Raw genomic sequence first — 60,948 nt, 5'->3', positions numbered from 1 at the left:
TCCGATGACGCGTCCAGCCAAACAATTTGGCCGGCAATTCTATAAATAGAACTTAAGGGTTAAATACAAATATTTTATCTTGAAAACCACTATGATGAGAGAAAATTTGACAGAGGCATAACATCTTGAAGGGCGTTTTATTTCGTTGACTGATTGGATGCTTAACAAATTAATCTTATACAAATAAAATCGAGTGATAAAATATTAGCTTTATCTATAACATGAAATCAAGCATATATAGAAAACAAAACAATTGCAAGTGCTCGATATCTATTCATATTTTTATGTATATAGGGTTATTTGACCGTCCACAATTTTCGAAAGCTGAATTTATTCCCACAAAAAACAATATACTTGTTTCTACGTTTATTTTATTTATGAAACAATGCAATACCAACTGTTTCAGTTTGACTCTTAGTTTGGAAAAGTGAATATTTAGTAAAGTTTAGAACAGTCAAATGTTGTAATAATATTGGCAGGGGAAACAGCTTTATTTTGTATGTACTCTAAAGGCATTTTTATTTTATATCGTTGCTTAATCTTTAGTTTTCTATGTTGTGTCTTGTGTACTATTATTTGTATATATGTCTTTTTCTTTATTAGCCAGGGCGTTGTAAGTTTATTTTCGACATATGAGTTGGACTGTCCCTCTAGACTGTCCCATCTCTAGAGACAAAGAAAGATCACAAAAATACTGAACTCCGAGGAAAATTCAAAGTCTCTAATCGAATGGCAAAATCAAAAGCTCGAACACATTAAACGAATGGATTACAACTGTGATAATCCTGACTTGGTACAGGCACTTTAAAATGTAGATAATGATTATCAAGGATTTCCTCTTTAGTAAGTGTCGTGGTTGTATACCTTGAGTTTTCAAGTGAATTGTCAGTACCTAGTTCATTTAAGCAGTTGGATATATGTAAAGGGATTTACACAAAAAAAATCGATTTTGTTAAAACAATTGGTTCTATTCAACATTTATAATGAATATTGTTTTTTTGATGGGTTACATATTTGTTTTTCGTTCATTTATTGTACATAAATTAACCCGTTAGTTTTTCTCGCTCGAATTGTTTTACATTTGTCATTTCGGGGCCTTTTAAAGCTGACTATGCGGTATGAGCTTTGTTCATTTATGAAGGCCGTACGATGACCTATAGTTTTTTTTGTGTCCTTTGGTCTCTAATGAAGAGTTGTATCATTGGCAATCATACCAAATCTTCTTTATTATATATACCCAAATACGTAATGATAGACATAACCCTTTTAGTTAAAATGTTTAAACCCTAAAAAAAACTCCATTTGTGTCAGATATATACAACTATAAAAGAAACATCAAAGTACAATGTGTTGTTATTTTCATGAATTTGTGAACAGAATAAAGTGTAGTTTTGTTTCTTAAACTTTAAAGTACATACTCTGGATTTCTTTATTTTCGTGGTTATCGATTTTCATGGATTAAGGAAAACTTGCATTTTCGTGGCTATTTGATTTTGTGGTTTTGACAATATCTGCATACAAATTATATATGCTACGTGTGACTCGTTGATAATTCCTATTCAAGGTTCAACTGTACCCAAGAAAACAACAAGAATTGATATCCAACGAATAATAATGAATCAATAGTAACATATGCTTGAAAATTTAAAACAAAAACAACATGTAACGTGCATGTTTATTGCATCAAAGCGTCATTTCATTATTTTATGGTTCATTTAACACTTTTGAAATTATAAGGAATGTACTTTTTTACATAAATCGTGTTTATTTCTATTTATTGATAAAGTATAATAAAAATGTTATTTGTTTAACGTCCCGCACATTTGATGGAACATAATCGCACGTATTTCTCATTTAAAGCCGTAAATAATGACAGAATAGCAGCTCTTCCAACCTTTCTTCATGTCCGTTACTTCGAAAGAAGTTCTTGTATTGACATTCCTTTTCGAATCGTATAAATGTGTATGCAAAATTCTATCAAAATATAGGAGACAACTCAAAATGTCTGGATGGAAATTTGCAATAACATCAAATCCTCCAAATTTTCAAAAGACATCTTTGCTCTTGTAAGATGGCCTATAGTTAATTCAGTAAAATTGATTTTTTCTTAACTTTTACAATTATGTCTAATCAGGATTTGTTGTCAAAAAGCAATGTTTTCCTGGAGAAGTAGCTATCTTAAATACCCATATATCAATAATGTTTTCAGGAAAACAATTACAAGGAATTAAAAAAAAGTATGACGTGTGAATGGACATTTTGTTTTTATTGCAACACATACAGCTTCGTTAAAACATAAAAATAGTTGATAGTTACAAAATAGAAATTTTAACAAACATTCATTTTTTTTACCTTTTATAATCAATGTTATTATGAGAAAATATATAAATATGAATTTACTTTCATACATAGTTTGAATGAACTGAGGTCGTTTATATCTTAATAGTTTGACTCATATACTTATATTGATTGATGATGTAAGGGAGTTTATTACTCTTAGTACTCATGCACTCTGTTACAGTGCACAGTGTTATTATGGAATAAATAAGTTTTCTTGGAAGCATTGCATGTTATCAATAATGTATTACTTTATGACTCTATATACAGTTTTGTATACATTATAATATCATTCTTTCGTGTCTTATTTTTTTTTTTTTTTATGTAAAACGGAAACCTAGCATTCATAAAATTTCAACTCTCAACAAGAGACCATATGACACATAAATAGACAACTATAGAAAATATAAATAAAAAAAGCAAAAAAGGGTATGTGCTATTATTTTTTGTTTGCAATACTTACAACCAACCTCAAAGCAAGTAAATCGAAAAACTAACAAAGCAATGTCCTTGTTTTGGTGTTAACACATTATGATTTTATGAAAGTGATAATAACATATGTGTTATTTTATCCATAGTGAATTGATATACAAGTACTCAATAGTATATAAAACATTTTATGCTATTGAGAAGTTTTATCATACAATAGTGAATACATATACATGAAACTGTATTTTTACAGTTATTCCCATACAGACCATGCTCCCGAACTATTTTTTACGAGCTTCTAATGCCATGTGGGCTCCCTTTGCTGGAATTCTCGTGTGTCATACTTTTACTGTAAAATAACCAAGTACCGTTGGAAAGTGGTCATGGTACTATATGAGACGAATTACCAATATATAGTAATAATGTAATAATACCAAACATCATTGTTTCGTCCGGAGTTTTTACTACAAAAAGAGATATTTTCAAAATGTTACTATTGCCGCCTATGCAAAAATTAGTTCTTACGTTTTCCTTATATCCACGAGACGAGCCGTGTGCTAATTTGAAGATCTTCCCTGTGAAAGACATGAATCAAGAACGTAACGAGTTACTTGACGCTAACTTTACTAGAAGTTTTTGTGTGCTTGTTTTAGTACAAGACGAAGAACCGTCGCTGAGGCATATTATTATCACAACCTGTTCTAATTGGTATTTATATCATTATTATAACAAATTCCATACTATATAATGCCATGTCTTGGTGTCTATGGATTTTAATGAAACACTTCCTCCCCTTACAAGACGAAATGAATTGAATGGAAGTAAAAAAATGCATGTCGTTTGAAACGTGCTGTTACGCCACAATTCAATTCAACAAAGTAAGCATTGCCAAGTAATTTTTGAAAATGCACGAAAATAATCCTATTTATTTTTGTCTTTCATATATGGTATATGCATGTTCACGACTGCCTTAGTTAGTGTGTGCCCCTCAAAAAACATTCACACAAAAAACATACGGTCTTATATATATACTAAACGAGAAACGAGAAACACTTAACAACCACATCACAAACGACAAATTCTGAACATCAGTATGTTTCTACATTTTCATATTTTGATATCCCCTTAATATCTTTCGCTCCTCGTGTACTATGGTATTTCGTTAAACCATCAGCAAACTATTCCACAACTTCTCCTTGAAATGTAGAAGGGAACCTTGCTGTTGATTAGATAAACCAGTCATGTGTTTCGCCTTAACCATTGTTTTCTTTTAGGAACTGGAAAGCATCTAACAACGGCCGTATCATTTTTTGTGTTGACATACAATGTATTTATTTTGTGAAAAAGATTTTGATAAATTCTGTGAAAGGTTATGCATTCTTATATTTTGAAGGCTGATTCAGCTGTCTTTCATATTGCGAATTTTCTGTTGTAATAAAAAACATCGTAAAAATTTGAAATCCCTAGCAAGTAGAACAAAAGAAACTAAACATACAAAAGTTTAAGACTTCAATTGATATCAAATCCCTAAACAAAACCCACAAAAATGGCATCAATAATTGTAAAAAGAGTCTACTAGCAAAATAAAGGTAAATAGTTTAAGTTCGTTATAATATTTCTTTAAATCATTGATCTATAAACAGACAATACAAAAAATGTGGGCATATAGACAGACGGACGATTAGAAAAAAAGAACACTAAGTACATGTATCAAAATACTGACAGACATGGTGTATCACAGGACATACATTATTTATAAGTGGACAGGACAGACATGGTGTATCGTATACAGGACATACAGTATGTATAAGTATACATGCCGGACATTATATACAAAAAAGTAAAATCACAAAAATACTGAACTTAGAGGAAAATCAATTCGGAAAGTCCATAATCACATGGAAAAATCAATAACAAAACGCATCAAAAACGAATGGACAAGAACTGTCATATTCCTGACTTGGTACAGGCATTTTCAAATGTAGAAAATGGTGGATTAAATCTGGTTTTATAACGCTAACCCTCTCACTTTGATGACAGTCTCATCAATTTTCGTTATATTTACATTGATGCGTTAACTAAACAGACACAATAAATAAAATAGTCAGAATATGGGTACATCAGTCATCATCGTATAACAATTTTGAAAGGAACACTTTAACAGAACACAAAAACATCTATCTACAAACACATTCATTGATTTGTGTGACTGACGTCAGAAAATGTTATACGTCACATATATTTGTCGTTCAATGTATCAATATACATGATACCAATATACAGGACAGTAATTGTGTATCAGTATGCGTGATATCCACACAAATTTCTGGAATTAAGTGAAATAAACAGTCATATAAAGGAATTTATGCAAATTGTGTGTGGGTAGGAAGTCACTGTAAATAGGTGCACCTCAGATTAGATGTCGAATGGTGGAGGTAATACCAGCACTGTATAAACAAATCACTCGAGATGATCATGTAAATATGGTTAAATGGGAAGTGGTGGAAGGAGAATAGCCACGTATATAAAGAGAGCACCTGTTCTACATATGAAAATATGGTTCCTCTACAAAGGGGGTTTAAAGATAAGTTAGATTAGATTAGATTAGACAATGGTCAATATTTTGTTACTTAATCATGACAAGGTATTCATTGATGTTTTGACAGCAATAAAACTAAAACACTTTTACAGTTATGCTTTTTAAATAAAAATATATCAACACCCAAATGATTATTTTCTCATTTAATCAAAAATCTTAAATTCTGCGGAAGCTAAATCTCCAACAATCTTTGAAAGATACGTTATAGTATGCCTGCAGGCCCCTCAATACAAATGTGTACTAGTTCAGTGAAAATGGACGTCATACTTAACTCTTAAACATAATAATGAACCTTAATTTAAGAAACATACAAGACTAGCAAAGTTCATTTTTTAAAAGTTTAATATAATATGACACAAAACAGTTACCAGTATTACAGATAATTTCACTTACAACTGAAATGTTATCATATGGTTTGGATATTAGATATAGTTCTTGTGGTATGAGTGCCAATAAGACAACTCTCCGTACAAATAACAATTTATAAAAGTAAACCATTATCGGTCGAGGTACGGCTTTCACCACGGAGCCTTGGCTCACACCAACAGCAAGCTTTAAAGAGACCAAAAATTACTAGTGTAAAACCATTCAAACGGGAAAAGCAACGGTCTAATCTATATAAAAACGAGGAAAGAGAAACACGTATGCATTTATCTCTTCCTGTTGATTGTTAATTGGACATTCTTACGTAATGTCTTTCCACATAGTTTGGGGTATCCAATGACACCTTTACAAACTTCAGATTCGGGCCTATGTGAGTCCTGAATCGATTTGAACCGAGAATATTCATCGACCTCCATTAACATATACTTTGAGGCTGTTAAATCCATGTTGTTATCCTTCAAGATGGCGTCTATATCCAGCTGGTATCTAAATATATATGTTTGAATATATTGATAATTATGTATACAGATTAAAATTTAATATTAATTTTATGGCGATCTGAATAGCTATAGGGTTTGAAGAATAGTGAATAATGGACATATAGACCATAGCGCAGAAAATGGACCTAATTAGGAATAGGATATAATGGGGTTCTTAAATATCACAAATAGAGAATAATGGGCAATAACTGTAAAGAATTATTATAGATACATGTATATAGTAATGGGCAAAATGATATAAAATATACAGAAAAACCATTAAAACTGGACCCTCTGATTATCTGATTATATTGGAAGCATGGGGACTTTTATAGCCGACCAGAGAGTATGGATTTTCTCATTGCTAATTGGCAAATGGTTGCATATGATTTGCTTACAACAACTTCATTTGAACTTTGGTGGATAGTTGTCTCATTGGCAATCATATCACATCTCTCTATTTTTATATAAACCTACAGCACCCACACCTGATTTATATATCGAGATAAAGAAGAAGCTTGCCATGAGCCACAGTGTCCACTTAACTTCATTTAAAAAAATCTTCCTTCATAGCTACATGAAAATGCTAGCTGAAGATCGATTATAATTACCTAAGTGATTTAAAAGTAATTTTGAGAATGTAATATTTGCCACTGGTCATTCCGAAAAATACAAGTGTACTTCTCTATATAATATATGTAAACAAATAAAGTAAAACAATAATTTTACCTATAAGGAAGCAGGAAAGCAGCATATATATTTCTTTGCCTTACTTCATAAAATCAATGTTTTGTGCTGTTGAAAGATCTTGCTAATTTAAGCCATCTCAAAGTATAGTGATTTTGTATGAAACATTTGCCTTAGAAACAAATCTTATCGCAGATCAAACGATTTTCAAGGACCATTATAACCCAACAGGGACGGATCCAGCCATTTTAAAAAGGGGGGGGGGGTTCCCAACCTAGAGTAAAGGGGGGGGGGTTCCAGCTTTATGCCCCATTCAAATGCATTGATCGGCCAAAAAAAATTTATTATTGCTTTTCTGAAAATCCCACACCCAGTCGTGCATCAGCTGCCCTACTAAAACAAAATGTGTACTAAAAAGACTAAGGACGTGACACAATATTTAGTAGCACAGACACTAGGAACATAATAACCCTTGGTATGTTTTTGTCAATAGCTATTAAAGAGGATTTTATTTTTATAACATTAAAGTTTATTCCACAATTTCATTAAATTAAATTCGTATTTGTCTCAATTTATTTAAAAGCATTACATGTATTAAAAATTTTAACTTTACCTTGAGTTTTCCGGATTGCTGTATTTTCCTAATGAAGAGATTTCTAGAGGTTTTGAGTGATGATATAATAGGAAGTAAACTTTATTGTCAGTGTTAGGAGTTGGTTGAGGTCCCTCATATTCTTTGACTGTTATTCCACTGGAGACCTGTCCGTTCGCAATGTTAGCTACCATCCAGTTGGTGTAAATATGAGGCTGGTTGTCTTGTTTGTTAGAAGACTCCGTGTAACCAGTTACCATTATCAAAGTCGAATGATCACCTATAAAAATTACAAATGGTCTACTGTTATCAAAACGGGAAACGAAAATAATGATTTTCTGGAAATTTTGACATATATTTTCAACGGTAAATTTTGCTATATAAAGTTTGAACTATAAATACACTACATTATGATAATGTTAATGTGTTTAAGAAAAAATTGAAACTTATTTTTCGGCCGGTATAAATTATCAAAAGTAACCTAAAATGAAAAGGATCAAAAACTTTTCATTAATCAAGTAAACAATTATTTCACTAAATAGGCAGTAAGGATAAAAAAAAAGTGGGTGTGTCTACAATGTATATTTACGACAACCTTAAGAGTAATTGGCAAAACATTGCTTGACGTAGTCTGAAGATGTCGTGTCTACGACAAATGGAACACATATTTTCTATTAAAATATTGGTAGTCTTGTTTTTCTGGTTTTTTTAGCCACGTTTTTCTTCGGCTTTTGATCAAGGAATATTACTTATCACTGTGGTAGCCAGACTTAAAGGTCATTAATAATATGATGTATTCTTCCGGAAAACATTACTTGATCACATCGTTCGGATTGCTAATCGCATACGTTCTGGAAAATATGGTTTGCATTTTGCTATTCCGTCACTTGTTATTCTATTCACCATAGTATATGTTTTATTTATCGCCCCTCCCTTTCGGTTTCTTAATATTCAGCATATTAAATTTTTTTTTAAGATTTGAAACAACAAAATTATTGTTTAATACAAATTACAAATATTACCTTTTCGTCTAGATCCGCTTTCCCTCTTCCACGTGACTTTAGGCTCATTGGACGATTTAACGTCTGCTGTTTTCACCATCACGTTTTCATCCGAAGGCAAGAAGAATGTCTTTTGTCTACAAAGGTTTTGACATTTTTATAAGAATTTTTTAAAAACTTTTAACAGAAACGTCTTTGACACACAGAAGCCCTGAAGTGCCACGCAAAAATAAAATGACAACTTGTGCGTACCAGATATACTAGCTTGTGCGCACAAGTTATTAAACCTTAACCTCAACAATTTTAGAAGTCCGTCAGATAACTTTGAAAATGAAAAGTTAACTTAATAACCCGGTTTTTTACACTAAATGCATGCCACCTTTTTTGATAAAGCATAAAGTGGTCTGTTCTAAATAACTTTGAAATGTATAATAATAAAAAAAAATGTCTTAAAGTATTGAATTTGGCCTTGACAAGTTGTTCGAACCTCTGTTTTTCGTAAGTTGTCATTTGACACGTAAAAGTGTTTTGTAATCCTCAGCAGGAAATATCGATCAAAGAAAATGATATTCCGAATTTAGCTTCGCTCTTACCCCACATGGACTTTACTTACCCCATATACATCGTATTCTGTCACTAGCACACCATGTAACTTTTAATACATGTAATTTAAGATTATGCGATGATCACTTGGTTTCATTTCGTATTAATAGAAATAAAAAGCTTTAGATTAAAATTTAAAAAAAAATCTATATTTTACATATCATACTTACGAATAATAATACACGTGACAGCAGGATTCAAAGGTTATAGCATTAGAGGAATATTTAATGCTTAGTTGAAACGTTGATGAAAGTTGCTCGTCATCCTCATCCTCATCTAAAGTAGGGTCATCTTAAATACAAACCAAAGACATGATATAAGCAAAAGATATCAACACAGGACCCATCTTTTTCTCCGTAGGATTTGCATTTTAATAATAAGAAATAGAAATAAATTCAACAAAAAAAGAACGAGATATGGATAGAAATTACCAGACTCAAGCTTGCAGCCAATCGCTAGCAGCCACTACGCGAGCAGCCAGTTTTCAGATAGCCTGGTTCAGAAATTAGATATTTAAGCTTCAGGCCATAAAACAATACAAAAAACACGTACAAGGAAATAACTACAAATCAGTTATAAATGGAAAATGTTCCTACCGCAAGGTAAGCGGTAAAAGTTTCCTATAAACTACAATGTGAAGCATTAAAAAGATAGACTAAAGTAAGATCATGTAATGATACATAAATATATCGAAGGGGTTCTGCTCTTGAGACGTATGCTCTCATATTGTATATAAAACTTTAACTTTCAACTTTTGTTTTGTGAGATTATAGATATTTTGATGCAGTTCAGTTGTCTTGAAATTATATAAGAACAGTCAACCAGACAACCTTAACAGGAATACAACAGACTTTATGTGTGAAATGAACACTATTGCAAAAAACTTAAGATGTTCGAGACTACTACAAGCACCAAGAAAAACGCATACCGTATTGTCGGCTCTGTAAGGCCCGACATCAAAAATATGAAACAATTTAATTGGGAAAACTAACGGCTTTATTAATGACAAAACAAAAAAACAAAAGAAATATGACAGACATGAACCAACGACAAAAACAGACATTGTTACATATTATTATTTGGATATTCGCTTCTCATTTATTTCAGCTCTATAAATTCTACTAATGAAATTATAAACTATATACTCACTATCAAACTTATCACATTTTAGCCCCTCTGGCCAAGAGGTTCCCAAATCTGAGGCTGTTGAATCGCAACCTTGTTTTGCTTTCTCACAGAGTTGTCGGGAAGGTAAAGTGATCGGAATATTGGGTTTAGATGGATCGCATTGAGGAATATACAGCTCACACAGAAATTGTTGTAAGTAAGGACTGCATCCCGTTTGTACTAGTGGGCTAAACTTGTGTATTTCGTGTCCAGCGTCATCCTGTTTTTCATGACCGAAACTGTTAGGGAACTTGGTCAAAGTATATCCGATATTCTTACACATTGGTGCTGTAATTTCTTCGCAAGTATCATTTGCATGAAGGGATCCAACCAGACAAAGAAGAGCAACAATTTTGTACACCATTTTGTTTTAATTTTTAACAATGGATGCACCTGTACTGTTCGATAAATAACTCATTGAGACTTCGTGTTTATGTACATTGTATATATACTATACTTGCAGTGCATTCCTGAACTAATAGACGATATCACTCAGGCTTGGAGATCCGTTTTAATTATGCAATAAAAATGTCTTGTTGTTGTTCAATTTTTATTATTGGATCATTTCTTTCCGTAATAACTTTATCTTGGTGTTTTTCTTCTGTGAAAGACCAATTATAGATGTGCATTTATAAAAATAAATTTACCTAACTCATTGATTCTCCGAAATAGATACAACGATTCCCATGTACTAAGTTACTTTTGTGATAGATTTTTGTACTACAATGACTGTGAATTTACTTTAAAGGGAACTCTGTAATAAATTGAAACTCTGTGATCGATATTTTTTTCCTGTAAAGCATTTTTCATAACAGAATTAGTGTTTGCTTCGACAATAGTAGCATTTTCATAAATTAAAACAAAATCCAGTTTTGGTGATTTGATACGCGAAGCAATGAATGTGTTTTTAAATTGATAGATGCTTTTGTGCTTTTTTGTAAAATTGTTTGTTTTAAGATTGTAATACAGTGATAACTGCTGTACCCATATCTGACTATTTTATTCTGTTTTGTACACGCATCGTTGTAAATACAACGGAATTTTATGAGACTGTCGTTAAAGTGAGAGGTTTAGCGCTATAAAACCAGGTTCAATCCACCATTTTCTACATTTGAAAATGCCTGTACCAAGTCAGAAATATGGCAGTTATTCGTTTGATGTGTATTGTCATTTGATTTTGCCATATGATTAGGGACTTTTTGATTGAAATTTCCACAGAGTTCAGTATGTTTGTGATTTTACTTTTTAAAAAGCTTGCATTTGACACTTTCAAATTGACATATGACTTTACAAGTATATTACGGATGATGCTCGCGTTACAGATTGACGATGATTTACGCGTTAACGTTGCTGGTCTCGCTAGATAGTAACAGTTCATGTAATTCTAATCTTTTTGTTCCAAAGTTGTCTCTTTCTATACTTAGATCTGTCATTATTTACTGTACATGTGGTATCAATCTTAAAATGGATACACACTTGTTTTCTATCTGTTCTTATTTATCAGCAAAACAGTTTAATACTAGTACAGCATGTACGGTGAAACATAAATGACTATTTCTGTAAACTAGATAAATAAGTAATGTGTAGTTATGGTAGCTCATATTGTTTCATAACTTTCATGATATAAAACATAAAAGCGTATGGTTTTGAGAAACGCGTTTCTTCTATGTTTTGTAGCCGACTATGTGGAATGGGCTTTGCTCATTGTTAAAGACCGTACGGTGACCGACCTATAGTTGTTAATTTCTATGTCATTTATTCTCTCGTGAATAGTTGTCACATTGGCCGTCATACCACATCTTCTTTTTTATATTGTGATTTAGTCCTTGATAGTTTTAAAAGTTAAAACAAACCCCTCTTAATCTATATTCAAATATGAATAATTCAAAGTTCTATCGATGACAATAAATATGCAGAAGACATTAGAAATTTTATTTAAATATACATTCCATTTCATCCAACTGTGACGGACGAACCAACACTAGTACATGAAGCTGGAAATCCTGACTGACCAGAACAAACCTGTGTCCTGTCCTTGCTACTCTCGTCTACGTGAAGATGGCGGACGTATTCGTCATGTGATGACAGCATCCAACTGGCGCCTTTAAGTTCCAAATGGTTATTACTTACGAAGTTGCTGATCTTAAAGCCACATCTAAAAAAAAGATTATATATTACAAATGAGTCAAGCATTGAAAGTTACTGTTTTTAAAGCCAAATCTACAAAAAAGCTTATATATTACAAATGAGTCTAGCATTGAAAGTTACTGATCTTAAAGCCACATCTACAAATAAGGTTATATATTAAAAATGAATCTGGAATTGATGCGCACATATCTTATTGTCATTTTTGTATGCTTTTGATTTATTTGATTTACGTATGTTCTCTTTTTTTTTTTTTTAAACTTTATTCATGTTAAATTTTGTGTTGGACCCTAACAAAATTATATTTTAATAACGGTAAACACACATGCATATTAATAAATATGAATCAAAATATTGTTAAATGAACACATTGGCAGTATTTTTCTTTATTTTCAAAATATTATTAAACATTAATTAGAACTCTACTTTTACATTTTTGTCTTTTCGTACATTTAATCATATTTCACTAGCATTTCCCCTAATGCTACGTTTAACCAGGTTTGTTGTTTGACGTCTTCCTGTCAATCAAGTACTCATTAGAAGATTCAGTTTCAATAGAAACGGCCTGCACTCGTCCTTAAATGCTATTTTTGGCCTAACTTTATTTTTTTTTTATCTATTTCATCAAAGTCGTTTTATTATCGAATTTTTACAAGACTAAAAATTGTTAAGTGTACATTATACAACTGAATAAATTGTAATTGAATGTTTTATCATCAGAGTATTCACCGATGCCTGGTTCAGTGAGGTTTGTCTCTCCGTCATTGTCGCATCCATTTTACTCGCATGTGTTTTGTTTACAATTTGAAATATCAATTTTTCTTTCATGTTTACGAGTTTTCGGTATTTTACTCATTACCTTTGCTCATTTCTTTTTAAAGTAAGTAAACCGTGATATGAGGATGTTTGCTACTTAAGTGTTTGAATTTTTGTCAGGTATTCGGAATACTCTGGTTTAATCCATGTATTATCATTTAAATTTTCACCCACTAAGCCCTAATTTTCTTGTCATATTTTTTTCAATTATAGCTTAAAAAGCTATTTTTGAAAATCTTTTAAAATTCTTTTCTTTTTTTCATAGCATTTGAAAGAAACAGTTGTCGATATTATTTGTATGAAAATGTATCTAGAGAATCAATTCCCAACGTGCAAATCTCCAATCATTTTGGTTTATTTCTCATAAAATAAGTACTCGAGCCCGTAAGTTGTTTTCTCCAATTTCAATTCTGTTATTCATATAACACTAATTTATAACAGTCTTGTTATTTTTAAATCGATTAGCAATCATACTTACTTTTAGAAAGGTTTACGATTTCACTATATCTAATCAAAATTATTAGATAGGTCTATCACAGAAAACAAATCAACTATTCGATTTCAAAGACAGGTATTGTCAGTCTTTTGCCATAGTTTCTTACCTAGAACAAGATGTTGTATAATTGCCAATTACAGAAGGATTAATTTTGGCGGTCTGTTTATAAAGGAGGAAGTAATATGTGTGGACACCACTAGGTGGCGCTGGACCTTTATATTCTCGTACAGAAACACCATCGTTGACGTTTCCTTTGGGAATATTCAGTACTAGCCAGTGAAGATATGGAGAGGATCCTGCATCAGGATCTACCATCATTAGGGTATACAGTTCATTGTCTGTAACGATTAAATAATTCATTCCATAAAATAGATAAAATAATTGATATGAAATGAATACATGTACGTATACATGAATATGATGATATCTGTCCTTGTCCGCTAGATTGTAGAGGTTTCTTCCAAACACGATTCATTGGTCGTGCTAGGAGAAAGTCATTTGAATTTGCGATCGATTTATAAAAAAAAATATGCTGGATTTGACGAAAGACAGTTATAATTGATGTTGTTCTAACCACTTAAGCTCTAAGGAGGTATAAGTATTCATTTGTATAAGTCTTTAAGCATTCAGGTACTTATAATAGATCGTTTGATAACATGTTTGGGATTTCAACGTTCCTGACAAAGTTGAATCAAGAAAACTATTTTCATAGCAGTAACCATTTGAAAACCTGCTTTGATTATGGATTAAATACTTGCCACTGGACTATATAAGTATATTGAATTCATCCTGAGTATGCCAATTCTTACCTATTATTGGACTAAGCGTTGGTTAGGGCTTGAAAAACTAACGCATTTAATGAAATGGTTACCTGCAAACTGGATGGCTTCAGGGTACCAATCTCGTTTAGAAAGAGAGACAGAAGGGATTGCTGACGATCGGACATGTGCTGTTTTTACAGTGCTGTTTCCAATAGGATTGATAGAAAACGACTTCTCACTGGAATCATATAGGCATAAACATGTACAAATTCATTAAAATGATAGACGGTTTAAATCATTAGGTAATATATATAAAGTGATGGTGGTTGTGCACGATATCAAATAATAAAATAGCATTGATAGAGCTATCATCAAGTTAAACGGTCTTCCTAAACATGCATGAGCTATTTTTATTGGCACGTTAAACAGTAAAAACGTTAATCAATCAATTTATTTATCCATTTGGTGTGTAAATATCATACAGGATGACCTACGGGAAACAAGAAAGAACATGATATTTTAAAAATTCTATTCATAAAAAAACACAATTACTGCCAAAAATGTATGCAAGAGAAAATTTCAGGTACTTTTCTTGACTGTTTTTTTGTGGATTTGTTTTACAAATATTAATGCTAGTGATGCGGAACAGCTTTAAATAATACGAGTATACTAGTATCACTTTATAAAAGTACTAGACTAAGTATATGCAAAATCCAATAGCCCATTTGCCAATTACCGATTTGATTCTGTTATTACACACTTTTAAAACAAGTTACTTCCCTTTGTCAATATAAGACTAGTTCTAAATTTGACACATTCGTCTCAACTCGGCCGATTCCGTACCCAGAAGGAGAGTAGCGGATTCTACCGAGGATTGCCGAATGCCTTTGACAATGCAAAGCATGATAAATTTTAAGTGATGTATAGGCAGTTTAAATTTGAAAACTTTTAAGAGTACTCACATTACGCACAGGTAAAATAGCTCTTTCTGTTAGCTCTCCATTGTAAATAAATTCATGTTCCTAATGGGGGGAACAACTAAACTAGAGGCTCTCAAGAGCCTAGGTATGATATCGCTCACCTGACTCTTCTTTGGGTTTTTGAAATCATATAAAACAAGATAAAAATTTGGCTACAAAGTAACAACTCTTGACCGGCACCTCCTAAGGAAAGGAACATTCATGCTATGTTTGGTTTCATTCAATTAAGTGGTTCTCTAGAAGAAGACTTTTGTATACATTTCCCATAGTGTCCTATGATAAAACAAGTTCTCCTGGCGGCCATCTTGGATGATGGATCGGCTACAAAGTAGCAACACATGGTAAGCACCTCATAAGGAGCATTCATGCTATGTTTGGTTTCATTCCATTCAGTGGTTCCTTTTTAAAGAAGTCATGTGTATGCATTTCCCGTAGGGTCCTCTGTTACACTAATTCCCCCCACTGGCGGCCGTATTAGATGTTTGATCGGCAACAAAGTAACAACACTTTGTCAACATCTCATAAGGAACATTCATACTATGTTTGGTTTCATTCCATTCAGTGGTTCTCTTAAAAAAGCCATTTGTATGCATTTCCTATAGGGTCCTATGTTAAATTAAGTCCCCCGCTGGCGGTCATCTTGGATGACGGATAGGCTACAAAGTAACAACACTTGGTCAGCACCTCATAAGGAACTTTCATGCCATGTTTGGTTTTATTCTATTTAGTGGTTCTCTAAAAGAAGTTCAAAGCGTAAAAAGTTAACGACGACAACGGACGACGACGGACGACGGACGCCAAGTGATGAGAAAAGCTCACTTGGCCCTTCAGGCCAGGTGAGCTAAAAAGGGATATCTAATTATAGGGTCAATTACGGGAATAGATAATTAGGTAAAGTGATTACAGGAATAGATTTTCAGGGTAAAGGGATGAAAGTAAAACTTACTTGTAAACATAGGTCTTACAACATGAAATAAAGCTAATACTGGATGGTGTGTATGTAACATCTACAGACATATCCAGTATGGTATTGGAAGGAATGAAAGATGCTGGGTGGTGATGTAAAGCTGAAAATTACGAAACGAAAAATAGAAAAAAATACATTCGAAGTTATAAAAAAATCTAATTGTAATTTTTACGATCGTGCTATAAAAACCGCGACATCTTTAGATATTGAAAAAATCTAAATGTGACTTTTACGATCGTGCTATAAAAACCGTGACATCTTTAAATATTGATGATATTTAATTATTTGAAGATAAAACTTATTCATTTTCTTTTCTAGTTTTGTACTGGAAAGTAAACCTTTAATACAACAGCAAATATACTGATACATTACAAATACTTTTAGATATCATTCATTTTTAAAGCCATCAGCTAAACATACCTTCGGACACAAGAGAAGGACAATTGTTTACCACACTCCGGCTTCCTAGGTACGTTATAGAGTACGGATCTTGTTTGATTCTGACCCAAGATATTGCTTTGGGACCTAAATAAAAATAAATATATATATAATTTTACTTTTATAATGTGTGGTCGGTAAAATATACATGTACGTCAGTTAACGCATATTTTACGGGTTTTCTTGTCGTAGAACGCACCTCGGGGTGTTCTACGACGAGAAAAACTTGAAAATATCATAATCTATAACACAAATTTATATGTTATATCAATAAACTATAATTAAAAGTCATTATCCATCCTCAATGTTACATTTTACTTCCACGAAAGTATGATGGTATATGCATTTATGAAAGCACAACATTTGAAAAAAAAGATGTTTCAGCATTTCTGTTTCCTTCTACAGACAAACAAATATGGTCAGGCGTACACTAACATTTTCTACAGACAAAAAAATATGGTCAGGCATACACTGACATTTTCTACAGACAAACAAATATGGTCAGGCGTACACTAACATTTTCATGTAACGCAATAGGGGGTAACGTTAACAGGTGATCTAATGGCGTTGGAGTTCTAATTATAAAAAAAAATGTTCATGAAAAAGAGTGACCTACCTCTAAAATGAGAATTAGCGTGCAATGCGGCTACAGTATTGCTAGTAAGATTTTGAATCAAACTGCCGGTAGCTGATATGCGTCCTGTTTGTTCATATAATAGGAAAACATATGGATTGTCGACCTCTGTTGGGTTCATTGGTGTTCGATAATCAACTACCGCCTGAAAATTAGAGGTAAAACAAAAATAGACCTTATTATTATTCTATAAAAGAATCCAAATTGTACAAAAGAAAAGTTTTTAAAAAAACATAAGAGAAAAATGACACCGAATACATTTTCAATCAATATTCCAAATAAATTGATTCAAAGCATATAGTGTAATGCTTGGTCAAAATCCATCAATTCTGAACCAAAATACCGAGTTGCCTATAATGTATTACCGAGTTCTAGACCGATTCATACAAATATTTAGGACGGTTGGTTAATTTTCAACAAAAATATTGTAAACAATATATCATAAAGCATTACCAATTTATTTAAAGCACCAAATACGCAATACGAAAAATCATTCATCTTCAGTTATTATCAGCCCAAAATATTTGGTAATCAAAGATTTTGTTTTAAATTTGGTGAATGTCATATCATAGATATACTATCATTACGTCTGCTAGTTGGCTATGGTGATATGATCTCGAGTTTCGTTCAAGGATTTACACATTATGGAGAAAGACTACTACTTCGATTTTAATCTATCAATAGCAAGATATTTCCCTTTTTTCTAAGCAAACTTTTCTTGGCGATATTTATATAAATCTAAACCACCCGTCCTTAATTTTCTTTAATTTGTAACAGACACCCATACAAAGGAGTTAAGGGATGTTTTTAGCCTTAGAATTTTATAATTTTCACTAAGTTTAAGTCTCTCGCGTCATGATAAAAAAAAACACTGTTTATATATTTAAATCTCGAAAGGTTCGCATGCCAAATATCTTATCTTATCAAAATTTTCATTACCTTTAAAAAATATACTGTCTTTCATGCTATAAAGTATGAATCTATGTGTACGTACATGTATAGTAGTAACTCCAATTTCATGATTTTTTTCTCAAGTTTTTAAATACGAATGAAAAGAACTATGTATATAAAAGTGCTGCAATTTTCTTACCTCATGTCGAGCAAAGTCATTGCCGCGTATGTTGATAAACACGGCATAAGCGTTTCCGCCCATTCCAGCATCGACAAGGACCAGTGTATAATACTGAGATGGGTTAGCTGTCCACGTGATAGTTGGGGTATTTCTAACTTCCCATGGATGATGTACTGCAGGAGATAACGGATCAACCTGGAAGCTACCACCGGGCATCGAATAAGAGTTAAAACATGATGTTATGTGCTCTAAAACAATATATGGAGCTATGCTTGAATCACATCAATACAATCATATTACATATTCACTGAGATTAGTTGATACATGTAAGTAAATCAATATTTTGATGATAAAGTCATTATTCGAAAATGGATGATCAGGTTTTTTCTTGTAAGACAATTTGGAAGCACGAATATTATAAAGTGTTTTTTTGCATTTACTCTCACTGAGCTCATGATGGAGTATTAAAGGGTATCATAAGTTGTGTTACATTTAAACCATCCTCAAGTAAAGTTGATCTTTAAAAAAAATGCTTTGCTATTAAGGTCCAATTTTGTCAATAAGTCTCTACGCATGTAGACATCTCTGCCTTTCCGAGGTTCAAGCCATCCTGGTATATATGAATAAAAACGCGCCCTTGACGCCGAAATTTATCAAGTATTTAAATTGTTAACTTTTGAAGAATTGTCTCATTGGCACTGATACGACATCTTCTTATTCATATTATTTCATTTGTATTAGGTTATTAATTTTCAATTATTTTGTTCATAGTTAAAATGCTTGTTTATTGCAGTAATGGTGGTACTGCCATAAATGTTGTTATTTAACTAACTTAATTTAAGCACTCAAAAGGCATGACTTCAGTATGTTAATTCATTAAAAAGGTAGTATATAGTTAATGTTTGTGTTTTTATAATGAATATTACCTGCACTATATGTATAGTTGATCTGCATTAATCGGTCTACCTGTGAGGTGTCCAAATTTCCATTGAATCTGGCCACAATACTGTCCATGTGACCTTTATGTATGTTTCTCTTACATGCAATGGTTGCATGAGGTGCATTGCACAGTTTATTAACTCCAGTTCCAAACCAAAATTCGGTATTATCCTTGGATTTAGTCTTTATGGAGTCAATTGTACTTTCTAATAAATACATGCAATTCTTTTAGTTATGTATTGTTCATGTTTAAAGTTCATAGTAAAATATGTACTATGTAGTATTTTGTACTGAAAAAACAAACGATTTACAATGTTTAAGATAAACTAAGTATAAATATGAAAGATCACTGCTAGAAGTCTAGTAGTAGCGTACACACTTGTAAAGCAAAACATACATATTGTATAGTGGTTGAATCGACCTGGCTGTGAATCAACACGTGCTTATTCTCGGCGGGGAATCGAACAAATTGCAGCCCTGACCAGGAACGTTACAACACGACCACTTAGGCGATGCTTATCATTACAGCAGATTTCAGTCAGTATGTAGCTAATGGTAATATCTCTGGTTAGCTTAATTGTTAGCTGAACCGTGAAGTCATTGTTAGGTAAGGTATACTACCCTCCTTTTAAAGTAGCTTAGTCCTACAGAGAGATAGATTTTTTATCTGTTGGGCTAGTCTACTATTAAAGGAGGGAAGTTTACCTGACCTAACAATGACTTCACGGTTCAGCTAACAAGCAAGCTAACCAAAGATATTATCATTAGCTACATACTGACTGAAAAGATTATTCGACGAAGATTTTAACATCGGAAAACTACTGCTCATTTGATTTTGTTGTGTGTTCTTATATCAAATATCGTACCATTAGTTACAGCAGGTGTACTAATATAAGTTCCATCTGAATTTGAGTTAGTTATTTCCTCAAACGTGATACCAAAAATGGCAAAACGACGAAAACGGATAAGCCGAAGAAAGACACACAATGTCATGGTCAAGAAAAAAGACAGAAACAGACCGTTTCAAAACAAACTAAATGTTAAGAGAACATTGTAAATTCTACTTTCTACGGAATTAATTATTTTCTTTAAAGCATTTATGCCTTAAGGGGGCATCTCTTTAAATCACTCGTACGTTTGTAAAAGTCACGTTTTCATCAATGTATTCTAAGCTTTTACATGAAACAGATTGGAAATAATCTATGTAAACTAAAAGCTTAGACTATATTTATGAAAATCATTGACACAAACATACTGATGATTTTAAGAGTTATTTCCCTTACCCTAAAACTACCTCATTAAACGAAGAATCAAACCAGCATGAAGACAAACATTTACAGGGAAATTATTGGCTGTATTTTCAAAACAAAATCTAAATGATTGATATTTAAACTGCCTCAGATGAATATTTTAAATGATATTTAGAAAAAATCTGGAGAATAATTGAGTCGAATTCATAACACAGTTGTAGTATCTGTGGTAACAATTAGCATTCATCTTTCCCCAAAAATTATGTTTTTCAGTATTTTTAATCAAAAGGTACAGTATAACACGACGTCATATATTGCATTCACGTGATATTTTCAAAGATAAAAATCATAAACACTGACATATCACCTTGTTTAGTTATCTTATTCTGTGTGAAAATGTACATCTGTTTTATTGTTACACAACATAACATTTATTTGTAATATGCTTACAGGAAAAAATCCGCGAATTCATACACAAAACATGTAATGGCATATAAACTTTCGAAATGTTTTGGTGGAGTTTGTATTGCTCAGTCTTTAGTTTGTTTCTATATAGGATTTTGTAAACTGTTATTCTTTTCGTTGTTTTTCAATTTTGCCATGGTGTTGTCAGTTTTTTTTTTTTTTTTTGGTTAAAAGTTTGAATATCCCTTTGATATTTTACGCTTCACGTTTTCAGCAATTTGAAGTTCAACTTTTTAAATGGCTTTCATTAAAATCTGTTATCATGTTTAGGACACAAAGTATAAAAATAATTAAGAGTGTTTACTAACATTTTAGTTTTGCTCATCCAATTTTCCGAAATTTAACAAATGTGCCCCTTTTAAGATAAAAAAAAAACAAACCCCATATAAATTTCGTCGATATTGATTACCTTTAATGATAAGAAAACTTTAAGCAATCAGAAAAAATCAAATTGAGATCTTTTTACTTCTTATAATCCAGCATCATATGAGCTGTACGCTCTTTTTATAGTAATAGTTTTATATTTCTACGGGAGGAAGAATTAAATATTTTGTTCACGCAAACATATCTTGAATTCCTCTAATACTTACGTTCAAATTTAGAACAGTTTAAAGAAAATGACCAAGATTGTCCTAAGGAAGACATTAACTGGTGACATCCTTCGTAAGCCTCCTGGCACATCTCCCAGCTCGGCAGAACAGGTTTTCCTTGGTAGCATTCCGGTATGTAAACTCTACACAGAAATTCTCTGATATTTGGACTACACTTTTGGTCAATTAAAGCTCTAATATTTTGTAATCCTACTATTGCTCCACCTTGAAACAAATGACCGGCTAAATTTGGGAATATTGTTAAATTATATCCTACCCCCGTTTGACATAATGGCGAGCGAATTTGTTCGCAACATTTAGAAACTACTATAAATGCGGAAATAACTATTAACAGTCTCATCTTTTGATCCATATACTAATCAACAACGACAGAGATCAGATCTGATAAACTTTTAAGGCGTGTTTGCCCTTCTTATCTATTTCAGACATTTGAAATGTCGAATTCAACAAGGAAGATACAGATAAAACATTCCATAGAGGTTTGTTATCTAGTGACGCAATGAAGATTGAAACAAATAAGGTATCTATTCAGGTCAACACTCTGTCCTGAAAGATTAGTAGTTCATGGTTATAGAATTCTGCGAAAAACTAAAGATGTTTGCCTGCAAGAAGGAATACATTTGCTGTATTTGGTCAAATTATTCGGAATATTTGGGTCAATGCTCTACAACCTCAAACTCGATGTAACGGGCGAACGTCACAAATGAGTGTTTTATTAACGAAATATGCGTCTGGTTAAAAAGCACTAAGGGATAAGGCTTTTTACTACCACTAACAATGTATTAAATAAAACTGGAAATCAACCTCAAGTTTAAAAAATCTGCATTACTCTGTATCGTTTTACTTGCATGGACTAAGTCTGCTTGAAAAAAGAATACTTTCAAATGTCTATGTAAAGTTAGTTTAGTCCATGCATGCATGGTCAAAGTCTGTTGTGTTAGTCAATGCAAGTATGTATTAAGTTAACGTTAGTTGCTTTAGACCATGCCTGCCTGGAATAAGCTTAGTTCTCAAGTATTCATGTTTTCATAAAATGAAAAAGTTCAGTCATACTATCATGTATTTGGATTTTTTTTAGTAAGGTAAGTTATTATGCACAATATGTATTTAAAACATTAATTATAGGTTGAATATGAAACATTCGGATTTGTTGGGTCCTCAATGCCGAACTTCGAACTGATTTGACCTTAAATGTTTTATGAGAGCGTCACTGATGAGTTGTTTGTAGACAAAATGCGCGTCTGGCGTACAAATTAGAAGACTGGTATCTTTGGAGAACAGTTTCAAACTCCGAGACTAATTTAAATATACAAACCAAGTGCTAGGTCAGGTGTAAAACGTGTAACTAATGAATTGTCTGTTCATACTGTTACTCATTTTTGGAAAGCAGCAAACCGGATCTGTTAATCATGTTAACATAGACTTATAGATGTAGAGTTCTTAAGTGTATTATATGACAACACGTGTAACTAAACAAAGTAAACCAAACCCCATTCCTATAAAACTAACCCTAAACACCAAGCAGAATGCAAGAAATAAGTAACTACTTATTCGACAATAAAGGCAACAGTATTATATCGGTGTTCAAAAGTCATAAATCGATTGAGTGAAAACAAATCCGGGTTACAAACCAAAACCGAGGGAAACATATCAACTATAAGAGGAAAACAAAGACGCAACAGAAAAACCGAAGTGCAACAAAAACAAACACAAACACAAATAGGAACGATTTTTTTGTCATATTCCTGACTCGATGCAGGACATTTAAAAAACAAGGTGGTTGAACCTGGTTAAATGGTATGCGAAACCTCCTTCTTTATGACATTGTTGAAAATATCAATACGGACGCAACTAAAATCTGTAACTAGTAAAGTATGGCATGCGCATTTTTTAAATCCTTGCTTTTGTGCTTAACATAAAGATAAAAAAAGATAAAAGAGGAAATCGTTCATCGTAAAGATTGAATGCTGGCAAACGTTACTATTTGAAAGTAACCGAACTAGTATTTTGAATTGCGTCCTTATTGGAGTAAAAACGGTCAACACAGACTGTTTTTTAACTGTAAACTATTTGACAAAAGGGTGTCTAGCGGACAGGTTTGATTGGTCTCGGGCCAATTTTATGAAAAATCACGAAAAAATATCCTTCATAACTTATTGTTGGTTATTTTACAAATACATATCCGTCTACTTACATTTTAGATAGTGACATGGTCAAATAATGCTATTAGTAAGACCACTATACGGTTTGGATTCGCTTTATGTAATCAAATACTTATGTTATAATTAAGACCAGTATGTACATGGATTCGCTTTTATCAAAGGACATTTACAATTCCGGGATATTCAGATTCAGATTGTGTTTTCTGTATATAGACTGTTTATAAGAGTTTAAAAAAACAAAAGTCCAATCATGAGTATACGGCATTTATATGTGAAAAACATTATTCTCTATATCTTCAAAGCATGTCCGTTTTCTTTCAATTGAGCGTCACTTGTTAACTAATGTTTATATGATCAGTATTCTTACGACATATATCTGAATCATTTGAGGACATTGTTTTTATCTGATAGTAGTTTAAAAGGAATCAACACCAAGGGCAAGACTTAAGTCTTTAAAATTATTTTAATGCAATAAAACAACGAATACAAGATGATTTATTAAAACAAAAACACACTACAACTATCCAATTATATGAGGTATAGATACGCCAGAACACGACTGTGGATATTGTGGTTCTTTGGCACATTCTGCTGCTTCATCCTTGCCGCTTTCATCCACTCTCTGATGGCGAACATACTCATCATATTCTGCTCGAAACCAAGTAGCGCCTGTCAGCTTTAATCCATGATCCGTTGTAAAACCGTTTATATCAAACAAACACCTAGAAATTAAAAATGTCATGTGACTTTAAATGACATGTAAGGAACAGTTATGTGAAACATAGAAACTAGATACAACTATTAATGTTTTCGGCAAAAACATACTAGATGGGGTTATTTATTGTTGATAATCTGTCTTCTCTCTTATCCAAGAAGTACCTTTACCTTACGGTAGATTATAGGGCTCTTACTCACAAACTTTACATAAAAGTCCAATTAACTCACAAACTGAATAAAGTTTGTGAGTAAGAGCCCCGGTTTACACATCAATTACCTCTAGAAAAAATGTGTTTAATCCTTATAATTCTGATGCCAAATAGTCTCGATTTTCATCATCATTTTTTGTGTAAAGGCTACTATAATCACCATCATATGCACAAGTGACAAGTCGTAACTAGGGAGTTGACTTCCATATTGACTTTATAAAATCCATTAGCGTTCGATAAATGCAACGGAATCTAAAATAAAATATCACCTACCTCCAAAACTGCATTTTAATGTGATATTATCCGAATTTGAAGCGTACGCGTAACGAAATAATCTTTTCCTAAGAAGTTTTCATTAGTATGATGTCGTGTTTTGCCATGACGTAAATTCGCCAAATCCTTCATGAAATTTCGCGGAATTTATTTAAATTTTATTTTTGTACATTTTCGAAGCTTTATTGCATTTATTTTACTTCTTTTTTTGTGATACAACCATTAGAATAGAAACAACTGTAATGCATTTGTTTTTTAATCTCAATGTGCTGAAAATCCAAGTATCCCTGCAAGAATGTGTATCGCGCATGAATAGATTACGAAAGTAGTTTCGAAAACATGGTTTATCGAAGTGTAAACCAAGAGGAAAATTCTAATTGACCAATCCAATTCAAGTATTTATTGATATGCAAATCATATAAGAATTATACCCTTATAAATTGACGCTTAGTTTTGATCCCTTAATTACATAAAACGACTCATAACTGTATTAATGTGAAATTGAACAGATTAATATACATGTATACATAAAGATATAACCTCTTTTATTGATATTCAAAAAAAAATATTATTGTTTTACATGGACTGTATGAAATTGTCGTACTGCAAATAGTAAGCCCAGAACTGTATCCAAGTGCAAACTTGAAACAATATTCAGGCAAGTTACCTATTAAGTAATCAATACAACATTGAAGACCTATTGGTGACCCTCTGTTGTTGTCTGTTCTATGGTCGGGTTGTTGACTCTTTGACACATTCCCACTTCCATTCTCAATTTTATTAACAATTACAACACCAGTTGTCATGCCCTAAAAAAGGCAACAGTAGTATACCGCTGTTCAAAACTCATAAATCCATGGACAAAAAACAAAGTCGGGGTTACAAACCAAAACCGAGGGAAATGCATTAAATATAAGAGGAGAAAAACGACACAACATCAAAATGCAACACACACAGAAACGGACCAAGCACCAGACAAAATCCCACGAGAACAACAAACATAACATCAAAACCAAACACATGAATTTTGGATAGACAAGTACCGTGACACTGTCTAATATTGAAATTACCTATTATTGTTACATCGAGTGAAACTTCTATTCAACAAAGGTGATTGCCTTACCTGGTACATGATGTAGTGTAATTACTGATTACAGATGGACTTATTCGAGAACTTTGTAGATATAATAGAAAATAGTAAGTATGAACACCGCTTGATGGCTGTGGGCCTCTGTATTCTCTTACAGTAACACCATCATTTACATTCCCTCTTGGGATATTAATAACCATCCAATGAATCAAAGGATGTGAATTACTGGCGACCTTATAAAAGATCGGTACATCAGGATCTACCATAATTAATGAATATAACTCGTCATCTATAATTGAAAATAAAAATATGATTATATCATTGATATTGTCATAATTATAAAGTACAAAACTTTTGAAATACTTTTCTACCTCAGAAATAAATTACCTTAGCTGTATTTGGCAAAACATTTAGGAATTTATGGTTCTATGCTCTTCAACTTCGTACTTAATTTGGACTTTTTAATTTTTTGATTCCACAGCCACTGATGAGTCTTTTGTATACGAAACGCGTGTCTAGCGCAAATACATAATTTCAATCCTGGTATATATGATAAATTTATTCATACTCTGTCAATTACGATATTTTTATTTGTCCGCTTCAGTTAAATTTGAATGATACTGGACCATGTGTACAACTAGCTATATAGTGGAGTAGGATCTACTTTAACTTTCTGAGCACCTGAAATACACTCCAACCTTAGTTTTAGTGGGATGATTTTGATCAATTCTCAGTTTTCTATGTAGTGTTTAGTGCGCTTGTTTCTCTGATTGACTTTGAAAAAAAATGTATCCTGTGATGTCTTTCGGCATCGTGCATTTTCTATTAGCTATTAGTTAAGTCAATGAAGGGTCACGTTTCCCCATTGGTAATGGAGATTTGTGATTTCTTCAATTAAAAACAAAACACTCACATGTTTCACCTAAAAATATTCTTTTTTGTCAAATTTGAATTTGATTTAAATATGAAGCACACTTAAAGCTTTAAAACGTTTGATGATAACAGCATTCTTCAGAATTCCTTACGCAATATCATCAAGACCATAAATTTTAAGCGAAGCTTGCCAAATGAAAACAAAACAATTATTATTTTCCCATGATAGAAATTGGTTTAATAACGCGTAAGAATTGATAAAGCATGACATGAATTTTCGTTACTTAAATCAAACAATGATAATATGATCGCAAAAGTGTAAAAAGTAAAATAACAAAAATACTGATCCCCGGGGGGAAATTCCAAACGGAAAGTCCCTAATCAAATGGCAAAATCAAATGATAAAACACATTAAGCAGATGGACAACAAATGTCATTTTCCTGACTTGGTACAGGCATTTTCAAATATGGAAAATGGTGGATTAAACATTGTTTTATAGCGCTAAACCTCAAACTTGTACGACAGTCGCATAATTTTTATATTGAAACTAATTTGGTTGATACAGTTGTGATAATCTGAAATGAGCTGTTTATGGTATTGTTAATCCAAAAACATAGAATGATTAGAACTCTCAGCTCGGGGCAAGATTTTAAGGAAACATAATTAGTATACATAATTTACTTCATTATTTCATTTTTGTTCTTCTATTGAAAAGAGACCTATATCTGAATGTGCAATTTCCGTCGTGCAAGGCTTTGTCATACTTTAAACGAAATGCTAACTCAAAAATTGTGCAATGCAAAACAATGTGAATGTAATCAAAGCATATTTGATAGTACGAGTAACAAGTTTAGACTAAATAATTTTAAATTGAAACACTCCACATTATTTTCAGAGACAACAAGAGAAATTGAAAGAATCGTCGGTTACAGACATATTGAATTTTACAATATTAAGACTTTTTTTCAATCTAAAGTTAGTACAAACGCCATAGTTGATACGATGTGTTTGATGATCAAAGGTCAAACTTCGTCAGGAATCTTCACATACAAGCCTTATAGTACCAAAGGTCAAACTTCGTCAGGAATCTTCACATACAAGCCTTATAGTACCAAAGGTCAAACTTCGTCAGGAATCTTCACATACAAGCCTTATAGTACCAAAGGACAAACTTTGATTCGTCGTATTATAAAAACGTAAATATATGACTACGATGGAAGGTTTTCATATTGACACTCAAACCACATCTTCTTATATCTATATGTATGGTACTATAGATAAGGCCTTCAAACATCAACTTAAACTATCGGTTAACCGGTTAATCGGTCGAGCGATTATCCGAGTAACCGGTTAGGTAAAAGTGTACGTTTGACAACACTACTTTATACTGTATTTACCTGAGAACTTGTTGGCTCGAAAATAAGGATCCTGTTTTGTTAAGGTGACAGAAGGCATTATTGATGATCTGACATGAGCTGTTTTTACTGTCATATTTCCAATTGGATTTAATTCCACTGAGGTTTCTCTAAACAGAATTAAAAAAAAAGATACGAAACACCATTAATCAGGTTGTAGGTTTTCTCATTTATATTGTTTCACATTTATTACATAGATGCATTTTATAACTTATTTACCATACGATACGAGTCTACTCATTGTTGAAGGCTTTGTTATAACATATAATTGAGTATAGCTATGTTTAATTGTATGGTGCCGGATAGTTGTATCATTGCATGGCAATCATATCACATCCCTCTATATTATAGATATAGGTATACCAGCTAATATGAATATTTTCAAAAGCTTTTAATGTTTGAACTTGGCAAATATCATATCAAAGTAAAATCAACTAACAGTTGCTTGCAATAAAAGGGGTATGATAGTGATACGGATATCATAATGTCTCGCCTTGAATGTTACAAATGCTGAATTGTCACTAAGGCAAGGTATATGAACCTTTTGTTCAAATAAATATATATAACTGTGAGAGTCGACTGTAAGAACCGAAACAGCTGACCACAAAGAACCTAAAGATTAGTTAAGATAAGAAACAAACAAATATTCGACCTACCGATACGCATACGTCTTACAGCATGATGTAAAAGTAATAGCAGACGGCGAATACGTCATATCGACCGACATGTTTAGATTAAAATGATGAGGTAGAAACGGTCTATCTTGATGCTGAAGAGCTGAAAATTAAACGAACATAAACTCACATGCATATAATAGACTTTTATCCTTCAAGTTCGAACTTTAGGTTTTGGTTATTTTTCTTTTCCTTCATTTTGTTCTTTACTTTTTATGAATTGTGTAGGTTTTTTTGTACAATATTTCAAATTCTGTAACCTTCATTCCGACCCTCATTAGCGGAAGTAGTTTAAACTAATTGGTGCTGAATTTGTTATAAATTAAGATCTTTTTATATTTTTATCCATGAAAGAGAAATTTGAAACAAAGCGGTTGGGAAGATTGCAAAACAAAGTATAACAATTTCCAATAAAAAGTAAAATCACAAAACTACTGAAATCCAAGGAAAATTCAATCGTAAAGTCCCTAATCAAATGACAAAATCAAATGATAAAACACATAAAACGAATGGACAACAACTGTCATATTCCTGACTTGGTAGAGGCATTTTCAAATGTAGAAAATGGTGGATTGAACCTGGTTCTATAACGCTAAACCTCTCACAGTCGCGTCAAATTTCGTATATTTACAACGATGCATAAACAAAACAGATATGATAAATAAAAGTCAAAATATGGGTACAACAGTCATCACTGTGTTACAATCTCAAAACAAAAATTCATTTACAAAAAACAAAAAAAAGCATCTAACAAATTAAAAAAACACATGCATTGTTTCGCGTGTCTGACGGAAGAAAATGTACACGTCACATAGAAAGAAATTTTGTCGTTCAATGTTTAATCAAAACAATTCAAATTTCACATTGGGAATGTTGGTGTACAGGGTTAAAAATCAAAAGTTATGTTAGAATTAATTTCAGAAATAGACAGAGATTTAAAATTGCACAGACGTTCTTTAGAATTTTTAAGAATCCACATATGGTTAATACCTTTACGTGAGTAAAATAATTTTGTCGTTTGTCGTTCAAAATATTATCAAATTCATAATAGAACAATAACATAATGATATATATAATAGAACAATAACACAATCACGGGATCTTTTCAAGTCACGTTATAAGAACCAAAGAAAACCACAAAGTCGCATATACAAAACAGAAAAAATGTAAGATAATACAAACACATTGACGGGATGTATAAGTACCGAGCCACGTCAAAAGGATATCACAGAAAACAAACCAAACAGTAAAAGTAATATTAATAATAGAACAATGTATTATTTGTGAAGTTGATGTTCTTTGACATAGTTACCCCTGGTTCATCAACTTTATGCTCAGACACTGGTGACTTTTACAAAGTTTGAGTAGGAGCTGCAAGCTCTTGAATATCGAATAAGTTGGGAAATGTACATCCCATATGCAGATGAAGTTGGTATATGTAACTAAGGTGGGGGGAAATTATAATTTTAAAATTACAACCGTCTCGTTTGTCATAGATTCTGGTACTCAAATGACTATGTATGTCAAATTCGTGATAAAAGTCTAAAAATAAGGCGGAGGAAGTCGTGTCTGTTGTTTCTTTAATTTCATAAATTTGTATTATTTCGTGTCATCATGATACCAGACAATTTATATATGACTTAAACGTCACGTAAAATCTGGCACTTAAAAGGTATATCGAACAGGATCTTTACTCACCTTCTGAGACCAATAGGGGACAGTTGTTTACTTGGTGTTCTTTTTCTAACCTTCCAATAGAAAATGGATCTGCCGAAACTCGTACCCATGAAATAGATTTCAAATCTGTAAAGGATAATTTGGACTGTGATTATATCATGTGTATATGTTAAACATGGTGAAGTTTTGATATAAACTGGGAGAGCGACAACTCGGGCGACCATCTAAGACCTGATATGTTCGGTATAGATAATTAACTGCTTTAGTGAAATTACAAATTTGTAGGTAGAAATTGATTTACTCGCAAAAAATTTCATTTGAAAGCACATAACTCAAAAACAAATTCAGAAAATGATTTAACTTTATTAATGATAAATTTACTTTTCAATAGATCATGAATAGTGACAAGACAATAATAAAAAACAGATCGATGTATTGCCGTTAATTGTCTTTACAATTTCTGAATTGCCTACACCTATTAATCCAAGAGTTGTAGATAATACGTACCATAGAAATTAGATTCATTGTGTAAAGTTTCTAGCGGATTCTTATTCAGGCTTTGTCGGAGTGGGTCTGTTAATTGTAGATGGCCATGTTGTTTATAAAGCAGGTAAACATAAGGATTGGCAACATCTGTAGGGTTGCCAGGTCCTCTGTATTGGTGTACTTCCTAAATTATATAATTAAAAACAGGTCAATTCTTGAAAAGTAACAACATTTGTGTGCAGCTAAGAAACTGGGAAAGGGCGAGGTTTTTTCGAGTTGCGTGTTGAATACAAAATAATTGACATTTTTTTTAACTGTGATATAATATTGCTTTATTCAGCACCTACAATGAGTAACAGTACGTTTACTGTTTTTACAAAAACAAACTTTTAAGAAAGAGTTTACCTAATAAACGACTTTAGAAGGTCATGCATATTATGAAATTCATTGTTAATAATACCAAAAAGTGACAATAATCTTAAAACAATCGTCCCAAAAGATGATCTTACTTTGTTTATTCAACGAAAGTTATAAACACAGGCCGTTTACAAGAATCGTTGCTGAACACATGCATTGTTTTCCCCGAATAGAAGAACTGATATGCGTAAATTTTGTACTTGTACATGTCTTTTTAAGTTTCAACCTCTCGCCAGAGAAATCGGAACTATTGTACGGAAATGTTTGATCTCAAAGTCTATGTGAGTTTGTGTGGGTTATTCATTATTTCTGTCAATATTATTCCTTCAATAATACAATGCAATTACAAAATAGGAAATGAAAATCTACCTTCCTTGCATCAATTTTTCCGACCAAAAAAAAACAAAAACAAAAACGAAGAACCATGATAAAAATACAAATAAAACCAACTTACATCGGCGTTTGTGATGTTGCTACCAGGAATATTAACATACAAGGCATGTAAATCCGATATCGTACAACACTAATGTAAAATAATCTGATGGGGCGGCTGTCCATTTCATCGCTGGTAAATTACGCAATTGCCATCCATGGTTTACAGTCGGCGACAGTGGGTCAACTTCTAAACTACCTCCCGGAAGCGAAAAGTCATTTTTGCAAGCGTTCACAGTGCCTATTTTCACATTATACAAAAAATTGCTCACATTAAAGATTTATATATATATATTATGGCATTGTTAAAACTTCAAGTATACTCTTTTTAATGATATTTTTATTCGTATTTTCTTAAAACAATTAACATCAAAGGGTATAAAGTTATCTTTCATTATTTAGATTTTTATTACCCATTAGTCTTCATTTACCAAAACATTTAAGTCTGCCGTTCACGAAATATTTTCATAGATTATTTAATGTTGAATTGGCTCTCGATTTAACAATTTAACACAAGATATATTAAGATCAGAATCCATTGAAATATATCTTGTGTTAAATCTCACAAAAGACCAATTATGTTGGTACAAAAAACGGTAGGTTTTTACACTTAATTGCATACAGGACATTTATATGGAGTATATATTTGTGCTTACCATTTCCATACGTGTATTGTATTTTCATTAATCTGTCAACACCCGAAATGTCTATGGTTCCTCCAAATCTGGAGATAATACTATCAGTCTGACTCGGAAATCTGTTCATCTTACAGGCGAAAGTAGGTCCTTCTTTGCTACATAATGCTTTCACATCTGTCCCAAACCAAAAGGCAGACTTGTCGTTAGCTATCTCCTTTATTCTATCTATTGTGCCAGCTTAAAAACAATTTCGTTTAGAGATAAACAACCTATTAAAAACAGGGATTTATCGTTCATATCTGAAAACATACAACAGTTTCGGAAATTGTGAAAGGATAATTCTATCTGTAATCTACAAATTTAATCAAAATTTGGCAATTTGAAGACTAATTTTTCCGTTTCATCTAGTTTGAGTATTTGTCCTGTTCTCAAAATTTATAAGATCCTCATATTTAGAACTTTCACTTTAAAACATCTAAACTTATACTTGAAAAACTGATTTCCCCAAAGCACATTTTGCCGATTTATTTTTCCAAATAATAATTTCATTTTTGGAAGAATTAAAAAATGAGTATGTGAAATATTTTTAACGTAAGAAATACAGAAATGAAGAAAAATAAAATTATATTTTTTTTTATGTTTTTTTTCTTTCTTATTGTGTGTATTTACTGTTCGTCTTTTTCTTTTGGCTGCAATAATGACAGTCTATTTCATGCCCAACATGTTCTACGATTTCTCCTCCTCTTTTTTAAATAGAAGAAATATTGGTAAGTTATTCTTGATAAAATTTTATGATACACGTCAAGTACTGGACTTTTTTTGCTATGTTTGTAGAAATACTTGAACATACCTTCAAATTTAGAACAATTCAATGAGGATTCCCATGAAAAGCCTAGACTCGACATCATTGATGCGCACCCTTCGTATGCTTCTTGGCACATCTCCCAGCTTGGTATAACGGGTTTTCCGGATGTTGAGCATTCTGGCATGTAAACCCTGCATAAAAATTCACGGATATTTGGACTACAATTCTTTTCAATCAGTGATTTGATTCTCTGCAGACCCACTGAGGCGCCTCCTTGAAACAAATGTCCAGCCAAATTTGGAAATACCGTAGAGTTGTAAGGAATTCCCATTTGACAGATAGGTTCTCGAATAGGTTCACAGCATTGTACAACCACAATTATTGTTGATAAAAGAACTAAATATAACATTTTGTTTATCACTTATTTTTAAATTTCTATAATTTTACAATTTGAACTAAATATTATATTAATGTAGACGCTATGTCCAGGCTTCGCTTAAAAGGCCGCTATATACTTTTTGTTTTAAATACCTTTCGAAATCTTCTGGCTTTGTCGTACGAAAATTTTGAATTATAACCAAAGAATGTAGAACGAAGTGTTGTCAGATTACAATGTAGAACGGAGTATTGGCAGGTCATTGGTTAGCAAAGCATGGACAAATATTTTAATCAGATTGAGAATTTCCAGAACAAGCAGCATATGTCATAAAGTCAAGTGTTTCTTATCAGTACTTTATTTAAATGAAACACACACAGTACAACTCTAGAAACTGTAGTTTGTTTCGTACGTAAAGGCATTGGGATCTACATTTTAAATTTCTAAGTTCGATTATTTTTTTTATTTTCATATTGAGATTTCCTAGTCAGGTCAATCAGACATCAACCTAATTTTAAGGAAGGAGACATTTCTTTGATATGGACAAAGGTGTCATAGCGTTTAAGTTGAAATTATATTGATTAATTTGGTCTAATTAGGTCTTTCCACCTTTCCGTGGAAAGGCCTATTGAATTTGTTCTGATTATTATTAGGTCTTTCCACTTTTCTGTGGAAAGACCTATTGTTTTTCTTCTGATTATTTTTTTTTCTTCCGCCTAATTTTGTTCTTGCGATAAATATTTGTTTCACAATATGTCGCTTAGATATTTGGTATATGATATCGAACAGTTTATGCGCTTTTGAAATTTAAACTGCGTAACCGAATACTTTTCTTTGTAGGAGTTATATCCCCAAACACTGTTTTCCTTGTGTCCACGACTCCTTCGTAACCGTAAAAGATTACGACAAATTTATTTTATAAAATTGCTCGTTATATCCTTCGCATGATTTGTCCAATTTCGACCGAAGCAATATGAACGCTCCATATGAGAGTTATTTCCCCTTTTGTATTTGAAATTTTGAAATGTATTATAAACTGGAACACCATAAGTGATAGAGACCTAGGATCTTTTGATTTGAGGTCCTTGGTCCAACAAAAATGAAAATTAGGTCAAGGTCAAAGGTCAAGGTCATATTCGCAATTTTGATTTTGGCTTATTTTCACTCATTTTCATTAATCTTATAAGATATCGACAAATTATTTTAAATTTACAAAATTGTTAGTTGTGACATGTAGTAACTTATAAATTTTGGTTGAAAGGGTGCGTAGACAATAAGAATTATGCGTAAAGTGATATTACTTATTAACCATACATATTTAAGACCTATGGTCTTTTGATTCGATGTCCTTGGTTTCTGACCTTGAAATTGAGGTCAAGGTCAAAGGTTAATAGGATTTTGACATTTGCCTTAAATTCATATTTAAACACCATAAAGCCATAGGAACTGACATTGTAGACTGATTTTTAATAATTTAATATCATAATAGATCTTAAATGGTGGAAAGACCTTCAATTGTTCTCTGAACAATTGGTTTTTAATTGAAATATGGTTTCTTTCGCTTATTCAAGGGCGGATCCCACCGTGTATCATCGGTACAGCGGATATAGGTACTAACCAAGTTTGACCTGACACGGTAACGAAAATCTTTGTTTTGTTTTATCTTCATTCAGTGTATATTTCTCAACATCTGGAATTCCTGCTCCCAAATAATTTTCGCATCGATTTTTTCCTATTTATAAGACAACTTTGATATTCTAATAATAATAATTAACTTTTACATGCGAAAATAAATGTGAATTTCAACACCAACTTGTCTGAAAGAAAGCTAATACAGGGCAAAAGTAATAGTTATCAATCATAAAACTACTTCTGATTACTCACTCCTTGAAACATTTTGGGTAATAAATGTGTGTGAAAATAAAAAAAATTGTGTACGGTGTACAGCTGCAACTTAAAATTACAGAAGGATTCATGTGGTCAGCTATACACCATACACAACGCTTCGTTTCGGAATGAGATATCGAAAGATAACATATGTATGAAAGATTTCAATGACACTTATTGAAACAGCTATACATGTACTTATTACGCACACAGTGTCCTTCTATCAGAAAAAGAGTTGCAATGAATATAGAATCATATCGGATGAGACGAGCGCCAGCTTCTTTGACACGTTTTTGTACATGTTTTTAGCAATCGTTCTTGTTTTGGGAAAATAATAAGACTTATCTAATCATCAACCTACGATCAAATCATTTAGTCATCTGCTGTCTAAATAATGAATTTATTAAATACTGTAAATTGAGAAATTTGTTTACAGTTTAAACTAAATAGTTACAACATATTTTTGCGGGAGAAAAGTTATGAGAATTAATCAGATCTGCACACAATTTTTAGATAATCGTGTGGCAGTCGTTTGTACTCGTGTATGACCTAGTAAAGATCGAAGAGTGGTCGAATGTGGTCGAATGTGGTCGCGTAGAGATCGGTCATGGTCGATTTGGTCAGCTATAAAAATAAAATTATAGAAGTAGCAGTGATCATAAAGCGATCGGGCATTGGTCGACTTAATCTGAACCATATATCAAACTGGTTGGCGTTGATCGGGTAATAATTGGATATTAGTCGAGCAAGGTCGAGATGATCAAATACTGATCAGTAAAAATTTGTAGTCCGACCAAACTCGATCTCTACACGATCCTTTCCGAATCAATTCGATTGTACTCGACGAATTCCCGATCTCTTCTTGAGTGACTGGCTTTTCGATCCTTACTCGAATATTTTTGACATGTCAAAAACTATGGGGTAGGAAGTCAGATCGATGACTACCTAGGTATACCACCCCGAACATTCTTGTCGATTGAATTAGACCAGTATCCCGATCCGGTTGGTCTTATCGGCAATGTAAACCTAGCTTAAACTAGGTATTTTCCGTTTGTCTAGAAATGTTTTTGAAATAAAAATAAAAAAGATGTGGTACAATTGCCAATGAGACAGCTCTTCACAGAACACCAAATGAGACAGAAATTATCAATAACAACTATAGGTCACCTTACAGTCAAATTCTTTTTTTATTCAAACTTTTTGACGTAATTTCACACAAAAATGAGACGAAAGACAAATATTTTTTATTTGGTGCGAATTCTTTCTAACAGTAACGATACAAACTGTTTAGCGAGGAGCACAAGTTTTGATCATTTGTTTCTAATATACTCTTGTAAGTTTGCATATAAACTTTGAAGTATACACTCGCTGCAAATGTGTCTACAGTTTGTCGTTCGTCGTTTGTTAGAACATTTCTTTCTAACTTTACCATTAAATCAATTATCATGGCTAATCGTGTTCTTGCTTATCATAACTTAAAACCTTTTCTAAAATTACTAAAAATTTCAATCCCCTCTAATCCAACGATGCATTTGTTTCTACTTCTGTTACGTTTAACAAACTATAACAAACGGCACACTAAGTTTACCAAACTTTGGTTAGAAAGAAATTCACTCTTGATCTTTTGATAGATATATGTAAAGTTGTAAACTGTTTTAGAAAAGGTATCACTCCAGGGGATTGAAATTCTACTTTGGGTAAAGTTTTGGGAAAATATGTGACATCTTTGCCCACTTTTTGCAATATTATTTTGGCAAACGCATACAGGTTGTTGCCATACAGCAAAAAGAAAATAAATATCTTTAACCATTCAACTACTAGATATCAAATCTATGAAAAATACTGATTACATAATTATACACATATATTTGACAAACAGTACGCTTTTATTTGTAAGAAAGCAAGGAAATGGGGATGGTAAAGGTTATGTATAAGTACTAATCCAGTGACAAATCTCATTTTGTGGTGTCATTTAAAAAAAAGAGCAATAAAACATATCAGTGTCCACTATGAGGAATTTTTTATAAGCATTGGGTTCCTCTTTATTGAGTTAGTGCAAGTCTCTCAAGCTGCCCACACAGTGGTCGTCGTGTGAGCCACTGCCTCACCTAGATTTCTCGACGCCTGTTGATGTCTACACCTTCTTCTTCTTCTATGCACTCTTCAAGCTCCGTCACAGCTAGTAACCTGTCTCTCTGAGCTCTTACCACCTTGCCCATAAATCCAACTGCTTTATTTCTATGTAGATATTTTAAATGTATGAGTTTACTCGAACCTTCTACTGAATATAACCAAATAAACGGAGAATGTGTTCAAGGGATACCTATAATGTCCCAGCTAGCATATACATTTTATAACATTATAAAGGGTCATGTTGGGACGTACGTTCGTCTGGACGGACAAGGGTAACACTTTATGCCCACTCCGAAGCGGCAGGGACTAAAAAATGCGGACATTTTTATACCAAAAATGTGCATACCCGACTAATTCCCGATTATCCCTACGACCCATATAAAATGGAAATTTGGACATTCGGGATCATCGAGTTGATCTGATCGGCAGTATGAACCTAGCTTTAACCCAAAACAGTAGTGTAACTTAAAAACATAAACAGACACGCTATATAACATCAATTTAAATAAAGCTTAACTCGATCAAAAAGACACCTACACACAAACCAGTAAACATACATTGAACGAGTAAGTTTGATCTATAAGACAATATAAACACAATGTGCCTATATAACATAGACGTTACAGATAGCAACAAAAACTATAGGAACAGTGTCAAAAAGACAAGTCTAACCTGGGACAAAATAGCATTAAATAAAACAACATACACAGTTAAATTTGAGTTTAATAATTTTGTTATTAGGAGTACGAAATATATTTATTGTTCAGAGTGCGAATAAAGAGATTAAAATTGATCATCATACTAAATAGTGAGACGAGATGCATGTATAATGCAAAAAAAGTAAACATTGAATAACAGAAATGCATTAAAATTGTGTTAACAGGTCAAATTAACACGAAAGTATTAAAAAAAAGTATACATATTAGGCAGTTGAATCATTTTTGAGAAAGGATACTAATAGCAATTTGTACAATGATAATTGTATCCCTTTAAAGCGACCAAGCTCTTTAGTGTATATAGTGTTTTGTAGATTGTTGTTTGTCTTTTCGTTCATTTCGTTTTTTGTTTTGTTTTATCTTTCAGCTGTTTTCTGCTTAATAGTTTAATTTTGCCGTTGGTATATGCCGCCTCTTGTTTTATAGAAACACGCATGGCATATGTGTTTTTTTTTTATCAAACTCCGGCGCAGAGATCATATCTGTTCCGTTCAATACTTTGTAATACTGCAGGTGGTACGGTAGTATTTCCTGGCCCATAAGGGATTTAAAATTTTCACCACTTTCTAACACTGCCAAAAACTCTACATTTACAGTTAACTGAAGTACTTTCAATTAACTATTCAGGAATGGATTTGAATGTGTATCATGACCGTTTACTTTTTTTGCTATTTTTAAAAACCTAAGGCCACTAATGATTTTAGGTCTTTTATCCTGCAGTGAATACAAATTCTCAAAAGTTCATTATCAAAGAAACCATGATAACTCTTTGAAACCAAACTGACAATGTCAATCTACATTGTATTACTTGCGTAGGTTATTCTGAAGTGAAGTTCAATATAAATGGTTTCTAATTTCAAACTCACTTCGAAAACTGTTAGAACTATATGTCTTCAAACTTTTTACATATATTCATATTAATAAGCGTTTAACCCTAAAATTTCCTATATTTTGATTAAAAAACTAAAAATGCAAGATTTTTTATAACAAATAGTTACCAATGGTTACTGTATTAAACCTTTACAACAAAATAAAAATACAAATAAAAACAACTTGCAGTAAATAAAATATTAACATATCACAAAATAACGGTCGAATCAATACCCTTTTCATAATAGCTAGTATAGAGTCTACGGGTTTCAATTAGAACAAATTTAAAAGAACTTGAAAGAAAATCTTTCTGAATCAATTTTGTGTTCATGAGTGCTTTGTCAATTAATAAGTTTAAACCTTTCGTTTTCTGGGTTAAACTATCATCACCTTGATCCAATGTCATCTTGAAAAAACATTCAATATAGGTAACAACTTCTTGTGGCGTAAAATCATGAAATATAATTTTCAAGTTTGCCTGGAAGTTATCACTTTCAGAAAGGGTCATATGAACAAGTTCATACATAAGAATGCATTCTTCGTCCGGATTAAGGTCCAGTTCCCAATCTACCGAATTTACACGTCCCTGAAGGCGTTGCACTCCCATTTGTTTAATATATTTAAATTGATTCAAAATTAGATATATACGCTTCGTTGCAAAATTTTTAAATCCAATAGAATCAAAGTCAATTCCTATTTTCTTTGTTACTAACTCATGCAGCCACTCTCTGTGTAAATCTCTCCTCACTCGTAGTGTCCTAAAACCTTCGTACTTTCTGCTGATGACTGCTTGAAAGAGTTCATTTATTTGAAAATCACTTAATGGTTCTTCAGTGTTCTTTCGCCCGGTCTGTATATAACGGTAGAAAAATTCTCGATCGTTGACATTAAAAAGTAGATGGTGTCTCCGAATGATATTTGCAAATTCTGTATAGTGGTTTAAAGAGAACAACTCCGTAAAGTCTTTAGCTTTCTTTGGAATCCTTTTCATAATATCTGTGAGATAAGGAGTTTCATTATCAATGTTGAATTCATTCGAATCTGCCGAATCCAAAAAAATACTCGAAAATAATGAATCACTGATATTCATATAATAAATATTTCGAAAAAGTATCTTTTCAGGCAAGTCGCGACTGATACATTTAATTGCTTGGTTTCTTATCAGTGCACGGTATTTAAAATTATAATCCTTGAAGCAAGTTCAGTCATGCCGTAAAAGTGTCTGGTAATTTGAAATAATATTGTATATAAGAATGTTTTGAACAATTTGTTCAGGCGCCTCAAACTTTATTTGTATATTTTTCATCCATTTCACAATGTCTCTCTGCCCATAAATTTGGGCAAGGTAGTATAGTGAAACGTCGAACCTGTCCCTACAACGAATACTTTGGGTATCAGTTATTGCTTGTACGCGTTTAAGGAATCTTAGGAGACCTTTAGCTGCTGCCAAATGTAAAAGCCCAATATTCCTTCCGTCACATAATTCCTTTTTAAGTATCTTTTGCAAAACTGCCTTTGCCAGTTTGTCTACTAAAATATCTGCGGTAGCATCAAAGTCAATAGTCTGTGTTCTGTCGAAAGATATATTTAATATATCTGATTGGAAAACATATTCTAAGATATGAAATCTTGGACCGCTAACATAATATGATGGAATCTGTCCATTCTTCAAGAACGGCGAAGAGTAGATAGATAATTCAAGGACATTGTTGCCTTTCTCTGATTTGCACAAAACGTTCATTCCTTTTTCTAACATGAGTTTCACTGTTCCAATGTTTCCTCCCATTGCAGCTCTATGTAAAATGTTATAGCCATCTTTGTCATAACATTGATCGAGATACGAAGAGGAAAATGTCTTAAACACCTGAATAAGAAATGAATTCAATGGTGAAATATCGTAACCGTTCATTGCATTCAGCACTAGTTGGTGCAGCGGACTTTCAGTTTTATTGCACCTTATGGAATTATCAGCATTATATATATGCTCAGCTATGATTTGAATGTCTGATTTAGCAAGTAAAGATGGTATGTCGGTAGAGGTTGATACAATGGCATTGAATGCCTTCGGTGTGTAACTCTTCAAAATTAAAATAGGATATATACGCGACTTATTTATAGCAAGAATCAAATAATCTTTTACATTCAATGGGGTGAAATAATTTGAAGACGACAGATATTTTGAGACTGTAAATATAAAATATTCATGGGGTGAAAGAATAACTGACAAATTTGCCTTGCATGTGGTTGAAAATAGTTCATTCAAACTGCAGTTAAGTGGCAATTTAAGCGATTCAAACGATTGACGAGGATTTAACGAATCAAATGCTACTTTCAGAGGAGTATATCCTAATTTGTCTTTACGATATAGCAGCACGTTAATGTCGTCTTCCTTCAAAATCTTCAAAATCTTCAAAAACACCCAATAGTTACCACTTGATCCTGCATAGTGTAAAATATTTCGCCCATCGTTGTCTACCCGCAAGTAGTCATGCTGATTGTAATCAGTTACTTTTAACAACAAATCTGAAAAATAATCCTTTCCAACACGATCAATTCTTATTAAATCTTCCTGACTAACTGGTCCTTCAAACGTGTTCTGTAGAACTTAAGAAATTTGTTAACTGTCTGTGTGTTGTTTGTCAAAGCAAAATGAGATGCGACATCTATTAAAACCTTTGCATCGAGTGAATTTTGTGGCGTATGTATATTCAGATAATATTTAGAGAATAACATGTGTCCTTTTGTTATATTTATGTAAAAGGGCATATGTATTCTAGACATAATTCTTTGACAGTAATTAATGAACGAATTGATATGAAGCAAGTTTCCATTGGATACTTTAACAAGTTGAGATTTATTCTCGTCGCTTAAATTAGATATTTTGTCAATGAATCTGTGTGCATCAAGAATATTTCTATTGACGAAACTGTCCAGGTCGATTTCATGTACACGTTGAAGTGTCTTAAACTCATAAAGTACCTTACTTACTTTTCTGGATGCAAATAAAAACTGAAAGAGCATTGGAAAATCAGATAACTTTTTGGCTAGTAAATCATATATATCGTTTCCCATCGGCGTGTCACATTCATCTAGTGCATCTATTATTATTAGATACTTTTTATCCGTTTGTATATGTTTCAGAGGAGCTATGATTGCTATTTCCAAACACAAAAATGGGTCCTGTCTACATCTAAAACCATCAAGTTCTAAATAATCGAGAGCATACTTATCAGATAATATTGCTGTACCAAGTTCAGGGACATCCTTCGCAATTTTTCCTGCAAGATTACGTATGAAATTGGCTGACTGTATAGAAGCTTTGTAATCAAAACGACACATATGATATGCGATCTTCATTTTTTTTAGGTAATGCCAAGGAGAATACACCTCAGAACATAAGATCTGCGAAACAATAATAGACTTTCCGTAGCCTAAATGTGCTGTTAGTAATACATGTGAATGCATTTTAAGAGCAGATGATACTAGAGGTTCTAACCAGATACGTTCTACTACACTGCTTTTATTTAGATCTTGAATATAAAACTCAAAATCTATTTCGCTCTTCCATTGATGCTGAAATCTCATATTAGCACATCCTGCAAAAGAAATAAAAGTATTGATGCCACGTTTGACATATGCAAAGACCGGTATGGAACACTGAATCTAGAATTAAAATAATGGCATATAGAATATGGTAAAAGTTGAAAATGTCTGTCATATTTGATATTCGTTCATCATTTTATCATTCGTCAGGCTTGGTTTCCTTATGTTTGATCCTTTTAAAACTTTCTATACAGTATCAGTTTTGCTGATAATTGCAAACTGTACTGTAGCCTTTGTTGCTTATTTTAACTTTTATATGGTCTATTGTCTTTAGATGGTCTCAATGGCAATCATACGACATCAAAGAAGCATTCAATACTTAGAACTACATTTTTTGCTAGCATCATGAAAACATTATTCTTATCACTATTTTCTTTCATTTGAATGTTCACTTTATTGTGGAAGCTCGTGTTATAGTAAATGTTTCATTTCATTTTAAGGTTAATATCATAATGCCAGGTACCGTATTCTGTAAACAATCGAACGCTCTCGGAAATATCTAAACCCTTCTTTAAATTTAATTCTTCTCAAATTGCTGAATAATGTTATAAATGCAGAGTTAGAATCCCTGCTTTTGTAACATCGTGGCAACACCGCCTGTTTAGTGGCTTATATGGAAGGGAATATCCGCCGTCGTTGTTCATTTCTACAACCGATATATGCATTTCTACATTTCTTGATTTGTGAAATGTAACTTCTTAATGTGCAAAATTATGCTATTTCTCAATTTGTTAACGCATTTTCTTCGAGTTTACATAAACTCATTTCTTTTATTGTTTGAATCGCGTTTTGAGAGAAAGAAATGTACCAATGGAATATTTACCGCTGCCAGGCAGAGGGAAGATTCGTTTCTCAAGAAAAAGTTAAAAATCAACAAGTTACATATCAAAAAGATTTACATATCAAGGCGATTCACAATCAAGAATGAAATTCAGCACATTTTACATCTGTATTTTTGGTTGTAAAGATGTTATCTGGCCTAAAAAATTTAAACCTTCCAGACGAATATATCTATGTTTTATGACAGCTTTAATTCCAGCTTTAAAATGACTTGGAGACCTTCTTCAACACACGATCAACGCAAAAATCAGTGAACTAGAGGTTCTAAAGAGCCGGTGTCGCTGACCTTGGTCTATGTGCATATCAAACAAAGGACACTCTTCTGCATTGTAGACGAGAAGAAACTTCATGACAAAAATCTCTATTCTGTTGATCATGATTACTGATCTTCCGCAAATTTACAGATCTGACATCGGGGGGGGGGGGGGGGGGGGGGGGGGGCTGTTATTTAGATGAAATAAATATACATAATGTGTTTTCAGCCTTGTATCACCATCACTTGTGGTCCGATTGATAAAATCTGTCGTAGAGTTGTCACTGGTTCTGATGTACTTATAATATAGATATTTCGGTGACTGCATCCTACATTAATTTGCTAGATCCTGTACGATAGATTGTTCAACTGATCTGTAATATTTCATCTTCATGTCTTACATATCATGAATTGTTACAGATTTCAACAAATTATATGGACTACCAAAGGATAACATCTTTTGATAGGTTCGATTCGTGACCTGTTACAAGATTTTGCACTGGACTAGACGATTGATCATGAATGCTGACTTATTCCGCATGACATTGAAATATAGAGATGAATTTCAAATATGCTGTATTGGATATTTTAAAGGGATTTGTGTTGTGTGTAATGTTGAAATGACTTGCATATAATTGAAATTCGTGAACGTTTCTTTTTTCTGATTTGCACCATTTCCTTCTGGCGACTTTTTCTCATAGTCACCTCTAATAAGCTTCAATCTATCATCAGTGATAGAGCCTTTTTGTTCAGTGATGATATCGGGAAAAAGATTTAGCAAATGGTCAACAAATATTCAAATCTAGCAATGAAATGTAACATGCTACTAATGTCTAAATCAATTTTTATGTATGAAAGTTTGTAGGTGTACTTGTTTAAGAAATTGTCAAACTATACGTTGATGCTATAAATAATATTCCAGACATCAGACTTCACTATTATGGAGTTTGTCAACATTGGTTTAACAGTCAAAGGTATGATAAAAAAAAAACTTTTACTATGATATTCACACTTTTAATTTTATAATGATTTGATTCCCAAATTTTATGTAAACTCTATATATTGTATAATGATTTGTATTGCATAATTTGTATGACGCAACAATAAACCCCGATGATAATGGATCCCGATTGTATGGGGTAGTTTCTCAATCAATATATATATATACATATGAATATATAACAGATTTAGATAGGAAATAGTTATGAAAGGTACAAGGATTATAATTTAATACGCCAGACGCGCGTCTCGTCTACATAAGATCATCAGTGATGCTCAGATCAAAATAGTTATTAAGCCAAACAAGTACAAAGTTGAAGAGCATTGGGGACCCAAAATTCCTAAAAGTTGTGCCAAATACGGCAAAGTTAATATATTCCTGGAAACACATTTTAAACACAATGGGGCATTTTGGATATTATATGTGTTACAGCTCAGTTGACAACAGATCTTATATTAATGTATTTTCGTTACTATGTTTTTACTACGTCCACAAGGAGGAAAAATTGAGCTAACAAAATGACCATAAATCAATTTTTAAGTTCTCAAAAAGAGACATTTTTTTATGATTGCTTTAATAACTGAAACTGAAATTATACACAAGTTGAAAAATGAAGACATCTTTTTGTATACTTTTGAAACGACATACCTGTTGGATCAGCTGTTGGTTCATTGAACATCAGAAAAAGAGTAAAAAATAACAATAATCGGAAAAGACGTGTGTTTCTTGTTTTCAATTTGGCCAGAAATTGAAACAGATGTTTGCAGCACGGTTTACTCGCCACAATTTCAGAATCTTTTTTTATTTTATCTTGAACTATAAGTTCATTTAACCGAGTTTTGTAATCTGAATATAACTGGCTGTCGGCTGTCAAACCATCTTGAACAACAATCGCTCTTTCGCGAGAATCGATTCGGGGAACATTATGCAGAAGAACATCACGAACATCGTGTAAACCATTGTTATCCAAAAGCTTCTGCAATAGTTTCTGCGAAAGGTTTTTAGTATTTTTTAGTTCTTCCAAAGCCAGAGTACATTCAATAGCACTTTGATATCCACGTATTGCTGGGAGTCTTATAAAGTGTAAAATTCTATCAAAAAATATATTTTTGTCGGCGTCATGTATACCAGCTGTATAATTGTGACCATAGTAATCATTTCTTATGCGTATGATTTCCTTCATGGTTGTTTTATCTAACGCAAATATATTCATATTTGTCAATATGGACATAACGGCACCTATGTCTTGAAATACCCCGTGCCTAAAGTTGATGCTTATGTTCTTTACAAATACTTTCGCCATTTCCCCAATTGACTGAGGCCAGTCCGACGAACTTAATTGAGACCAGTTAATACTATTCCAATGACGATATTCATCACTTTTTAACTTTTTGAGCTCTGCTTTCCACAGACTGCAACTCTGGCACCAATCTTTAAGCATTTTAAATTTCTTACTACAAGAGCGATTTGTACATGTACCACTTGCACATTTGGTGTAAAGTGTTGTATGTGAAGCTTGAACATGATCAACCACAAAATCCTTTATTCCAGTGGTTAATAAATGCAACCCAATGCATATTGATATATAATTATCAAATTTGTTGTAATCGAGGTGTCGAGTGATAGTCTCCATATTTCAAGAAGTAGATTTTTGTCTATCAAATCCCATTAATAGAGATTACACATTATTATTAACAAGTCGTTCAAAATAAAGCATTAATTCAAATACAACATTTTAAATAATAAGTGGTATTTAATTACATGCACTCAAATTACAATCATTGACTATTCAACGTAATGCATGACAAATTGTATTATCAATAAGTAAAACATTGCACAACAAATCGATCGACATTATATCTGTTAGTAACTTCATTGATCTGTATACAGGTATCGTATTTGAAGCTTCTTTAACCGAAACGTTTTTGATATTAAGCTTGTGTAATCATTTTGGCGTTCGCATGGTTTCTTCAAAACCACTGAAGAGAATATTAGCTATGTGTCTTTAAAGGTTTATTCTAAATTGTATTACTTTGATTCCGTTTAATCATAAACAAAGACCGACATAGCCTTTTTATTTTTCTTCTTTAAAAAACTGATGAACACAAGCGTACAAGTCATACCAAGTGGTGTTTCTTTTGTACTGATGCAAAGTCTCATAACTGCTTCAAGGGACCAAGAAGACCAATTTTAAAAATCGTTTCACGAACCACAAAACCAATTGAGACCACATTTGCCAGCTATATTTATTGAGTCAACCACATCAAAATGGCCGATAGTTGAAGTTTAAGTTTACATTGAAACCTTATGGGAGATTACATTTTGCTTTTCATTTTGGAAACAGATAAGTAGAAATGAAAAGAAAAGAAACCATAACCGAGAAATGTTCCTTGCCATGTACTGTACCTACTTTTTAAACTCTGGTCATGATGATTAATATGACTTTAAGTGGTCAAAAAAGTGTCATTCTTTTCTTAAAAGCATTAGCAATTAAAACTAAGCTTGTCATATATTTTACCATTTCTCTTAATTAGTGTTGTAACTTTGATGCCAATTGGATGCAAGTGGGGGTGGTCGAAGTTTACAGTGATCTCTAATGGGATCTGTTTGCTAATTTGGAAGAACAGATGAAATTTAATTTTAAAAAAAGCATACACAAACGCTACTTTGAAAATAGTATGTTTTCTACGAACAAGTGTTATTTTGATGTTTACTACATTGTTGTCTTTTGAGTTGAAAATTTAAAGCGTTTTTGCTAACATTGAAACAAATCATGTTTAGCGCACGGGTTTTTTTTCACATGGGTAAAACATGCGTGGCCCTTTCTTCTGTGCACAATAGTTATTTGAAAAAAAAATATTTTGTTCTGTCTATCAGCCGAAAGGAAGATCCATTTCTTACAATTAAACGTAAACATGTTAAAATAGTCATATTTAAGTTTGTGAAAAGGGCAAAATACATAATCGGTACAAATCAACCCGTCATAGAATGACATTTATTCGAAAATTATCGTCCAAACTGTCACAGTGTATGACTTATCAAATAAATAGAATTATTGGAATCCAGTCGTTTGTACAAGATTATGATAATTATCCGTAATAGTTATCAAAGGTACCAGACTTATTATTTGATACACCAGACGCGCGTTTCGTCTACTTAAGACTTATCTGTAACGTTCAGATCAAAATAGTTAAAAAGCCAAACAAGTAAAAAATTGAAAAGCATTGAGGACCTGTAAAAATCACATAAGTCGTAATTTAAAACAAAGTACTTAATAATTGATTATGAAACGAAATCTAAATATGCCAAACATATACCCAGTTTTAAACAATTGAAATATTAAATTAAGTTAAGATACGAATTTCAAGCATTTAGCAAGTTCAGTTCGTCTAGTCCGGTAATGTACACATGTTAATTTTGTTTGATGAGTTTATTCACAATATCCCTTCATTTATACTGCACGAATATAGAAATTGAAACTCTTAGCATTTGCCTTAAGTCAGAATTTTTGAACTAGTATGGTCTTTCTTAGGATATAAATAAACTACTTTTGTTAATCATGTTGGTTGATTGGTAAAGAAAATAAGGAACTGTAATTAGGCGCTCCAAACAATAAACCAAAGGAATCGTGAATATATGAAAAAATCAACAAGTGGTCGACGTGACATTACAAACTACTTGAATCTTACTACACGGCCGACACTCGCATAACCGAGAGATTGGTCGGTTAATCCATATTGAGTATGCGGCGGTTGGTCTGTTAATCGGGTTGGCTTAAGTCTGTTTATCTGGTGGTATCGAGAAAATCATTGAAAGTTCAGCATGTTTTATTGTATATCTTTTTAAATATATTTTTATCATAAAAATTATTCATGTCTAACAAAACAATTCAGTGTACTGATTCCAGTGGTGTAATTATTTTGTTTCTAGCTTCGATGTACGATCTATAAAATGAAAAGGCTGGTTACTCGTCAATACATTTATACACATGTTACACACACAAAATGTACACAAAATGACACGTTGGTTGAATTTACTTGCATGCAATATTTTGAACATCGAAAAAATTCATTGTGTGAAAAATCTACACGAAAATCTGTATTTTTGGTGAAATTAATCAATCTTTATTTAAAACCTGGTCTGTTAATGGGTCGGATGTATAAAACCTGGTCTGTTAATTGGTCTGATAAGAGTTATGAATGGCAATAGAAGTATAATTTTATTGCTATATGGGGTGTTTTCGGATCAAATGGGTAGGCTCAAGACGAGCGGCTTAAATATACGCAAACAAAACATGAACAATGAAAAATTTAGACAATAGAAATTGAAAATTGATAAAAATGGTTAATAAAGTAATATTAATTTCATCCAATAACGGTCTCATATAGCATGTGGGTTCTGTTTAATTGTCATGAATGACACCAATTTGTCATCTACATTGGTAACCAGTATTTACATCATAGATAAACGTCGTAATGTAACTAAACATCAGTAAGTAAAATATATTGGGATGCTTAAATATAAAGAATAGAGAAAGAATAATGAGTAAGATAAAAAAAAAAAAAAATGTAGAGAAAAGTGGCATAACAATTTAAAGAATACAGAAATAAACAACACTTCCAATGCGGACCCTCATGGTATACACGAGAATCTGGATGGAGACGCAGAATATAGAATAATAGATAAGGACAGTAGAGAGTGATGCATTGCTAAAAAAGAGAAAAAAATAATAATTGTTTAAGAATATAGACATGAAACACCCCTGGCTGTTGAAACAGTAACGGATTACGATGTACTCATATTGGTAACAAATGCTAGAAGTTTACATGCGGATAACTCCAGTTATGTAGAAAGGAACTAAACGGAATACAAGAGGCTGTCACAACGACAGCAAACCGGATTTATTAACATTTATTTGTGTCCTGGCAATATCACAAGAACCATTACTGATGAATGGTGAAAGTGAAAATCGTCAATATCAAATTTGACCTCCATTTTGTCATCAGTATCAACATATTAAAATTTGAAAAGCTTAGATTGAATGGTTCATCAGTAAATGCAACAACGTGAATGGAAACGCCATTTTACGATCTTTCAAGAACCATAACTCCTGAACGGTAAAAGTCAAAATCGTCATTATTGAACTTGACCTTTATTTTGTCATCAGTAACAACATATTAAAATTTCAAAAGCTTTGGTTGAATGGTTCATGAGAAAATGCACGGACACGACGGGAAACACCATTTTTCAATCTTCCAAGAACCATAACTCCTGAACGGTAAAAGTCAAAATTGTCATTATTGAACTTGACCTCCATTTTGTCATCAGTAACAGCATACTAAAATTTCGGAAGCTTTGGTAGAACAGTTCATGCATAAATGCGCGGACACGACTGGAAACTCCATTTTTCAATCTTTCAAGAACCATAACTCCTGAACGGTAAAAGTCAAATTCGTCATTATTGAACTTGACCTCCACTCGGTCATTAGTAACAACATATTAAAATTTGGGAAGCTATGGTAGAACAGTTCATGCGTAAATGCACGGACACGACTGGAAACTCCATTTTTCAATCTTTCAAGAACCATAACTCCTGAACGGTAAAAGTCAAAATAGCCATTATTGAACTTTACCTTCGTATAGTTGTCAGTAACAACATATTAAAATTTTAAAAGCTTTGGTTGAACGGTTCATGAGTTAATGCACGCCCGCCCGGCCGCCCGCCGTACATCCCCAAATCAATAACCGACATTTTTGTCACAAAAATCCGGTTAAAAATGAATTAAAACTTAAGATAACCAAATGTAGCTGCATTCGCTCCTTTCCATTTACTTCTTTAGAATGATTTGTTAATAACATATGATTAAGTATTAGAAGAAAAGAATCAATTGGATGATGCTGACGAATTACGGTTTAACGTCCAGTGATACATATCATGTGCATATGAGAACGACAACACGTCATATGAACCCTGTGTTGCATTAGAAAGACACTTTCAGTCGGAATTGAGAACGTGCTACTTTGAACAGACACAACAATTAAGCCCGATTGAAAACGTTAATAATAAATTCATGCATATTCCAGCGTACAATCCATATCACGCTATATTGAAGTTTCACACCCTTCAAAAAAGTGCAAAGAAAGTCAAAATAAAAATGCTCTTACTAGAAGGATACTGTTGCACCGTATTGTCATTTTTTTTATTCAAGAATATCTCGTTCCTAACTTTTTCAATGGGAAAATATAAAGGTAGCAAAACTACTGTCGATGCTAAATAACTCTTAACTGACACAATTGCAATTGTCCAACCCATTAACAGACTTTATTCCCATAATTTTCACTAAAATGTGGTATTATTCACGTTATATTACAATTATGAAATATTTACTAATGTCAATTTATTTTTTAGAACCTAAATACTATTTTGTGTCCTTTAAATGATAACTTAAATTGTTTGTTTCGCCTTTTATTAAAAAAAATGATATGCGTATAAGCATTAATACTACATACTTGCGCGACGCCTTTTAATTTTACTGAAAACTGCGCAGACTATGAAATGTTTTTACAGGTGGAAAATATTCTATGATAGATATCATTTTGTCAAACACTTTTCTTTTTTTGATTTGGTTCTTATAATATGCCAAAAATCTGTATATTTAATAGAGTTTAACATTAAATTGTGCGTTTTACTCTTAACAGACGAATAACCAACCCGATTAAGAGAAGACCAATCGCCCATATAGCCGCATACTCAATATAGATTAACTGACCAATCTCTCGGTTAACCGAGTGTCGGCCGTGTACTAGTGATCGGCAAAATCAATATCATTCACAGCATTCCTTGATCAAGTTATACCTATTGACAACAAATCCTTGTTGACATTGAAAAATGTAAAAACTAATGTACACCTGTACATGTGATACAATTTGTCGAGTAGTCATAGATAATGATGTACTTCTAATAGAACAATTTAAATACATGTTATCTAACACAAATATTGATTTAGAACGGGTTTTTTTTAGATGCGTTACTTATTTTAAAAGTAGATATATGAGTTTAGATCTGTTGAAGTTTCAATTGATCTAGTTAAGTTTGCTTGATGTGCAAATGGAGACTATAATTTCTATCCTGGATTACGATAAGTTGAATAATTATATAGCTATATGCTTTGGGTTGAATTTGTTTACAAAAGGAATCCATGATTTTGTGGTAGATAACATCAAAACTGAACATAAAAAAGTGTACAAAATATGTGCAAGTGGTACGTGTACGAAACAGAACTGCAGTAAAAGATTTAACACGTTTAAAGATTTGTGTCCGAGTTGCAGTAAGTGGAAAACAGAACTAAAAAAACTAAAAAGTAATGAATGTCGCCATTGGAAAGTTATAAAACTGGACGAAATTAAGTTCGTCGGACTGGCCGCAGTCAATTGATGAAATGGCGAAAGTGTTTGTTAAGAACACAAGTATTAATTTTAGACAAGGCGTTTTTTACGACTTTGGCGCCGTTATGTCCATACTTACACATATGTGTATATTTGGGTTCGATAAAACTACCCTGGAGTATATCAAAAGAATGCGAAACGACTACTATGGTCATAGTTATACAAATGGTATACATGACGCAGAAAAACGTTTTTTTTTGACAAATTGTTACGTTTTATTAGACTACCAAGAGTATTTGCATATCAAAGTGCTATTAAATTTACTCCTTCTTTGGAAATACTACTAACAACTACTCACCCCACGCAGGAAATATTGACAGGGCTGTTGAATAAGGATAGTTTAAATGCTGTTCGTGATGATCTTTTACACAACTTAACAGGACACGTTTCGGACAAAAGAGCTATAGTTGTTCAAGATGAAATGACAGCTAATAGCCAGTTATATTCACAATATAAATGTCGATTAGACGAACTTATATCTCCACAAGAACTTACAGAAGAATCTAATATCGTAGAAAGCAAACCTTCTGTACTTAAAAAAATTAAATGGAACCATCTATTCCGATTTCTGTTAGTTTTCACACTTTTTGTCATACTAAAGGAGCCGAAAACGAATCAACCAGGTATTTCGTTTTAGATATACATCAATAATTTGTCAACTTTTGGGTGATATAAATAATCAGTTATAGCTTGTTTAGCTCGATTGCGCTATATTAGCTGAACCTAGTTGTATTATCTCCTCATATCTTGACGAAATTGAAATAGTAAGTAACCATTTGCAAAAATAATTATTTATTATGTCCGGTTGCACTTTTAAACATGATTACAAAAAAAACGGTGAAAAAATAGTTTTAAGAGCTTAATATGATATTTATAACTACACAAAACCGAATTCAATATATATGATGCGTCGGATGGAAATCGACCTTACGCAAGTGCGGGTATACATTTATATGCATATGATTTTGGTTGATTTTGGAACATTTTTTTTTTCATTTTTTAGCGCGAAATGAATACTCAGATGTATTAGTTTAACCATATTTATTCATCATCAGTATACATATATCATCATACAAAATACACAATAATAAAAGGATTCGGAAACAAGCTATATATAGCTTATATAAATCCGTTTCCTTGAAATACCAACTCCAGTTAACTATTACATAAATACAGCATGCAATGTTACAATAATATGGAACAAAAATAAATAAATAACTATACATAACAGAAAAAGAAAGGAGAAAAAACACTAATTTTAAAATAATGAAATTGAATACAACAAAAGAAGAAGAAAAAAAGTAAAAAAAAAGAAAAAAGAAAACTACACACATGTTTAGATGAAATGCAACTTAGTGAGAATAGTGAATAACAATTTAACTTGTAAATCTCTTGCACTTTAGTAAGAATTTTGGTACTTTTCCAAAAATATCTTTATTTTGGTCTAAATTTAGAGCTTGTGATCCAAATAAAATAAATTCGTGTTTAGTGTGACTGGATAATTAATTGAGAAAATAATGTCATGACGCAATTCGTCATATTTTTACAATGCAATCAGAAATGAGCTGTAGACTCGATCAAACCACACGAGCAGTTTGAAGAATCTACTAGATTTAGTTTTAACAAATGTTCATTTAGAGACTACTATGCATCCTTAACCTGGCATGTAATACTTGACCTATTCTTGTACAAGTGTAGTAAAAATTGGGCATTTATTATTTGGGTTTTTTATACGACTTTTAAAAATGCTTAAAGACGTAGAATTTCTCGTTTGTTCTGGTAACTTATTCCACAATTTCATAGCAGAAGGAAGTAAAAAATCGGAGTATAGATTGGTTCTTGTATAACAGGGGTTTTCGTCGTTCCTGTTATATTTAGAATTCGGGGGAAAAGTCACTGGATAAAGTCAACAAAACTAAGTTTAGCTTTACGATGGTTTATATATAACTTCTTCAATAGTGCAATACATTAATTACAATAAAAGTTCAACGTTAAATATTACGAAAAGATACAACAAGTGGTAATTCCAATAAATGTTCTATACTAAACACAATGAATGTCACTGTAAATGCACGGCGTCCGTACAGCTTGACCGCTGGTATCCAACTGCCCATTTGCATAGAAACGATATAAAATGTATTACATAATCTTACTTAACCATAACTACATGTAATAATGAAATTTATCACGTAATGCTATAAATAAATTATACAATTAAAAACATATATATGATAACAAGAAATGGACAATGCAAGGATTAAAATGGATAAACTTATTAACATGTAAGCTAACAATTTGGAGAACAATAGTCGCTTGTTTTTAGATAAAGTTTCAACTATTACGAAATAAAACAAAGAGGAAAATATCGCTGTCACACTTGTACGCATTTCCGAAGTATTTTTAGTATGACGAGTGAAATGGTTATGTAAATAAACTATTTGATTTGGTACCAAGTTTTGTAAATAATCTGGAGTTTTCTTATTCACCATTTTATAAAACATAGTGAGCTTGTGTTTTTCCCTTCTTTCTGAAAGTGTTTCCCAACCCGTTTCCTCATAAAGCATCTGTATCGAAGTTAATTTATTCCCACCTGTTACAATTCTCATAACTTCAATTTGAACATTTTCCTCTTTATTAATCAAGTATTGTGTTTAATTGTCCCAAATAACATCCACGTACTCTTATATTGGTCGAATGTATGACAAATACATTTTTTATAAAGTGAACCTATTCAGTATAAAACGCATCTACCTAAGGATATTTATTCGATTGTATGCACGTTTAACTATATATTCAATATGAGTATTCAATCACCCATTTTTTAAAAAAATAATACCTAAATGTTTATGAGTAGAAACTTCTTGAAGATCAGTGTCATTCATTTTCTAAGATCAGATGGCTAGGTTTTATTGATTTTCTCGAAATAATCATGGTTTCTGTTTTTTGTGAGTTAAAGTTTACAAGCAACTTAGAAGACCACATATGAATTTTATTCAGATCTCCATTAAGAATTTCAGCAGTATTTTCAGGGGTGTCTAATGTCAAATAAATACAAGTGTAGTCTGCAAATAATTTGATAGTAGCTTTAATATCAGTTACTATATCGTTAATAAAGATAAGAAAAAGTAGCGGACCTAAATTTGAGCCCTGTGGGACACCTGCATTTATCTGTCTCCATGATGAATTGCTTCCATTTAAGACCACCCGTTGACTCCTCTCATATAGATAATCACAAAACCAATTTAGTAAATTTCCAAATATTCCATATTGTTTAAGTTTTGATAATAGCCCTTTATGCCAAACCCAATCAAAAGCTTTGCTGATGTCACAAAAAACCACCCTAATCTCTTTTCCGTTATCTAAAACTCTACCAAAGTAGTTAGAAATATCAGATGTATTCATTTGAATAAGGTCAATCTTTTGTCCGAGGCAGCTCATATGATAAACTTAATGAATTAAACATCATGATAAATTCTCCTATATCTGCATGCAAAGTCATATATGATTATATAACTGGAATCAAATTAAACTATTCAAATCACATCAATATAGAGTAAGACGATTATGCAATTTGCACCAATCATCTTTAATTCATCATGTAATCCAGATGCAAGCATGTTGTATTTAGGGGGAAACACGCATTATATTCCGTGATGAGGTAATTGAGAACTCCTAAATTGCAAACATGCAAATTGATGGGCATCATTTTGTACTGTTATACCACTGTCCCAGGTTATGTATGTATGTGCCAAGTCAGGAGCCTATAATTCAGTGGTTGTCGTTTGTTTATGTGTTACATATTTGTTTTTCGATCATTTTTTTATATAAATAAGGCCGTTAGTTTTCTCGTTTAAATTGTTTTTACATTTTCATATCGGTGCCTTTTATAGCTGACTATGCGGTAAGGGCTTTGCTAATTTTTGAAGGCCGTACGGTGACCTATAGTTGTTAATGTCTGTGTCATTTTGGTCTCTTATGGACAGTTGTTTCATTGGCAATCATACCACATCTTCTTTTTTATAATCATGGTCTGTTCCTGTATCGATTATGGAAATGTCATACCATAACGGCAATGAAAGTAAAAAAAAAGTGAACTTTACTTAAAAAGAAAAGGGGAAATGAATCATCCTCTGACAGCATTACCCTATTCAGAACAAAACGAACAAATTTGACTCAATGTTCGCACGATTGAACAGATCAATAAAATTTTACGTAGTGTTCAAACATGAAAAATGTGTTTTTTTTTTTTTTTTTATTTTATTTGAATAAGAATACGTTATCTGATTTAGTAGACAATCTGTTGATGAAGTGTAACAAATATATTATACGAAACAGAATAATATTGATTGTAAGATATCTACTCATATCTTACAAAACTGAATTTTATTAATCTAATGAATGATTCGGTCGGTTTTCATTTGTTTTATTTGTACTTTTTTACTACTTTCTTTTAATGCTTTTTTTATATGTATTTTTTTCAAAGATGGGTACATCTTAGTAAAGTTTTATGAGTTTTATTAGCATTTTACCAACACAAATATGACTGGAATAGTAGGATTAACATGATAAGATAATATATTGGGCTATTCGTTCGTACGATATTTAGTTTCTCAAATATGAATGTAAAAATACATAAAGAGTTTTTAATATAACCCTACTTATTTAAAAATTATTTCTAAAATGCTACTTTAGACGTTGTATTCTCTATTTTGCTTTTTGTTAAAAAAAATTACTCGAGAGGCTTTATTTTTTCCATTGTAGGATGTATGGGTATGCCGTTTCAGCATCACCAATAGATTTTGATTTTTACATACAAGAACTTAACAGCAGCAGTATAATAGAGCGTGTCTGGTTGGAACCGGTAGTGACATCTAGTCTGAAAAAGCAGACGCATGTATTATTGTCAGCGAACCTTGGATACGGAAAGTCTACTATTGTGTCGCAAATTATGTGTGCTGGGGTATATTCGCCGTGGCATTACCTCAGACAAATGACCAATGCATATCATATGTGTCGCTTTGATTATAAAGCGTCAGTGCAGTCAGACATTTTCATTCGTAATCTAGCTGGTAAAATAGTGAAAGATGTTCCAGAACTTGGTAATCCAATATTAGCTGATCAGCATGCTCTTGATTATTTAGAGAAATATAGATGTAGACAGGACCCATTTTTATGTTTAGAAATAGCCATCATAACACCTTTAAAGCATATACAAACGGATAAAAAGTATTTAATAATAATTGATGCACTCGATGAATGTGACACACCAATGGGAAATGATTTATATGACCTACTGACCAAAAAGGTATCTGATTTCCCACCATTCTTCCAGTTCTTATTTACATCTAGGAAAATAAGTAAAGTTCTTTATGAGTTCACGACACTTCGAAATGTGTTGGAAATCGACTTGGAAAAATTCGTAGAAAAGGAATATTTTTGATGCACACAAATTAATTGAAATAACATCTAATCTAACGGACGGAAAGACATTGCAACTTGTGAAAATGTCCAATGGGAATTTACTTCATATAAATTCGTATCTTGATTACTACAGAAAAAATACAGCATGGGAGTTTTCGAAAGTTCCAAAAACACTGGAAAATATTTACCATCTCTTAATCTTGAACGAATTTTAGGAACAAATGGGTCAACATTTGTACAGTGGAATGCCATATTTGAGGTTCTATGCGCTACAGCAAACCCTATAGATCTTGATGAGTTATTCTTAATAACAGATGTTGGTGCTAATAAACGTAGAACATTTTCTATGCTTCTAGGCAACGAATTTGGTCACTTTCTGCAGCATTATGACAACAAACTCTCCTTCCAACATAAATCTTTGAAAGAATTTCTAACAAACGACTCCAGAATACTTTTTCCATTTTATATAAATATTACAAGAGGACATACGTTATTCACTAAGCATTTTCTACACGAACCGACGTACCAAAATGTACGTAACGACGATTTACTAGATATAGCGTCTCACGTTGCTTTGACATACAACAACCAGTTTTCCAAAACATTTCTCAAGTTATTCAATGGAACACATTTAGATCATACTAGACTTTTAATATGTATGGCAAGCGAGGTTAATTGCTATGACACCGCAAATCTAATTATTCAGCTGATTACTCAGTCCGGTCTAAGCAGTTCAAACATGTCAAATGCCGCCTTCATTGCATCTTCGAATGGAAATTTCAAAACATTGATATCATTTCATGAAAAAAAGGTCAACCTCAAATCGAAGTATAATATTTATCTGGAGCATTCAATGAAAGGGCCTGAATTAGTACACATGTGTAAATTTGTGTTTTTCTGTGGGTACAATGTATTCCATATTGCAGCTCAAAGGGGATATGTTGAAATAGTGGACTATCTACTTAACAAATATCCAGATATTCTTTATGAACAAAATAGTATTCATTTAAATGCATTTCAACTTGCTGCAGAAAACGGACATACAAACATAATTGAACTATTTCTTGATATCGATTTGTCGCTTGCGGATCAGCATTCCTTATACTACGCGTCACAACAAGGACATGGTGAAATTGTTTCACTCTTGCTTAACTACGTTAACGAAACATGTTTACCATGTAACGGAACTTTATATTGGCTTCCCGCCTTATCATTTAGAAAACAGAATAATATAACAATTCCAATTGAGGTTCTGGGTAAAAACTCAAATAACCTCGAGAATCTAAACTTATCACTTTTAGGTCAAATGCTATATGACACAGAACATGCAGTGCTTTTGGACGACTGGCGGCTTATAACTTGTGAAAGTGCTTTAAACGCAGCTGTTAGGAATGGCCACTTAAGAATAGTAAAATCATTACTGGAAGAAAAAGTAAACACTTTACATTGTGAAATGTTTGATGGGCGTACACCCTTAATGACAGCCGCGATATATGACCAGACAGAAGTATTTAGATACTTACATGATTCCGGTGGAAATTTTGCTTTTCGTTGTAAGAGAAAATGTGTGTCTGGAGACAACATCGAAAAACCGGAGTTGGATTTATTAAAGGAAAAAGCTTGTCCAGAAAACGGATCTATTTCACATTTGTTAGCAATTCACAACAGCTATGGTATTATCAAATATTTACTAAAAAATGGTTTTGACGACTGGGAATCACGCGACAGCAAAGGACTAACCCCTTTGCACTATGCATTTTGTAGCAATAGCAATAATTTTATAAAACTTGTAGTGTTTGCTGATAAAGACAAGGTGCACTTAAATCTAAACTCAAAATCGTCTAATGGATCTACTCCCTATCATTCTGCAGCAATCTGTAAATCACTCATTCTCTCTCATTATGTTGATACGAGTGTCAGAAACATGCCAGACAAAGTTGATAACAACAACCGCAGTATTTTACACTACGGATTGATGCAACTAGTAAGTCGGGAAGAGGCAATACAAATTGACCGAGTCGGAAAGGACTATTTTTCTGATTTGTTGTTTAGAGTAGCTATAAACAATAAGCATGATTATATGAGAGTAGACATGGATGGAAGAAATGTTTTGCACTATGCAGCATCTAGTGGTAACTACTGGGCGTTTTTGAAGGTTGTGCAGACTCTGAAGAACGGTGAAATAAACGTACTGCTATACTGTAAAGACAAAAGGGGATATACTTCACTAAAGGCAGCATTTGAGGCGTTAACTCCCCGTCAATCATTTGAATCTCTTAAAATCCCACTTAACTGCAGTCTGAATGAATTATTTTCAACTACATGCAAGGCAAACTTGTCAGTTATTCTTTTACCCCATGAATATTTTATATTTACCGTCTCAAAATATCTGTCGTCTTCAAATTATTTCACCCCATTGAATGTAAAAGATTATTTGATTCTGGCTATAAATAAGTCGCGTATATATCCTATTTTAATTTTGAAGAGTTACACACCGAAGGAATTTAATGACATTGTATCAACCTCTACCGAAATACCATTTTTACTTGCTAAATCAGACATACAAATCATAGCTGAGCATATATTTAATGCTGACAATTCTTTGCGTTGCAACAAATCTGAAAGTCCTCTGAACCAACTAGTGTTGAATGCAATGAACGGCCACGATATTTCACCATTGAC

The 60,948-nt window shown here is 32.5% G+C and overlaps 3 protein-coding genes across 3 annotated transcripts; all 3 read right to left on the bottom strand.

The window, feature by feature from the left end:
• Positions 1-5,580: 5,580 nt before the first annotated feature.
• On the bottom strand, positions 5,581-10,889 carry LOC139528283 (uncharacterized). The gene is made up of 5 exons (XM_071324195.1): positions 10,261-10,889; positions 9,282-9,402; positions 8,530-8,645; positions 7,529-7,787; positions 5,581-6,235 (listed from the first exon to the last, which is right to left on the bottom strand). Exons 1-5 carry the CDS (start codon positions 10,640-10,642, stop codon positions 6,016-6,018), a joined length of 1,098 nt encoding a protein of 365 aa, XP_071180296.1. The 5' UTR covers positions 10,643-10,889; the 3' UTR covers positions 5,581-6,015.
• Positions 10,890-12,196: 1,307 nt separating this feature from the next.
• On the bottom strand, positions 12,197-22,279 carry LOC139528269 (uncharacterized). Its single transcript, XM_071324170.1, has 9 exons — positions 21,832-22,279; positions 19,514-19,732; positions 18,606-18,835; positions 17,498-17,660; positions 16,864-16,968; positions 16,423-16,543; positions 14,607-14,734; positions 13,842-14,073; positions 12,197-12,433 (listed from the first exon to the last, which is right to left on the bottom strand). Exons 1-9 carry the CDS (start codon positions 22,202-22,204, stop codon positions 12,232-12,234), a joined length of 1,773 nt encoding a protein of 590 aa, XP_071180271.1. The 5' UTR covers positions 22,205-22,279; the 3' UTR covers positions 12,197-12,231.
• A 2,212-nt stretch (positions 22,280-24,491) lies between these two features.
• Positions 24,492-32,350, bottom strand: LOC139528290 (uncharacterized). Its single transcript, XM_071324203.1, has 7 exons — positions 32,301-32,350; positions 31,451-31,613; positions 30,965-31,069; positions 29,249-29,369; positions 28,575-28,702; positions 26,337-26,592; positions 24,492-24,736 (listed from the first exon to the last, which is right to left on the bottom strand). Exons 4-7 carry the CDS (start codon positions 29,317-29,319, stop codon positions 24,535-24,537), a joined length of 657 nt encoding a protein of 218 aa, XP_071180304.1. The 5' UTR covers positions 29,320-29,369; positions 30,965-31,069; positions 31,451-31,613; positions 32,301-32,350; the 3' UTR covers positions 24,492-24,534.
• Between the last annotated feature and the right edge of the window lie 28,598 nt (positions 32,351-60,948).

The sequence above is a fragment of the Mytilus edulis genome, chromosome 6 (genome assembly GCF_963676685.1).
Source record: "Mytilus edulis chromosome 6, xbMytEdul2.2, whole genome shotgun sequence".
Classification (NCBI taxonomy): domain Eukaryota; kingdom Metazoa; phylum Mollusca; class Bivalvia; order Mytilida; family Mytilidae; genus Mytilus; species Mytilus edulis.
The sequence above is the reverse complement of the archived record's forward strand: the minus strand, read 5'-3'. Positions and strand labels throughout refer to the sequence as shown.

What these genes read in the sequence shown, in the direction of transcription:
- LOC139528283 (XM_071324195.1), bottom strand. Translation starts at nt 10,642, where the DNA reads ATGGTGTACAAAATTGTTGCTCTTCTTTGTCTGGTTGGATCCCTTCAT. An exon ending in TGTCACGTGTATTATTATTC is followed by an intron (nt 8,646 to 9,281) that starts GTAAGTATGATA and finishes AAACCTTTGTAG; the next exon opens with ACAAAAGACATTCTTCTTGC. An exon ending in AAGCGGATCTAGACGAAAAG is followed by an intron (nt 7,788 to 8,529) that starts GTAATATTTGTA and finishes TAATTTTTATAG; the next exon opens with GTGATCATTCGACTTTGATA.
- LOC139528269 (XM_071324170.1), bottom strand. Translation starts at nt 22,204, where the DNA reads ATGGATCAAAAGATGAGACTGTTAATAGTTATTTCCGCATTTATAGTA. An exon ending in TCCTTCTCTTGTGTCCGAAG is followed by an intron (nt 16,544 to 16,863) that starts GTATGTTTAGCT and finishes CGTAATTTTCAG; the next exon opens with CTTTACATCACCACCCAGCA. An exon ending in TATACAACATCTTGTTCTAG is followed by an intron (nt 12,434 to 13,841) that starts GTAAGAAACTAT and finishes TCTTTTTTTTAG; the next exon opens with ATGTGGCTTTAAGATCAGCA.
- LOC139528290 (XM_071324203.1), bottom strand. Translation starts at nt 29,319, where the DNA reads ATGTCGGTCGATATGACGTATTCGCCGTCTGCTATTACTTTTACATCA. An exon ending in TCGAGCCAACAAGTTCTCAG is followed by an intron (nt 26,593 to 28,574) that starts GTAAATACAGTA and finishes TTTCAATTATAG; the next exon opens with ATGACGAGTTATATTCATTA. An exon ending in TACACTACATCATGTACCAG is followed by an intron (nt 24,737 to 26,336) that starts GTAAGGCAATCA and finishes TTTAATTTCTAG; the next exon opens with GTGTTTGTTTGATATAAACG.